The sequence below is a fragment of the Phragmites australis genome, chromosome 5 (genome assembly GCF_958298935.1).
Source record: "Phragmites australis chromosome 5, lpPhrAust1.1, whole genome shotgun sequence".
Lineage (NCBI taxonomy): Eukaryota > Viridiplantae > Streptophyta > Magnoliopsida > Poales > Poaceae > Phragmites > Phragmites australis.
Window position 1 is genome coordinate 20,607,238 of NC_084925.1, and position 72,089 is coordinate 20,679,326.

Genomic DNA, 72,089 nt, shown 5'->3' on the forward strand with positions numbered 1-72,089 from the left:
GCAGACGTCCCCGGTTACTGCAACTTCTGGCTGCGGGACGTCTTGGTAGAGCTGTACATCCCTAAATGCTGCGGAGCAAATGGGACGATTGGCGACGCGACTGGGCCTACGTTGATGTCAGCCCCCATAACCACCTCGCGTTGCCGGAGGCGGTGGCAGAGCCCTATAGGTCGATCTGGGAGGCGGCTCTGGCGGAGGATGAGCAGATGCGGCCAGTCCTTAACCGCATCGACAATCTACGCCAGGCGGGGCTGACGTCGGTGATGGTGGTGGCAGATTTTCTGTGCCGCTGCCTGGCGCCCCTGCGGGAGTGGGCCCGCCCCTACTGGATGTACACTGGCCCCAACAACATCACCAGGACCCAGATCGGTGAGGACGGGGACTTGGATGAGGGAGCACTGGCGAGCCTACTGCGAGTGGTGACCGACATGGAAGACCTCACCCGTGCGGTCCTTCCCAGGGAGCAGTTGGCACTCTGTGCGAACATGGGCCGAGTGGCGCTACAAGCGACGCTACCCGAGTTCGACGCCCAGGGTTTGGTCGATCAGCCGGGGCGCTGGAACCCTGGGACCATCCAGATTCCCTGGGTAGATGAGGAGACGAACGACGCACGAAGGACTGGCGGTGGGGACGCCGTGGGTGGTAGGCCGCAGGCGGGTAGCAGGGAGGCCACGGGCGACCGAACGCAGGACGACAGCAGGGGCGCCGTGGGCGGCAGGCTGCAAGCCGGCCGTGGGGCTACCACAAGCAGCAGCCATCTGGCCGGTGGAAGAGGCACCGCTGGCAGCGGGGCGGCGGCCCCAGGGGACAAAGGAAAGCACCACCGGATGTTCGTGACTCAGCCCTCGTCCTCGTCGTCGCCGTCGCCTCCACAGCAGCGGCCGTCGGTGGGCGGCGCGAAGGAGGGGGGCCCGGGTGGCTAGTCATTCCGGTGGGCTAGGTCTGCCCGGGTGATGCGCGCAGTGGCCAAGGAGCAGGAGGCCCTGGAGGAGGTGCGCGAGGAGGCTGTCGCCACGCAGGAGGAGGCCAACCGCTTGGGGGAGACGTCGCGGTGGCATGCCGCGGAGGTCCTTGAGCGGGAGCGGCTGGTCCGTGCTCAGGAGGAAGCCGTCCTGCAATGCGAGAAGACTGTGGAGACCACCCGGGCAGACCTAGCCTACCGGAACAACGAACTCGAGCGGAGCCGCGCCAAAGTCCACCGTCGGGAGGAGGAGGTTTCAGTCCGCGAGACTGACGTCGAGATTACGGCGACAGCTCAGGACGCCCGGGAGGAGCAGCTTACCCTGCGCGAAGCGGAGGCCACCACGGCGTCGGTGGCCTTAACTGCTCGGGAGGAGTAGGCCACCAAATGGGAAGCCGAGCTGGCCGCCCGGGAGCAGGCCCTTACTGCCCTCGCCGAGCAGGTGAAGTGGGGACAAGCTGAAGCCCCAGCAACAAGCGGCGTCCCGAACAACGCGGCAGAGGGGATAAGCCTCGAGGAGCGGCTGCAGATTGCAAAGGGCGAGCTTGAGACTATCGTCACCGAGTGGGCCAATGTCAAGCTGATGATGCGAGACATTCTTCAGCTAGGACGGAGGTCCGTGAGGGTGGCCCGGCTTGGGCGAGTCAACATGGGCGAGAAGAGGACGGATCAAGAGACCATCGGCCACATCGCCCTCGGCTTCGAGGAGATCAGCCGGCGACTGAAGGCTCTTCCCCGGGCTATGCAGGAGTTGGCCTCCCGGGAGGGGTGCGATCTGGCCCATGCGGTGGCCGAGCACGTCCTGGCCTGCTACCAAAGCCGAGACCCCAACTTCTCGTTGGAGCCAGACCGGCAGGGGGTGGTCGAGGCTGAGGAAGGGGCCGCCCGGGAGGCTGTCCGGGGTGTCGACGCTGAGGTGGCGGCTTGCTTCACGCGGGAGCCGCCGCCGGTACCGAGCAGTGGCAGCAGCAGCGAAGACTCCTCACCGCCTTCAGAGCCCGCCGACCTAGATTAGGCTTTTGTTTTTTGTTTTTTGACTTGTTGTAAATATGGGAGTGATCCCTCCGAATGGTTCTTTTTTGAATATAATGGAAGCCTTTCTTTGGGATCAATGTTTGTCTTGATGCTTGATGAAGTATTTTCCCTTTTCACTTGATGTCCCAAGGAGTACTTAGCCGGACCGAGCCCAACCTTCCCCCCCCCCCGAGAACGAAGTTGCCCTGACCACTCATCGTCTGAGTAGTGAGACCAATCTGCACATTCAGTCCCCGAGCCCTCGCGAGTCCGCAGCGGCTAAGTCAAGAGACAAAGGCACGAACTTTTTTGCTCGGGAGATAGGTCGATCCAGCATGGAGCACGCCACGACCAGTGAACACTTTTCCACTTTCCAACCACTCAAACAAGTAGACCGGACACACGTGCGGGCGGAATAGCGACTAAGAGTCCCCACGGTTTGGTGGTGTCCGGGCTAGGACGGACGGGACCAAGCACCGACAGCCCGCCCCCAGGGTCTAGGCTCCCGACCACTCTTTACTCAAGCGGTAGGATTACCCGAGAACCCCAGAGGCTCGGTAGTGCCTGGGGTACTGCCAAGCTGGCCAAACACCACGACCACCATGAAGGACTTCGGTCAGACATCACCGTTCGTATGGTACACCCGACTACTGTCCGTTCTGTCGTTCCGAAAAAAGCGAGCATGTGGGCAGGGTTTTCTGCGCGAGGAGACCATCTCGCCGAACATATTAGGATGTGAGGGTCCTGAGGATAGCTCGTGAACAATAGATTGCTAAATAAGTAAGAATGTAAATTCGTATGACTTTTAGCCACTCACCGGACAGCTGTCAGCCTTTCGGCCGACCGATCTAGGAGGGGTATGCGCTCAGAGCTCGGGGTGCCCGGGAACTTGGTTCCCTTGGACGGAGTGCCCGAGCACTGGAAAGCATGAGAGGGAGCCAGGGGCCAGGCGGTCCCGACCACTCGTGCCCGAGCGGTAGGACTACCTGAGGACCCCATAAGATTGAGGAGCGCCCTGGGCATGAAGGCCCTTGCGGTCGAGCTGTTTTTATTCTCGGTTGTTGATCTGTAAGATTTATAAAATAGGAAAAGATTCTTTGTTTGGTGCGCTCTGTTAGTGCGGTACTCATTATAGACTCCTCTCATTTTTGACTCGAGACCTCTCGAATACCTGAACCGGTGAAGTATACAGACAGAGGCATAACCCAGAGGTCCTATGGTTCGGTGGCGCCCGGGAAGGATTGACCAGACCGAGCACCGATAGCCTGCCCCTGGGGTCTAGGCTCCCGACCACTCTTTGCTCAAGCGGTAGGATTACCCGAGAACCCCAGAGGCTCGGTGATGCTCGGGGTACTGCCATGGCACTGGACGCCATAGCCTACCACAATAGACTTAGGTCAGCGGTAACTGCCTGCGCGCATACCGATCGGGATTCTTTTATCAATGGGAAAAATGAGAGAGCATATTTTTCTCGCACAATCGAGCATCTCACCAGACAGATTAAACATATGGATTCCAGAGAGCAAATTTGAAAATAAAAATTTAATAAAAAGCGTATATTGACAATTTTGTATAAGATTGGGTGACTTACATGGTTGGTGGTAGCCCCCGGCCAACTTGGGTGGGGGAGGACCCCCAGCCTGGTTGGCCCGAGCGCAAACATGTCCACCTAAGGATAGAACTTGCGTAGATGCTCGATGTTCCACGCGTTTGGGAGTGGCTGCCCATCCTCCGCAGCCAGTCGGAAACAGCCTTCTCACGGGACACTGATCACGGTAAAGGGGCCTTCCCACATAGGGGACAATTTATTCCTTCCTTCGCGCGATTGGACGCGTCAAAGAACTAGATCCCCAACCTCGAGTGATCGGGCCCGGATGTGACGCTGATGATAGCGCTGCAGGCCTTGCTGGTATCTGGCTGCTCAGATGGCGGCACGTCACCGGCGCTCTTCCAAGTAGTCGACGTCGTCGCGCCTTCGCTGTTCCTGTTCGCCTTCGGAGTAGGCATGCACCCGAGGGGAGCCAAGAGTGAGCTCAGAGGGAAGGACCGCCTCAGCACCGTACATGAGGAAGAATGGCGTCTCTCCTGTGGCGCGGCTTGGCGTGGTCCGATTGGCCCATAGCACAGCAGGTAGCTCGTCGATCCACCCTTTCCCGTGCTTTGCGAGCACGTCGTAGGTCCGGGTTTTGAGCCCCTTCAGTATCTCAGCATTGGCATGCTCGACCTGCCCATTACTGTGAGGATGAGCGACAGAGGCAAAGCAGAGCTTGATGCCGAGGTCCTCGCAGTATTCCCCGAACAGGGCACTTGTGAATTGAGTGCCGTTGTCGGTGATGATCTTGTTCGGGACGCCGAAGCGACTTGTGATACCGCGGATGAACTAGAGCGCCGTGTTCTTGGTAACCTTGATGACTGGAACCGCCTCCGGCCACTTGGTGAATTTGTCGATGGCGACGTAGAGGTACTCATAGCCCCCGATTGCTCAGGGGAATGGACCCAGGATGTCCAGCCCCCAGACCGTGAAGGGCCATGACAGGGGGATGGTGTGAAGAGCCTGAGCAAGCTGGTGAATCTGCTTTGCATGGAACTAGCACGCCTTGTAGCGCTGAACCAACTCGGAAACGTCCTGAAGAGCTGTAGGCTAGTAGAAACCTTGCCGGAAGGCCTTCCCGACCAGCGTGCAGAATGATGCATGGCCACTGCACTTGCCCTCATGGATCTCAGTGAGAAGCTCACCGCCTTCTGCCCGGGTGATGCATTTCAGGAGGACACCGTCCGTGCCGCGCCGGTAGAGACCCCCGTCTACTATGGCATAGCGTTTGGACTACCGTGCAATCCTCTTGGCAGAGGCATCATCCCCGGGAAGGAAATTTTCTTTCAAGTACCCTCGGATCTCGTCGATCCACAAGGCATCGTGAGAATCGCCGGCAAGCGCAGCGCACTTGCCGGGTGGCGGCACCCTGACAGGGTTCCCCACTGAGGGCGCCGCCTAGGTTCCCTCAACTAGGCTCGAGGGTTCCCCTTTGTCCTGGTCGGCATGCAGGACGAAAGGCCGTGTGAGCCTTTCTTCAAAGGCTCCGGCAGGGACGCGCGCACGGGAAGAGGCCAGGCGAGAGAGGTCATCGACCAGAGCGTTGTCGCGGTGAGATATGTACTGCAGCTCCAGGCCGTCGAAGGGCCTCTCCAGCCTCCTGACTTCCGCCACGTACGCTGCCATTTCAGGATCCGTGCACTGGTACTCCTTGGACACTTGGTTGACCACCAGCTGGGAGTCTTCTTTGACCAGTAGGCGACGAATCCCAAGGCTCACCGCGGCTCGGAGGCCAGCCATGAGGCCCTCATACTCCGCCATGTTGTTGGTTGCTCGAAAATGCAGCTGCATAACATACCGGAGTTCTTCACCCGTTGGGGAGGTGAGAACCACTCCAGCCCCCGTGCCTCTCAGCGTGAGGGATCCGTCGAAGTGCATAACCCAGTACCCGGGAGCACCGTGCCCGGGATATGCGGAAATCTCTTCTCGGTCAATCTCGGGGACGGGCGTCCACTCCGCCACAAAGTCAGAGAGCGCTTGGCTTTTAATCGCCTGGCGGCTAACAAAGTGCAGATCGAACTCCGCCAGCTCCACCGCCCACTTGACGATGAGCCCAGTGCCTTTTCGGTTCCAGAGGATTGGCCCCAGCAGATACGTAGTAACCACCGAGACCTTGTGCGCCTGGAAGTAATGGCGCAGCTTCTGGGAAGCGACGAGCATGGCATAGAGCAGCTTCTAGGCTTGGGGGTACCTTGTCTTGGTGTCTCAAAGGACTTCACTAACGAAGTACACCGGTCGCTGTACACGGCAGGCCCGGACTGTGGCTTCACCCGAGGGCTTATCATAGCCCCCGATCTTAGCGGCGTGGTTGAGGCTGGTCGAGTGCTCAGGCCCGACTCCCTAGTTGGGAGGAGCCAAGTGCTCGGGCTCGACTCCCTGCTCGGGAGGAGCCAAGTGCTTGGGCTCGACTCCCTGCTCGGGAGGAGCCGCGAAGACTAGAGAGTGCCCGGGGGCGGCCGGGAGCTGGGACCCAGCACCTGGCACCGAACACTCATCACGCTCCACCACCAGTACCATGCTCATGACCTGAGGTGTGGCCGAGACGTAGAGCAGTAAAGGCTCGCCATCGGAGGGGGGCACCAGTACGGGCGGTGAGGTGAGATATTTCTTCAAGTCGTGGAAGGCCTGCACGGCCTCCGGCGTCCAGTCAAAGCGACCAGTCTTCTTCAGGAGTTTGAAGAGGGGGAGTCCTCGTTCCCTGAGCTTGGAGATAAAGCGCCTGAGGGCCGCCATGCAGCCGGCGACACGCTGGACTTCCTTGAGTCAAGTCGGGGGTCGCATCTGCTTGATGGCCCGGATCTTCTCTGGGTTGGCCTCGATCCCTCGGCTAGAGACCAAGAAACCGAGGAGCTTGCCCGCGGGCACCCCGAAGACACACTTCTCGGGGTTGACCTTCAAGCGGGTAATGCAGAGACTTTGGAAAGTCTCGGCCAGATCTTCCAGCAAGGTGGCGCGGTCTCGAGATCGTCGATGTAAGCCTTGACGTTGTGGCCAACCTACGAATCAAGGGTAATGCGCATGGCGCGCTGGAAAGATGACCCAGCGTTGCGCAAACCAAATGGCATTGACACATAACAATAAGTCCCCACCGGAGTGGTAAAAGAAGTTTTTTCTTCATCCTCTACGGCCATGCGAATTTGGTGATAACCAGAGTTTGCATCTAAAAAACATAAAAGATCACACCCCGCGGTTGCATCTACAATCTGATCTATGCGGGGTAAAGGAAAAGGATCTTTTGGGCAAGCCTTGTTTAAGTCGGTGTAGTCGACGCACATGGAGAGCTTGCCGTTGGCCTTCGGGACGATGAATGGGTTTGCCAGCCACTCAGGGCGCACAGCAAGGTGGTGCTCGATCACCTCCCTAGGGATCTCGGGCATATCGGACGGCTGCCATGCAAACACGTCACGTTAGCCCGAAGGAAGGCGACGAGTGCGTTTTCCTATTTGCCGCCCAGGTCACCGTCGATTCGGACGACCTAGGAAGCATCTTCGCCCACCACGACCTCCTTCGTAGGAACGGAGGCGTCGGCAGCGAGTCGGGGTTTGGATGAAGAGGGTCCCGGGCCCCCTGGGTGTCCTTCAACCTCAGCCCTAGCAGAGACCATGGCCGAGTATAGCTGCTCGGCGAAGGAGATGGCGCTACAGGTCTCGGCGGGTACGGAGATAGGGCCTGCAAGGCCCGGCATCTTGACCGTGAGGTATGCATAGTGGGTGACCACCATAAACCGAGTGAGCGCCGGGCGCCCGAGGATGGCGTTGTAGGGGAGGGGGACTTCCGTGACATCGAAGATGACGTTCTCCGTCCGGAAGTTATCCCGGCTCCCGAATGTCACGAGCAGCTCGACCTACTTCGTGACATCGAAGATGACGTTCTCCGTCCGGAAGTTATCCCGGCTCCCGAATGTCACGAGCAGCTCGACCTACCCGAGGGGTAAGGTGTGCCCGGGTGTCACCCCGTAGAAGGGGAGGGACGGCTTTAGGCGCCTAGAAGGCACCTGCAGCTTCTCAAAGGCCTCCCGGGAGAGGAGGTTTAGGCCTGCAACCCCGTCGATCAAGACTCTGCTGACCTTTACATTGCAGATAGTGGGGGACACTACCAGGGGTAGTCGCCTAACGCCTGCAATACTTGCGGAGTGGTCGGCCAGGCTGAACGTGATCGTGGAGTCCGACCACTTTAGGGGCCTTGTGGCCTCCGTGCTTGGGGTCGCCGAGCACACCTCGCACCGCATAGTTTTTACACAGCGACGAGAGGAGGGCGTGTACGCACCTCCGTCGATGAAGGCGATGGTGTGCTCAGGCTCCTAGAAACTGAGCTCTTGATTCTAGGGGGCGGCTCTGTCGTCGCCGCCCCTACGGGGCTCTTCGCGGTCCCTCTAGCGCTGCTCGATGAGACCTATGACCGTGCGGCACTCCGTGAGGTCATGCCACTCGGTTTGGTGGATCTGGCACCACTTCCCTGGCTCGGGCCTCGCAGGAGCGGGGGCCCTTGCGGGAGCAGAGGAGCCCTCACGGGAGCCAGAGCCCTCGGAGGGGCCGGAGCCCTTGCGGGCTCGGGGCTTCTATCCGCGGCTGCCCTGCGCGCTGGCCAGCGGTCATGCTCCTCGGCCGACCTACGGGTAGGGCCCTGAGCCGTGAGCCGGTGCGACAGGGAGAGCCTCATGCCACCTTCTCTTTTTCTTTTCCCGCCTGTCGGAGCGAGAAGGACCTGGTTGATCGGCAGCGGGTTGCTTAGGGCGCGGAACGTGCCACACCTGAGCCTCCGCCGCCTTGGCGCACTTGTCAGCCAATGCGAAGAGTTCCGTGGTGGTCTCGACTTTGTGCGTGCCCAACTTTTTGAGCATCTGCTCGTCACGGACACCCTGCCGGAACGCGACGATAATGGCGTGGGGGGTTATCCGCAGGATGGTGTTGCGGACCTGGCTGAAGCGCTGTATGAAGTGCCGCAACGTCTCCCCCTCCTGTCGTTTGACGGCGTGGAGGTCGCACTCCAGGCCAGGGCGCATGAATGTGCCCTGAAAGTTTGCCACAAACTGGTGGCAGAGGTCATCCCAGGAGCCGATGGATCCTGGGGGTAAGTTCATAAGCCAAGAATGGGCAGAGCCCCTCAAGGCTACATGGAAATAATTGGCCATAACCTTTTCACTGCCGCCGACCGCTTGGACAGTGGTGGTGTAGATTTGGAGGAACTCCATGGGGTCGATGGACCCGTCATACTTCTCCAGCAGTTCTGGCCGAAACTTGGTGGGCCCGTTGACCCAGCGGAGCTCGCTGGTGAAGGCGCTGCAGCCTGTGCTGTACCCTACTGTGTGGGCAACGCCTTTGGGCGGTGAACGCCGGTGAGCTGAGGTGCCCCGGCGGTCATGGGCCGGCATGGAGGAAGCTTGGTCCTCTGCCTCGGCCTCGTGCCGAGACTCCCGTTGGCGCTCAGGGGTAACACACGCGTCGATGGCCCTCTGCTCGTTGAGATGTAAGCGGAGGTCCTGAGCTCCGGTAGTGGCCAGGGGGGCGGCACTCCGCTTGGAGGCCCCTCGGCTAGTTCGGCCGCCACCTAAGGATGGACCAGCCTTGGTTGCGCTACGGTGGGAGGTAGCCCAGGAGCTTTTGACCAACACCTGACGGTGAGCCGTGCCCACCAGAGCAGCCACCTCCTGGAGCCAGTGGCCTTCTGGGGTTTCCCCCGCCATTTGTACTAGCGGGTGCCTGAGGAGAGCTTGCGCCGCAAGCAGCGCGCTCCCAGGACTGGCATCGCCGAAGGTGAGCCTACGCCGTAACGACGCCCGGCGCTGTCTAGACGTAGACCTCGCGACAGGAGTTTCTGCCGGTTGCTGGGGGTTAGGCTCTTGCAACGGCCACGGTGGCCTTGCTGGGCCCAGCGCCATGGCCCCAATGAGAGGGGAGCGCCGTGCGTGCGGACCGTGGCTGCTACTGAGGAGCAGCAGCGACTGGGGCCTCCTGTGCGAGGGGGCACCTGCCATTTTTTCTCCAGGAAAACAAAAAAAATTCAGGGATGCAACCCCCCTACCTGGTGCGCCAGTTGTCGGAGGGTGAACTCCTCAAGCAGGGATCCGAAGGGACCCCCTTTGAGATTCGGCCGGGGGGATGATTCTGAATCTGTTTTGCGAGTGAAATAAATGGGCGTAAATGCGATGCAGGTGGGATGTAAGGATTGAATGCCAAATGCAGTAAATGCTTAGGAGGTTTTCAGACAGGTTCAGGCCACACTGAGCGTAACACCCTACTCCTGTGTGTATGCTATAAATGCTCTGAGAATGTCTCTCAGAGATGTTGATGGTTACAAGAATATTTGTCTAGCCTGGAGCTTCGGGCTCCTTGTGTGCTTTTACTGGACCTCTGTCTTTCTCCTCGGCTTCCTCCTTCTTCTTGTCTTCGAAAATCCACCTTCTCCGGGGAGCCCGCCCTGCCTTAAATATTCGCTGGGCGGTGGTGTGCCCAGAGAGGGAGGGCGCGAGTTCCAAGGGGCCATAAATGGAAATCAACCATCATGGGTTGTTGCACGAAGTGACGGGGAGGGTTGAAAATGCGCCCCCGTCCAGTCTATTCATCATTATGTCATTCTGCAACGGGCGCCACGGGGAGGGCCCACCGGGCAGCCACCGAGCAGCCCGGCGTGCCCGTTCGGTCAGAGCGGGTCTGACACAGAAGGGTGGCAGGCGGAGCACCTTGGGCCTCGCGATGTTACCCCGAGGCGCGCCGGATGACGCGGGATGGGACCCATGCAGTAAATGCCCCCCCCCCCCCCCCCGCCTCTCTGCTAGGCCATGGCAGGGACTGACAGCGAGCATGGTAAGAGCAGTTGGAAGTGATAGGCCACGCGCCCTCTTAAATGCAACATTGGGCCTTTCACTGGTTGACACCTCTCCGCTGGACCTCTGTGGGGGCCACTGGTGAAGGACTTCTAAGGCCGCCGGGAAACCGAGTGCTCGGGGGTCATTGTTCACAGCCCCAAGCACTCTCTCCCGGATATGCCCTTTCTTGGTCCTCGGGGAACCGAGTGCTTGGGGGCCACTGTTCACGGCCCCAAGTACTCTCTCTCGGATATACCCTTTCTTGGTCCTCGGGGAACCGAGTGCTCGGGGGCCACTGTTCACAGTCCCGAGTACTCTCTCCCGGATATACCCTTTCTTGGTCCTCAAGGAACCGAGTGCTCGAGGTCCACTGTTCACAGCCCCGAGTACTCTCTCCCGGAACTACTTCCTTGGGTCCTCAGGGTACTCGGGTGCTCGGGGGCCACTGTTCGCAGCCCCCACACCCTTCCCGGTACTCGGCTTTTCTGGTCGTCGGGGAACTTGAGTGCTTGGGGGTCACTGTTCACGGCCCCGAGCACTCTCTTCTTGGTGCTTAGTCTTCTTGGGACCACTATTTATGGCCCCGAGCACCCTCTCCCGGGACTTAGTCTTCTCGTACCTCGCGGAGATGATCCCCGCAGGAAGGCGCCACGTGGCAAACTGCTGATCTGGCATCGGGACTCGAGGACCCCTGGTTCCTGTGTCATCGACAGACACCTCTACCGCTGAGGGAGCAACGACCTCTTACTAAAATGCATCACTCAGGAAGAGGGGAGCACAGCGCTCTCTGATATCCATGGAGGCATATGTTGTAGCCACACTTCATACAACACTCTAGTCGGGAAGGCGTTCTGGTAAAGATTTTATTGGCACACTGCCCTCTAGAACGCCTATGAGTTGGTGAAACGGTGTGAGTCATGCTAGTACCACAGCCGAAATACCAACCTACCAGCCCAGGCACTGCAAACAATACCACTCTTTTGGCCTTCCGCTGTCTGGGGGCTCAATATCGTGGGACCATTCCCAAAAGCCCAAGGCGGTTTTGAGTTCCTATTTGTGGCAATCGACAAATTCACTAAGTGGATCGAGGCTGAGCCCATTAGGAAGATCACCGTCGTAGCAGCGATTAAGTTCATACGGGGGCTGGTAGTGTGGTTTGGTAGTCCAAACTACATAATCACGGACAACGGAACTCAATTCGCTAGTAGTGCTTTCCAATACTACTGCAAGGAAATCGGGACCAAGGTTTGCTACGCATCTGTGGCTCACCCCCAAAGCAACGAACAAGTCGAGAGGGCAAATGGTATGATACTACAAGGGATCAAAACCCGGGCTTTTGATCGGCTTAAAAGCTATTCAAAGCATTGGGTGGACGAACTCCCCACGGTACTTTGGTCGCTACGGACAACACCGAGTCGGGCCACGGCCGAAACTGCGTTCTTCTTGGTCTTTGGCATGGAAGCTATGCTCCCCTTTAAAATCACCCTCCAGTCACCCTGAGTCAACAACTACTCAGACAATGACCAAGTGACGTGACGAGAGGACCGCGATCATGCTCTTATTTGAGCCACCCAGTATTAGCAGAGCCTCAGACGCTACCACGACTGAAGGGTACAACAACAAACGCTGGTCATAGGCAACCTCGTCCTTAGGCAAATTCAGAATAAGACCGGTCAGAATAAACTCTCCCTCAAATGGGAAGGACCCTACAGGGTGGTCAATGTCACCCGACCTAGCGCGGTCAAGTTAGCCATGGAGGACGGCCGTGAGTTACATAAATCCTAGAACATTGTCCTGTTGTGCAAGTTCTATGTGTAGGGTCGCTCAGAAACGGGCCTGTTTTCCCTATTTTTGTAGGACCTTCCAGACGAGCATGGAATACGACCTATAAGTCCTCAAATTAAAAACCAGACTCCTTGTTTTGTGGGACCTCTTGACCAAAAATGGACTCCCCACAAATTGGATCTCCGACCACAGCGTCCGACCATGCTTGACGGCCACTACCTAACCTGGAGAACAGCGCGAGGCTAACGTGTAAAACCCCCTCCATCGATTCATCCAAAATCGTCATCCTCTCTAGTAGGAAGGGAACGTGCCATGACCTCTGGGTCCGTCTACTCTACAGAGCCGAGCGCGAGACGGGACAAAGAAACTGGACTCCAGGTGCAAGAGTGCTCAAAACAAGGAAAGAATGTAGAAGGACTCGGAGGACCCTCAAACAGCCATCCTTCAAAAAACGACTACAATAAACCTTCAAACTGCTCGAAACCCAAAGGGGCATGCAGAAAAAGCCAAGAATCCCTCATGTCATTTGAAACCTCCCCCCGTGATGCAGAGCTCAAAGGTTAAAACTTTGAGGGCGGATGGCGACAATAACCACTCCTAGGGATAACTGTGTTTGCCCTGGGACCCAGGCGGTAGGATCAGGCCAAACCGCGATCACGAGGGAGCTTGGGGGCTACTGTCGATGTACCAAGTAAAGGGGGACCCACGTAGGGCACAAACGGCTAGGGGAACATCTCCTAAAATATCTAGTCAGTCGATGAGCTACCCTGACCGGTGCAAAGCCTCCAGTGACTAATCTCGCCACATCTTCCCACAAACCCACAACCAGCCCCTGGTCACGGGACCTGATTGGACACTTGCCCGAGCAATTCTCTTCCCCAGGCACCGGCCCCGATGGATAAGGTCGTGGGCGGTGCAGGGGGCATGTCTTGTCCTGTAGCATTAAAGGCTATGGTGTGAGACTCTACAGGCCGGTGCAGCGCCGCATGACAGATAGGATGTTATCAGCCATTCAACAAAGGCAAGTGGGCGAGAACGGCGTGTAGAGGCAAGTGGACGAAGACGGTGTGTAGAGGCAAGTGGACGAAGACGGTGTGTAGAGGCAAGTGGACGAGGATGGTGCGCAGAGGCAGGCAGACGAGGACGGTGCAGAAGTGCACCGTTCCGTCCTGTCGCATTAAATGCAGTAGGATAAGGTTCTACAGGCTAGGCAAAGACGGCGCATGGCAGCACGATGTATAATGTTGTCAGGGTAAAGTTGCGTGCCTGGTACTCCGTAATGATGATCTAAGATAGATATTAGAATGAGCAAAGGCCATCTGTGTAGAACCAGCATGTTAGTTCTCCCTCTCCCTACTATTTAAAGGGATGAAGACCCCGTTGTTAGGGCACGGCAGATCAGATTTTGCAATCCTCTAGGACACCGCTGTAACCAAGTGAGATCTATTATAACACAAAAAAAAAACAGGACGTAGGGTTGTTATCCTCCGAGAGACCCGAACTTGTATGACCCCCGGTGTCCAAAAATCCTTCGTTTACACAAATAGACACATTCTCTCCCTGAAACGTCGTTCACGCACCCACTGACACACCCTAAAATCACTGTCAGGGATTTACCCTCGACAAGTGCCAAAGGTTTTCTTGCTCTTCCAGAATTCATCAAAACAAGATGAATTGAATGAACAAATATAGCAGCTCCTAGTCCAGGAATCAATCCTAACTAGCAATGTACATACTACCAGCAAAAAGCACAGGGACTGAACAATGGAATGCACCACTACTACCAGGGCAATCTATGCTGATCCAACAATAGAGAACAAACAGATTTAACACCTATTGCACTTAGACATCTAGCCCAACCTCAGTGTTCCATTTGATCATCACAGAGCATATCACTTCCAACACAAAGCATATCACCTCCAACACAGCACCATCACCAATCGATTACCTAAGCACCAAAGTTCTAAACACCACAACCGAGCTCACTTGGCTCAATTTCAATTGACTAAACCACCAAGTGGTGAAACCAGACCTCAATTACCAAATCAACTATTAACCACATAGTACCTATCACTTCACAGCAACCACAAACAGCGTCTGGGAGGTGGAGGGAGACAGCGGGCGGTGGAGTACTCACTACGATGATGTATTGGAGCTCAGGAGGATGAGAATGGCGCTGGGGAGGAGGATGACAATGTCGAGGAGGACTAGAATGGCACCAGGCAGGAGGACGGCGATGGTGGCGGGGAGGAGGACAACGACGTCAAGGAGGACACGGACAGCGGGCATGGGCTTGTGGACCTCCGGCGGCGTGGGCACCTTGGCATCGGGAGGCATTTTGGTGAATGGCACAGGGAAGGGGAAAAATTTTCTAAGTGTCAAAGGGTGCAGGGCGTCGAGCTATTTTATAGGTGAGAACTTTCACTGCCAGCTCAATATGACCATCGACAGTGAAATGGAACCTTTACTGCTAGCTCACTAGGACAACCAACAGTGAAACTACTTTCACTGCCACTCAATAAGTACACCGGTAGTGAAAGTAGTTTCATTGCTGGCCCAATATATCCAGCGGCAATGAAACCCCTTTCATTGCTGGTGCCACGAGGTGCAAAAAAAAAACTAGCTTCGCGCACGTGCAAAGACTCAAACCCAAGCCCTACACCAAGTAAGATTGGACAAACCACTGCGCTACTCAGGTGATTTCAATTGAGTTTGTAATATCTATAATTATTAACATTAAGTTGACCTAGCAGACCTAATACATATTTATTTAAATTTGAACTTGCAATATACTAAAATTAATTTTTGTATATACCTAAAATCAAAAATCAATATGGTCAATAATAAATATATCTTCCACCATACACTACAAATTGAAGCTTCCATAACAAAAGTGATGTATAATTGCATCTAAAACAAATTCATACATAGAAATTAATATAATTTAGCTACTTTATCTTAACGATTCGCCCTTTATTATGATCACGACGTACATAGGGAGGTTCATCGGTGTCTTCCATGGGACCCAGGTCGACGTCCGCTCTGAAAGGAGGTAGCACGTCGAATTGATTGTAGTTTTCCTCGTCAACAACATTCTCCATTCCGACAATCCTTCTTTTTCCTTGAAGAACCATGTGGTACTCCTCCTTGTTAGCCGGGTCCGGGTCCTTAACAAAGAAGATCTGCATAACATCATTTGCAAGTACAAATGGTTCTTATCTGTATCCAACGAGTTTTTGGTCCACTGTAGTCATACTGTACTTGTCAATCTTCACACCCCCTGGGAGTTTGACCCATTGGCACCGGAAAAGATGAACCTTTAACACTCCATAGTGAAGCTCCCAGATCACCTCTATGAATCCGTAATAGATCTCCCTATTTCCATTGTAGTCATAGGCATCTATACGGACACCGCTATTTTTATTGGAGCTCTTATTATCTTGAGCTCTCGTATAAAATGTATAGCCATTCATGTCATCTCCATCATTTTAAAATCTAGAGCAAATTAGCAAATAAATTCAAATAGAAATGGATTGGAGAGAAAGTTACACACCTTGAAACACCTAAGGCATGAGGATTCCTCAAAATTTTGAAGCCACCAAGATCCTGGTACGCAAAAATGGCCGCCACTGAGTAAGAACATAGCTCCTCTCTGTTGTGCTCGAGCTTGAGGAAGGAGAAAGGGGCTTTCAAAATCTAGAGCAATTTAGCTGGCTGGTTAATTGAGCCAGCAGTGATGTTATTCTATCACTGCCGGTCGGTGGAAATCGGTAGTGATGAGGGAGCAAGGCATCACTGCCGGCTCAATCCATCGACCGACAGTGATGACCCTTATCACTGTTAGTTCATAAGCTACAATAGTTTATTCTTCTTGCGCGGCTTATGCACCAGTAGTGATACCCCATCATTGTCGGCCCATTAAGAACTGGCAGTGATGGGCCGACATATAAGGCCAGTTCTGTAGTAGTGGAGTCTGCTCAAGCTTGGAAAAGAAGTGGAGAGGGAGAAACACCAGATATATGATGGTAAAAAGGATTGGTCAAGAAGGATTGATCCCTTGGTCTGATGGCCAAGGGTATATATTTATAGTGCCATACAAAGTCTAATTGTACAAACATACCCTTACAAAGATGGTGATACAAACCATCGCTATCTCCTAGTGACCTAGGACCGGCCGAATCACTCGGCATGGGTCCAGGTAGGATGTATTTTATCCCTAACCAGAAGATATTATCTACCTTAGCAATACAGTAGTGCAAGTAGCCCTAGCGACAAGGCGCCTAGCCGAACACCTATTACGACGCTGCACTATCGAAGGTGTCAGTCTGGCCCCCACTTACACTTGGGATGTTAGGACAGCATCCACATGCATCACATTGAATGCTGGTCACTTCCTTACCGGAGGAGGATAACTGGTGGGCCCCCTCTAGTTTATCTTTCTCCAAGATCAGATAGTCCCTCCCTTCGGGTTCCGGGGGGGGCTACCAAGGCTCTGGGGGCGTCAAGGGCTCTGGGAAATAGGACTCCGGGAGGCTATGTCTCCAAGGGTGTTGAGGGTCTCTAGAGACGAGCCCCACCCTCACCTTGAGGACGGCTTCTTCTCCCGTCTTGGGGATAGCTTCCAGAGGGACCCACAACCTCTGGAAGTCGAGCTTTCTTTTGTGGAGTTAAAACCCAGGGGTTCTAATGGAGCTCTTGGTGGCGAACTTTTTAGTGATATCTACGGGTTGGGGTATTTCCCTCTAACAACTATCAGTGTCGAGTAATCAGTGATGGTTCAAGACCCGCCACTCATGGTTTCGAGTAATCAGTGTTGAGTATGGTAATTTTGAACCGCTACTGATGAGGGTTTCTGCAGTGGTGTAGATAAGTTGTAATCTCTTTTGAGCGGTAGAGTAGACATACTAGATAAATCTAGAGTATATTTAGCTATAAATTGATATTGATTTATCTTGTGAAGTTTTTAAAGCTGATTAGTTTTAAATGTCCTAATTCAACTCCTTAAGATATCACCGATCCCTATAACTATGTGCTAGTATTGCATTCCTATTTGATTTGGAAAGGTACATGACAACCTTGCAATAGGAAGTATGAACTTTCTGAATGTATTTGAGAGTGGGCCTTCTAAAAATGGTGAGGTGCAGTGCACAAATTACTCTTGTTTCACAAGAATGATACAAGCCTATGTTACTATATAGTTTAAGATAGTTTCCACACTTGGAGAGGATTGTAATTGTAACCAATGCAACAGTGGGGATATATGTTAAATAAGTCACTCCGTCTTGTAGGCCATAGTATAAGTTAGTTAAACTATACAGCTTGATCCCAAAACAAAAGGCTCTGTTCCGCAGTATTCACTAGATGCCGTGCGCCAATGAAGGTTATTTGCTTATTAAGTGCAGGCCTATGTTACTGTATTAAAATTAGTACATGATTGATGTTTATATCATTGCTTATTAAGTGCAAGAGAAACAAAATAGGCCATTTCCTTTGTTTTGGCTTTTAAGTGCACATTAGTGACGGTCTAAATCCGACCTATTACTAATATATAGCTATAGTGATGGGTCTGAATCTAACCCGTCACTGATGTATAGCCATTAGTAACAGGTCTGGATTTAGCCCCGTCACTGATATATCTCATTAATAATGAACCCATCACTAATGTATCTATATTAGTGATGTGTTTGGAATAACGAGGATATTAACTAATGAGAGCTATCACCCGTTGCTAATAATTTTTTTTGATATAGTGGCTTTCTATTATCACTATCGGCTTAATATTATAATTATCACTGTCAGTTCAGATTCTAAAATGATATTGATATTATTAGTATCCCTGTCAGCTTATTATATAAACCGATAATGATATTTTTATATCATTGTTGATTTATAACTAGAACCAATAGTGATAAAATACTGAGTATTGTCATGAACTGATAATTATAGGGTATCTCTATCATTTATTTATTATTAGTTTTAAAATCAGCAGCGAGGTTAACCGGTAATGATAAGTTTTTATTTTTATATTCTGGGCGTTCGCCTGTGTGCGGTGGGATCTAGCCCGTGGCAACCACGTCTGAGCTGAGGGTCTTATTTGTTGCCCGACAACCACCGACAGGGTGACTGCACCAACAGTGGCGTGTCTAACAAGCACAGAAGGGTCGGACAGCGTGATAGGATTGGGCATAGCCAGCTAAACCAGGCTTACTTGTCATGCATGGGACTAGAAAGTGTCACGCAGATGCGCAGACCAGTTTCAGGACCGTCATCTCTACAAATCCTGTTGTTGGGTATGTAGCACCACACATGTTAGATAAGCTGGCATGCGCCCGTTTCGTTTTGTAGCCACACATGTTGCAAGATTCGTTTCCTATCAAACCGATCTCACGCATTATTGTCTCGAAAATGTAGCAAGACTCTACTTAGCTAACCAAAGTGCCGCAAAAAATGTAATGACCTAATTAACTTAGCCGAGATTGGGGAAAATGTGACACAATAATGCGGCTAAACTTCTCTAGTTTTGACCAATAATTTAAAGAACATTATTTTGGTTGGCTATATAAAAGTATTATCATTGGATTTGTCGTGAACAATATTTTTATAATATAGAAATTTTATAGTTTTTTATTATCATTTTCATATAAAAAGTAGCAAACAAAGTTTCATATTGAAGATTAAATATGGATCATATTTTGTAAAAGTAAAAAATGGAAACAAAATGACAATCAAAGTTAATGGGGAAAGAAAGTAAAATACAAATGTTGTTATTTGTAGTGAATATATCCTCTCTTTCTTGTTTCTTTTTAGTTCATCTTAAGTTAAGTTGAAATCTTGGATAATAATTAATAATATAATATAATAATTTGACGGCACCATTGCAATACAAGAGGTATTGCATTAGAAGTGACGTTTGCGTCTACGTATGTGTCTGTGCGTCTCCCATGTGCATCACCAGTAACAAATCTGACCACTGATCAGGCATTTACTTTTTACCAGTGAGATAACTGTAGGGCACCAGTAAGTAGCCATTTTAGTTTCAAAAACATATGGTAACAAGTGGGAGCAGGTCAGCAGGAGTTACCAATAAAGCTGCAAGGAATCTTTGAATAGGAGTTGTCCATATATCGGACTCATATAATAGGGCTACTGACCTACTGTGTATGTACCCGATGGATTCGAATTAGATGGATTGGATCGCTGCTATAGAAACATGCGATACAGCACAAAATACGTTTCGCAGTAAAACCGAACACAATTGATATAATATTTTACTTCTGTTTAGTGCATTGATTTACTTACGAGACACATTTTACTATACATACAAACAGTAGTCCTCTGCATTACTGCAGAGAATTGAGTCTCCATATATCACATACTCAATCTTCAAACGGCACGCATCGAATATTAAAACTAATAATTTGGAAAAGACTAGTAGTAAACATCAAATATTTGTCACCATAATTAGCTAGTAATGTTTGAAAAAAGACTTGTTATAATTTATGAATGCCACAGGTAAAAATCACATCATTTTTTTTGGTGCCTTCGCCTGGCTAGTTGGTCAGCGAGACTGTGATCAGTCTGTGACCACCTCGCAGTGTCCACGTCGTATTTACTGTCCAGCTGGATCCCCAATCCATGTCCATGTTTGTAATCACTATGTCAGATCTATCCCATTTTGAGAGTGAACTTTCCAAAAAGAAACGCCCAATTTATCCATCATTAAGCATCCTTCAACAGGGTTTGACAAGGGATAGGGTGAACACTAGATGAGGTTAGCATACAGATATCAGAGGTGAGATGGGTTCTCCGAGGAAGAACCAGGCGCCGCGAAAATCGCAAAACTTCGGTTCTTGGGGTGGCCAGTCGTCGCTTTAGCAACGGTTGCCAATTGCAAATTCTCAACGGTAGTTTACAAATGCGAAATTGAAAATGGAGAGTTACGCCCACTGTCCACACATATTTAAGTAGTACATATTTGCATGAAATATAGCTCATGAGGGCAATTTTTCTGGTGTGAAAATATCGGTTGGTTCTCAAGCAAGTATATTGGATGGCTTATTCCAAGTTTCCAACAGTATGTCAGACTCGGGAACCTAGGAATTATGTATGGCCCGCTGTCCTCAAGATTCAATTAACCCGGTAGGCAAAAGTTATATACCATCCCATCAGTGAAGAAGAACGGGGTCCATGCATGCCAAGTTGATGTGAATTTCATGTGGCACGAGACTGTGCTGTGACTCCAGAAAGTGATCCTGTACTTGTGTATTTGCGTGAGTAATGAATATATATGCTGAGTGATGCGGCCCTAAAAGGAAACTGAGGAAAACAGGTCAACACTACTACAGAATCTATTTAATAGGACACCTCTGTACTGACGGATCTATATAGTCATATGTACAAAAAGTATCATAGACGACTTCAAATTAGAACTGTCTAAGAAAATAGTAACGAGCAGTTGTAACAAAACGGGACGCTATAGTATAGACGGTTACAAACTACAACTATCTGTACTAATAGTACAGACGGTTCTAATTTAGAACCGTATGTATTGTTCCTTTTCTTACATACGATTCCAAATTAGAACCATCTGTACTATTAGCAGTAATAGTACTGTTCTAAATTAAAACCTATGTATTGTTTCTTTTTTACGGATGGTTTCAAATTAGAACTATCTATATTATTAACAGTAATAGTACAAACGATCCAAATTAGAACTGTCTATAAAAAAGAAACAGTACAGATAATTCTAAACTGTCTGTATTAATAGTGTTCCACTCGTTTTGGTTATATAGATTATATAGATTATTTTCATATAATGGTTAGCAATGAACAACAAGTGAGATGGTAATGAAGGTTCGCGCGAGGTTAGAGGTTGCGGGTTCGACTCCTAAAAAAATGCGCTTATGGTATTTCGTGTGAAAATGGTGTGACTTGCGACCACGCCTACATAATAATATAGGGGGCTGGTGTGGGTATGAAAAATATTTTTGAACTCCGAAAAACTTAGTACAGACGGTTTCGATAATGATTCGTCTGTACAAATTGTACAGACTCTTTTCCACAGACGGTTCAAAAAAGTGTCCCACACGAGATTTTTGAACCGTCTGTATAAATTATTTTTCTACTAGTGCATGTTATAATGGAAAAACAAGCATCATATTCAACTTCCCTGACTTCTCTGCCAGTATTAATATTAGAGGTAACACAAATAACCCATGGATGAAGTAGTCAAGAAACGGGAATTTTAATGTTTAGGACTCACGATTAGTTGTAATATCGAAATTTTGTCTACCAAATCCATTTACACTTAGGGTAACAATCATACCAAATGAAACAACAAAACTTTTTAATTTCTGCATGATATGCCATTTATGTTATTTAAATAAACTAATCTGTGCTTCTACTATTTTGTTCTATGATCACTCTCTTGTGCCATTGCAAGAGAGGTCCCAGTGAGTACATCAAATAAGTTCAGGTTTTGTTTAAAAATAGTAATACTTTTAGATTATCACTGCATCAAAATAGATTATTACAGATGGATTTTAAATCCTATCACAAATAATTGTAGATTCCGTCTCTACAAAAGTGTCTATGATATCAATCTTATTGTATACGGATATAGCTCTATCTGTAATAAAGTTACACACAGACAGACTTTTTAGAAAACCGTTTGTGCGTAGTAAGGATCATAGATAGTTTCTTTACACCTGTCTATGAATAGTAAAAGTCACAAACTTTGTTGAAACTCATATGTATTAATTGTCACAGACGGAGTTTTTTTTTTTATCAAAACCGTCTGTGTGACCCTTTCTCCCATAAGCAATTTTGCTTTCTGGCTTCCCTCATGATATGACACATACTTCATGATTCATAAATTAAACAACACATTAACATATTGTTTAAAATATCGCTCACACATTATTCATAACATCGATCACATATTGTTCAGAACTTCAACAAATGATTTTACATATCACAAAGGTAAAGAACATCATATTGTCTAGAACACATAAACCTAGCTAGCTATACATCATTGATGACGCTGTCTTCCAAAAGGATGAGATGATATACATCAGAGCGATGTTGTCTTCGAAAAGGAAAATGATCTACATCATTGGTCGAACAACGTTGTCTTTAAAAAGACAAAATAATTGACATCATCTCAGTCTCTCATCCGGATTAGGCTCCATCTTGCCTATCTCACGCATGAGGCATAACTAGACTGTGTTGCTGCCAAACAGTCAGTCATACTTAAGCAAGAAATACGCGTTCAAACTAGACTTGCAGTTAACAAAAATTTATCCATAGTGACGAACAACAATGGAGAAATTTTCATCTGTAATGGAGAATGCAATTCACAGCAACAAGATCCACGAAGGTGCCCTTCGCAACAACAAAGAACACGAAGTCCTCCCGACCGAAGTCAACACCAAGCATCCATATCGTGGAAACAGCCATAAGGACAACCCCATCCTACCACCGCCTGATTGCCATGAACTGAGCTATTGCAAATGTGCGATGAAAACAACGCATTGCCCTTAATTACACGGATCGAATCAAAATCTAACAAACCCTAACTAAAAAAAGTGAAGGGAACCCTATGATACTCATATCAGTGCAGTGAAAGGGATTTGCACCCCAAATCTCGCTTCTCCAATGCGGAAAAATCCATAGCTGTGTTGGTGAAAGATATGAATACTCGGATGACGACGAATAGAGAGAGGAAGATGAAGACTCCTCATCGCTTTATATTGAAGGGAGATGAGCGGGTTGTGTATGCGGAAAGCCAAAGAGCTAGAGGAGATGAGTAGTCAAATTTAATATATTTCATAGGTCTTTAAATACAGATAGATTTTATAAAATTTATCTATGTCTATCATACAGATACAGACATATCTTATAAGAAATCATCTATGATAATATTAGGACTTTCTAAATATTGTCTATGACAATATCATATATGTGTTTTTATGATAGAAATAGACGGATTTTTAAAAACCGTCTGTGAGTTAAGGTATACTCAGACGACGATCTTGTTATAGATATGTATATGTTAGCAAACTATTTGAGAGTATTTTATCAGTGACGGATCGTAAAAAACTATTTATAACACTCTGTTTGCTTTTACTGTTTCGGTGCTAGTCTATACAAAAGAATATATATCTTTTCAATCCCTGACAAAGAAACGAAAAGTACATCTGCCTCATTTATTTCCAGTTTGGTCCGGGCCCCAGTTGCAACGGCTTGTCTCTTCCCCTTGCTTCTCTGATGTTATCCACCCCTAGGCAGTTTCTAATTGAAACAAGGGTCATATGCTTGCCAACTTGCCACAAAGGCAGAACTTTGCAGATTATGATTTCTGGGTTTAGCTAGGGATAAACTTATAATGTTCTTCTGATCATGTCTCAGGAAAAAAAAAGCTAGATTATTGTAAGGAAAAGCTTGCTGAAGTAACGTAAAAACCAGAAATTAGTCTAATGGAAATGGTCTGATATCAATATATCCCATACGGATGGTCGATACATTAATGATGAGCCCACGACTCTTATATTATTTTTACTGTGCTCAGTGAAAAGGAGTACAATGCTTTAAATAAATTTCCTATATATCTACGTGTATTTTCTTTTGTTGTAGAGGCAGACAAGATGAGGGAAGGTGAAAGCTTAATTAGCTGTTGATGTTATCAATGGCGGAGTTAGGCTCAAAAATTAGCATAGGCCAATAAAATGGATTGGTCTACAACAAAAACCAAATAGCAAAAATATATGACACATGATCCTGAATAGCACTCCATATACCTATTAATTTACATACTTGTGTTGTGCTAGAAAGGCCGTGACCCACCTTAACCACAACCAAAGCTCCGTCACTGGATATTATGCCGAGCAAGAAAGACGTATTTAAAGGAATTGATCTATGGCGCAAGGAGCAGAAGAACCAAGGAAGGAAGCCGAGACAATTTATTAAGGTTGGTTCTATGAAGTTGGACATCACGGATCGCTCATAATCTGTAGAGGTCGAATAGATTAGCAAGTAGTACTATTTGCATTGGACGCCGGATTATTTTAGTATTTCCTTGTACGAGAGTAAGGTATGTTTAGTTTGAGTTAGGTCGGGTCAGTTGTGAGTCCGACCCAGCCATGTTGGCCGAGTCCAAGTTGGAGTCGACGGGTGGCATGCCTGCTTTATACCTAGGGGCGACACCCTTGCATTGGTCAGACTGGTTTTGCTTGTTTTCGTCGAGAACATTCCTCCTACGAGCAGAGAAGGATGGCGCTTCCATCGTCATTATCGAGTTGAGTTTCCGCCGATCCTTGTTGATTGAGGTAGTATGTGATCAGGCTCTTGAAGGGCCGGCCTAGATTCGCTGCGAGGTCCTCTCTTTCACTGCATAAAAAATAGATAAGAGACATAAAATTAGTAATGGATAATAGTATGATTTATCATTGATGATAATACTAAGTACGTTGTGATTGTGATCCATTACTAATGATGATTTATACTGATAGGTCATCTAAAATTAATTATTAGTGACGGATCATACAAGTTTTTGAAGGATCATCATATTCGTTCATTTTTTAGGAAATTATAAAGGGTTTGGATACTGCATATTCCAAAATGACAAAAATCTATAGCGCACTAATACAATGAAGTAAGTGCCGTCTAAGTTTATAGTGTACCGTTATAGATGGGCAATAAAGATATGGATTCCGACGTGAAAATGGTAGGATAAATATATGGATCGCAGCATGCAAATGGCTATAGGTACAAACAAGTTTAGCTGCATAGAGCCCATGGGGAATATCAACTGAATACCAGGCACAAAGTACCATATAGTAGAAAATATTCTTAGTTTTTTTTTATATTAAGAAAGAAACTTGCCATCTTATTCACGAGGCATGGGTAAGATGCTACATATTATGGTCGGAGATTACAAAAATAACACCTGCTTCACAACTTTTTTTCTTATTTTTCTCAGCTCAGTAGCACTAGAATATGAATCATAGTATATTTTTGCTCAAGTTTGATAAGGGATGACAGCAATAGACATAAACGCGCATTCCGAAAAAGATACAAAAACTTCAAAGGGTGAGAACTCAATCTTCCAAGTCGAATTTAGCCTTGAAAACTTTTCCAAACCCGATAAAATCATCAAAATTTGACAACTTTAGCGAGAAACGGATGTAACTTTTTCTGTAGATATCCGTAGAGCCAGAAAACATCAAAATTGAAGTTCGTATGAAAAATTTATGCCTATTTTACCAAAGGCACTCTGGGTCACCTATCAAATTGCAATCGTTGGTATGAGATATTTTGAAATTCATAAAATATTTGTACAACTTTGGATGAAGAATAATTTATATGTAAATCAGCAATTCACTGCATTCAGTATCAAACAATTTAGTAATAAATAATTCAGCAAAAATAGTCATTAGTGATGGATCACACTTATTATTTGTTATAAGTGACGGGTCATAGTTATGATCCATCACTGATAACCTTCAGTAAAAAAATTAAAATGATAAAATATCCCACTTCGTTCATAACGCATGCAAGGGTGAGGTGTTAAGGCGGTTACGTGTGCGAGGGTAGGTCACGAGTTCAATCCCTATAGGAAGCACACTATAAAAAACAATGTGTAAAATAACAAGTAACACGTGGTGAGTAGTAATAGCCCCTGCGTTTGGATGACTTGGGTGAATTTTTTTTTTGATTTTTTTCGTATTAAAAAACACGAAAATCATTCATCAATGACAAGTCATAAATGACGGGTTAAGATTATAACCTATCATTTATGATAAATTATAAGTGACAAATTACAGTTATGACTCCTCACTTATAACCTCATTAGTAACCCGTCAATTATGATTAGTCATTAGTGAAACATTTGGGATGACGGATACGTCACTCATAACAATTGTCACCGGTCATTTATGATCATTTCACGTAGTGCATCTGATTGTGTTTCTATTGGATGCACGGATGGAGGTAATATTTTTTAGGGTTTTAGTATGTTCTTCTCCGACAATTACAAACCGATCCAATCTGCTACTGCTACTGGTTTGTGTCAGTTTATTCCTGCGTCTTGTGAGTTTATACATCATCTATTACTCTCATTATTTGCTCTTTCGTTGGAAGCAACAGATCGGTTCATGATTTTTTTTTTTGTCGTGAGGTGTTCTTGCAATAAAATTTATGTTTGCCTGTGACCTTGAAAACAATTGGAGAACCTACTGCTCACGTGTTAGGAATTAGGGATTTACTTGTTCTTACTGGTTTCACATATGCATATATACACCTTGTTGTTTTATTTGTGCAACTTAGAAGAGAGATTAATTGCTGCTGGATTTTTATACAATGAAAGAGAGGGCAAAACTAGGGCATCGTCATCAGGCGCTCATCAATTAATGCTTTGAGCTTTGCTGGAATGGATGACAAGAAATATATATTATTCTCATGTCAAGTTTGGCGCTTTTCTTTTTGAATGGATATTTACCTTAACCTGCGTGTACTAACAGAGCTTTCATAGGCAGTAAGTAACATATTTTCAATAATACAAGTATATAATGAACATACATTGACTCAATATCTGAGATGCAGAGAATCTCCTGTTATAGTTTATTTGATATTTTGGCGGCAGGTTTATAGTTTCTTTAAATACAATGTAGACTCCATTTTCACATTGCAGCAGTGCTCAATAACGGTTCTCGTGTTTGTGCAGCCACTCTTACATATTTTGGTGTTTGAGTCGCTACTTATTCTAATTATACCATGTTTCAAAATAAGATATTGTTACTTGCAAGACAACAGGACAGTAGGGAGGAAAAATAAAAGTTTTCCATAAACTGTTTTGATGGCAGCATAAAATTTTTGCATGCAGCACAGCAACATAGCAGCTCGAACTAATTAACCGGCCCTCACAATAATTGAGATATATAAAAGGTTATATAACCTATATAATCCGGGGGTGCTCTGCAGAATGTGAAACTCACGCAATTTCAAAATAGGTAAAAATAGATTTCTGAGCGTAAATAATTAGAATAGATGGTGCTAAGTTTTGTTTGATGCATGCGTGAAATATGTTTGATCGATATACTTATATATATCATCCATGTTAATTTAAGCATACCATATATTTAATCGATACTTATATGTATTGATTTTTGTAAGCATATAATTCCTTGGTAAGCATTATCTGAAAGGAATCACCCTTACCTGAAACCTTCGTCAGTTCTCACAAAAAAAAATTGTTGCTTCACAGAAGGAGTGGTCATGACTTGATAAGAATAAAATAAGGATCATGTCAATCAAGATGATAATTTCATGAAATTCTTAAAACATATAGAACTCTGGCAAGCCGAACAAATAACACAAAAGCAATAGTTCGCTCACCGTATGTTGTATCTACAAGCAGCGCACTTGGGTCATGTGTCTAAAATAAAGAAGAGCCAGCACATCAGCGGTACCATCTAGATGTCTCCCATTTTCTTCTTTCAATATATATAAATTTTTCTTCCCCTATATATGATATATGCAAAGGGCTCAAAGCACATATATATACCGTGTTTGCATTACCTGTACTCCAAGACGTACGAGGTACATGCGCGCCAGATCGAGATCGAGATCGAGATCGAGATCGATCTATTTAGCCATTTATGCTGATCGGCCTGGCGAGGCGTCGCGCACCTCGAAGACATTGCGGGTCTTGACGACGATGTCGTACATGTGGACGAGCCTGAACCTGGCGAAGTCCCGGGGCACGGAGATTAGGTGCACGGTGGAGCGCTGGTGGAACAGCAACAGGCACGGGTCCTCCACGTACCGCTCCCACCCCAGCTCCCGCAGACGCCGCTCGAGCACCTCGTACGACGTCACGGCCTCGCCGCTGGGGACGTGCACCAGCACCTTGCGGCGCCGTCCCCCGCCGCCGCCGCAGTACGACGACTCCTCGTCCCGGCCGGGGTTCTCCACGCGGCGGACGAGTCCGTCCTTGAACACCCACACGCCAGACATGTCTCTAGCTTGTGATTCTAGCTAGAATCTGTGGCGAGATGGACAAGGAATATGAACTAGTGTGGCAGCCAGTACAAGGACCGGGGGGGGGGGGGGGTGGGGGAGAAGATAGATCAGCAGTGTGCTCGTGGTAATGAAAAGGAAATAGTGTTTGTTGCTTTCCCGATCAGCTGAGATTGGTGGGGCCCGCGGGTTATTCTGTGGTGCGTGTCCCGTGGGGTGTTCTCACTGTGGTCCCTGCCCCAATCAACAGGAGAACGTGAACCTTGTGCAATGGAGACTGGAAAATAATTGTGTGCGCGAATTATATTCGTCGTATTGAAGGTTACTGGATGACTGGCTATGTGTCAACTTCTTCTGTTTTTTTGCAAAAGGATTGTGTCAATTTCATCTGAGGAAATTTTTGCTGGGGGACACTTTTTTGCCGTGAAATTTGCTATGAGGCACTCTTAAAATTTTTCTTTGCTTCAGGATATTCGTTTATTTCTGTAGGACACAGCAACGAAACTTTTTAACAGTATCCTTAGAGAAGGGTATATTATATTAGTGTTATGTAGCAAAATATCCCTTTACTTACCGTCTACAAATAAGGGGCATAGTTCACGAAAGGGTCATACCCTCCCAGCAAAATGAGCAACCATTTCACGGGGCCTTGTTGTCTTTTAACAGCCTGATTTTCAAAATTTTAGAATTCTAAAGTGCAAAGAAATTAAATAAGGGTAAACGTTTGTTTCTGACCGTGCGGACACTGTTCGGACGGCACACACGCTCCATCTGCCGTCTACTTTGTATCCGTCATCCGCAATTTGTTTGCATCACACGTATCTGGACCCACTTGTGATGGTCAGTTTTCCACAGATGAAAATGAGACGGGTGGTGAGTGATTTCGGCAAGGGACTATTCAAACACTGGGAGGTGCACCTGTTCATTTCGCCGCTCTCCACTCTCTTCAGGTTTCTCTCTCTCTATCTCTCTCACTCGTGGGTGATTTCCGCTTCCCCCTCCTCAAATCGATTGATTAGGGTTCATTTTTGGTGTTTGATCTAGTGGGAGAAGTCAAAATCGGAAGAGGAGAATGGCACGAAGGAAGGTGCGATCGGTTTCTAGTTGATTTTGTGCCCCTCACTCGAAATCGGATTTGGGATTTTTTTGGGGGGATTTTGAGTGTTTGTGCCTTTGATTTCAGCAGATTGAAAGCGGGGGATCTTCAATTCGCGCACGAAGCCGACCCGGTTCATTTCGTCACCCCCTCTATCAGGTTTGTCTATCTACTTCTCTCTCTAGCTCTCTATCACTCCCAGGAGATTTCGCTTCCATCTCCCAAATCGATTTAATAGGGTCTATTTTTTGTGTTTGATATAGTGGGAGAAGTCGAAATCAAAAGTGGGGGAAGGGCACACAGGAAGGTGAAATCGCGCACTGTGATTCTAGTCAATTTCGTACTCCTCACTTGAAATTGGATGTGGGATTTTTTTGGGAGGATTTTGAGTGTATGTGCTTTTGATTTTCAGCAGAGTGGAAGCGGGTGCATCTTCGCGAACGAAGGCGAGTTGGTTCGTTTCACCACCCACCTCTATCAGGTTTCTGTATCTCTCTAGCCCTCTATTTTGGCTCGCGGACGATTTTATCTCCAAATCATATTTAGTTGGTGTTCCAGTTGGAAGCTGAAATTGGAGAAGCTGAAATTCGAGCAATGTACCTCGTGCCGATAGATGGGGGTTTCTGATTTAGCTTTGACGACAGACATACCTTGTGCCCATCGACCATATTGAGCAAGCTTCGTGTTCATCGAGTGATTGATTGAGGTATGTAACATGCCTATCGTGGCTACTTTTGTTGTTTGTTCTTGCCTTGTTTTGCCTAAAACAGACTTCGTATGATAGAGTTATGCTCATTTTACTGACGTGTTGTCCTGAGACTCGACCATAACTATAACCACGACTTCGACCACGATCACGATCAGAGCTTAGCCTCGAGTCCGAGTATACTTGGCCTTCAAGGGGTGATGTTCGGGTAAGGTTGTGGTGCTTCTCTCACATTCCTAAGCAATAAAACATCACAAAAATTTAGTAGTAATCTATCCAAGGAAGTATGAACAGCAAGAAACAAGTTCACCTGGTGGTCTAATTGTCGCGCACGTGCTCTTGTAATTGGACCTTGTTTGATTTGGGGATTATTGGCGATATCAATCGTATCTGAAGGAGCCATGGGCTCATCATCCTCCCCCTTTTGAATTGGAGTCGTCCTCGACTCAAACTTTTATTCTTCTTCTCCCAAGTAGGGCTTCGAATATGAAATGTTAAATATGTGAGTAACCCTAAATCTATAGGTAGGTCCAATTGTATGCATTGTCATTAATTTTCTCAATTACCTTTGCACTTGTCACCAAGTTTATTCTTCTTACCCTCATTCTTCAAGGACTTAGACTTGTCTTTATCAGACTAAGGATTCTTAGTGTGTACTTGGGCTTCTGCACGCTTCATGTACTTGTCGACCAACTCAGAAAGCTCCTTAACCATATGAATCTTTCAGGTAGCCAGCTTCACGACCAGATTCATGTCCTCAAAGCCTCGCTTGAAGGCACTGATGACTGACTGGTCGGAGATGTCTGGGATCGTATTACACTTGTCAGTGAACCTTCGAATGAAGTCTCGAAGGGATTCATCCCTACCCTGAGTCAGTTGATGAAGATCTCCTTTCGTCTCCTGGCACTCAAACATACCTTGGAAGTTTGTAATGAATCGAGCCTTTAGTCCGGCTCATGAATGAATCGAGTTGGGTGGCAGGTTAACCAACTAGGACCTCGCAGGTCCATCGAGGGTGGTTAGTAGATAATTGGCCATCACCCTGTTATAGTCGCATGCTGCTTGAACAACAGTAGTATAGATATGTAACCACTCGTTAGGGTTGTGCTTCCTATCGTACTTCTGGATCGGGCTTGCTTTGAATTTAAAAGGGAATTGTATCACCCAAAGCTCAAATGTGAAGGCTTCGTAACCTCCATAGAATTCTATAGGAGGTGGTGGGGGGAGGATTATCGTGCATGTTCCTTCGAACAAGGGAGTCACGTCGACCATCACATCCTAGAGATCTACGTTTATTATAGCGACAATCGTCCTCACAGTGTTCCTCATGGCGATTATCTATCGCTCTTCGTAGATCATGCTGATCATGAGGAATGTGATGCTTTAAGTCTTCTTGATTCTTACGCCCATGGAGGGGGCAAATGTAGTTCGACCAACAAGGCTGTACTCGAGGTTGACCTCTCGTGCTTTCTGCTTACAACCCCTCCACTCGAGAGCATCTGGGTCTATGGCTCCTTAAACCAACACCTTGCCAACTAGGGTTCCTAGAGTCCTTAGGATTGTTTACTCGAGTAGCTTGGATATAAGCCGCATCGAGTAAAGTCTTGACCAGATTAAACATAGGGTTTAAGGGATTTATTGGATCCAACTTAGGAAGGGATGTTAGAATCATATGAGCTCCCTGGACATTAGCCTTTGGAGTACTGAAAACATCACTACCAATGCTTGGCTACGATTGACCTGGTGAAGCCCCGTGATGGCTATCTTGAGGGAGTTCGTTCCTCAATTATGGGACCGCTGCTGGTGGCGGCGTGCCCACCGGGAGTTGTTGTTGAAGGCCAGGAGTCACCCAACCTCCTTTAATCCTTCAATGAAGGGTTGTGTCAGGTGCACACAAGGCCCAAGCCGCAGATGTCTCTCACGGTATATTTCCGACAACTCTGGTACCATGGATGGCGGTTGCTGCTGTTGGGTCCTCGGGAATTCTGGCACCATCATTTACCATGTGTTCAGATATTTTGTGGTCGAGTTAGGGGGTGTGCCAGTGACTCCTCTGACCATGAACACGAATCAATCTATTTGGCTGCTCTGGTTGTTGATGGAGTCGTTGTTGCCATTCTTGTGACTCATATCATCGCTATCGGTATCCATGAATTGCAGAACGTTGGGCTCCATGGGATCTCACTCAATGTGTCCCACCTCGCGGTATGCATCAAATGGGCTGGACTCAAGAATACCAGTCTGGATCAATCCACCTTGATTGTCCCAATGAAAAACCATAGTTCTGAATGTGATCTTCGATTCGGCAGGAGGTGATGTGAAGATGGTAAGCGTCGACTCAAAGTGGTCATAGAAAGCATCATCAGCAATCCAAATCGAGCGTATACTCGAGGCATGATCAATCCTAAAAAGCAGATGAAGGCCCCTACCTTGTGTGCGAACTGTCGAAGATTAGTTCCTGACAAAATCTCCGTAACTGACTGGGGTACCTTCGAGATCAGGGATCAAGTATGAAATGAGACACATGATGTAGATAGGTTTGGGCCTCCAGAAGAAATAATACCCTACGTCTTGTTTAGATGTTGCCATAGTATATTGATCAACTCCAAAACAAGCAATGTGGCTTGACCTATTATAAGGAGTAGATTGGTTCTAAGCTAATCGAGAGTTGAAGTCGCTGAGTATCTTCTATGCTAGGGTCTTGGTGCTTGCGTCGAGCTGAGTATGCATTGATATGGCTTGAATTCTTTTTTTCAGGGGTCTGGGTCCCCGCCTTATATAGGATTGATATACCACCACCTATTCAGCTATAATCAATAGAGAGTCCATCACCTTGTTTGCCAAGACAAAGCAGATAGATGCGTCGAGATACTAGTCGTACTCGTTTTGGGTAACCAATCGACACGTTCCTAGTATACACCTTCTAGATTTCTGGGTGTATTTGGTTCCACAGTTCCACAATATCTGGAGTTCTTAAGTATGCATGAGGTGTACCTTGTATATGTATATAACCCATAGTTAGATATCTAACAATGCAGTCGAGAATAAGAGCAAGATTCAAGGCCCCTAGCCCTTGACTATTCGCTCGAAGTGGAAGCTTTTGATCTAACAGTCAAAAGTTAGGAGGAGAAAAGATTCAAACCCTAAGCCACTGATTGTTTGATTGAGGAATAGTATTTAATTTGGCAGTCAGAGTCAGGAGAACTCATGAATAATTGCCTTATAGATTGAAACAATATGGAAAATTCTTATAAGATGCTTTTTCCTGACCTTATCTTGATACTCCCTCCATCCCAAAATATAGGCGTATTAGGATTTGGAAAAGTTTTTGATAGTATACTTTGGCCATTAATTTATTTTGCAATATATTATCAGTTACTACAAAATCAATATCATATTAAAAGATCTATGAAATACGGATCTATTGATACAACTTTTGTACATTAAAACATGCTTATAATTTGACTAATTGTTGGTCAAAATTTACAAAATTTTACTTTTCCAAATCCTAATACGTCCTATATTTTGGGATGGAGGGAGTACTAGATATGATGCAGGAGGTCGTTAAGTAGCTTGTACTATGTAGTTTGGCCTAGTCAAGGTCTACTAGCGTGAGAGTGACCTCATCGTTAAGTTTCACAAGATAAGAGCTGGGAAACATAAGGAATCAAATCAAGGTTTCTAAGAAACACATTGACTTTACTATTCTAGAGAACATTCCAAATATGTCTGATCAAGCTTACCCATTAATCTGGTTATACATAAAACTTGCAAAGTCAATCAATATTCTAATAATTGTTGAGTACATGGCCATCCTCCATTGCCAGCTTCACTAACCCTAGTCGGGTAGCCTCAACCACTGTGTAAGGGCCTTTCCATGCAGGGGAAATTTTGGTATGGCTTTGAGTTTACCTCAAGACTAGATCCACCATGACAAAGCTTCAACCGTGAACCTTGTGGTCGTGATAGTGGAGGAGTGCCTATTGACACTTGGCCATTTTTACTAATGCCTGATCACGCAAATCGTCTAGGAAATTGATGTTATCTTCTCGACATGGAACTTGGTCTTGTTCCAAAAAAGTCTCTCACTCGTGGGGAGCCTATCTCTGGTTCACTAGGTTGCATTGCCTCCAACCCATATACTAGGAAGAAAAGAGTTTCTCCTGTGGCCCAACTAGAAGTCGTGCGAATGTCCCAAAGCACCAAAGGGAGCTCTCAAACCCAAGTTCTCGAGTAGGTCATGAATCTATTGAAGACATTTTTTATCCCTTGAAGCATGATGCCATTGTCTTGTTCGACCTAGCCCTTACTCTATGGATGAGTTACAAAGGAATTATAGACTTTGATTCCTAGTCCTTCATAGTATTTCTATACACTTCACTGGTGAATTGGGTCCCATGGTCTATTACTATTTAATTCAGAACTTTGAAATGAGTCACTACACACCTCATAATGAAATATTTGGCAGCATTTGTAGTAATCTTTCTGATTGGTTTGGCTTTGATCCATTTGGTGAATGTATTAATAGTGATAAAGAGGTGTTCGAGTCCCTTGGGGGCCTTTGGGAATGGACCTGAGATTGCAAAAGGCCAAGATAGAGGAATAGTTAGTACTAGTTTTGCAGGTTGGTGAATTTGCCAGGTATGGAAATGGCAATGTTCACACCTCTTAACGAGGTTGCACACATCAAAGAGGGAAGTGGGCCAACAAAAACCTTCTCTGAAGGCCTTTCTGACTAGTGTTCAGAAAGAAGCATGGGCACCACAAATCCCTCCTTGCATTAAATCAAGTAATCTTTTACCCTGTGTTCGAGATATGCACTTCATCAAGACCCCATTAACCCCTCTATGATAGAGGACACCATCGACCAGGGTAAACATCATGGACTTTCTGGAGATTCTTGTTGCTTTAACCTCATCATCAAGTATGACTCGACCCTGAAGGTACTCGCACATGGGATTCATCCACATCTCTTTGTGTTTGAGAAGTGTAATGACTCTATGTGTTACACCATATTAGATGCGATTATCCCTGACTTTATGCAGCAACTTTGGTGAGACATCGATTCTATGCGGTTCCTGGAGTGCTATGTCCTTGTTAAGAACAACACTCCATCACATGTCTTGGCTCTTTGTGATATAGATGGCTTTGGGAATCTTTCTATAAAGACCCAAGGAGGTACTAGAGACTGGTATGAAGCTAATCTCATGAGTGTGTTAGCTAGGAAATTATCCCGTCTCTTGATGTATTGTACCTCTAGCCCGATGAAATGTTTCCCTAGCTTTCTAACCTTTGAAAGGTATGCGGCCATGGTTGGGTCGGGACATTGATATTCCTTCTTGACCTGATTTGTGACTAGTTGTGAATCATCCTTCACAAGAAGTCATCAAACTCCATGAAAAGTAGTTATTCGGAGACCATCCAACAATCCTTCATATTATGCCATGTTATTTGAAGAATGAAATCCAAATTGAAGGGCATACCTCAAGGTTTCCCTTGTAGGAAAAGTTATGATTACCCCAGCCCCTGAGCCTTGGAGCGTTAATGAACCATCAAAGTGCATTGCCCATGTCTCGTAAACTACCTTTTCCTAGTCAGTCACATGCTCTACGTTTGTCCACTCAACTACGAAGTCAACAAAGACTTTGGATTTTATGGCCATTTGGGTAAAAAATTTGGTATTGAACTCCCCATGTTCTACTACCCACTTAGCAATTCTCCCGACTGCTTCTTAATTCTTGAGGATATCCCCCAACATGAAGGTTGACACAACAATGACCCTATGTGATTGAAAATAATGCTGAAGCTTACGGGAAGTAATGAGTAACACATAAAGTAGTTTCTGTAATAATGGGTAACACACCTTAGGTCCTTGCATGACTTCGCTCACATAGTATATCAACTTCTGAATTTGGTCTCGCTTATCCGTGGCTACTCGTTTAGTGCTGCGCTAACTGCTAGTGGTGTGGCTGCAATGTATAGGAACAACTCTCTTTATCTACATTAGGCGAAGTTAGACAAGGAGCCTTAGAAAGGTACTTCTTAAGTTCTTGAAAAGCTATCTCCGCCTGATCAGGCCACTCAAAACCTTCATGATTCTTTAAGAGTTAAAAGAAGGGAAGATCTTTCTTGCTAAGTCGGGAAATAAACCAGCTGATAGCCATACATCCAGGAAGGACTTGGACTTCTTTCTTGTTTTGTGGAGATCACATTTCTTCAATAGCTCTGGTTTTCTTAGTATTTGCCTCTATGCCATGATTGGACACCAAGAACTCAAGTAGCTTTCCTAAGACGACTCCTAAAACACACTTCTCAGGATTCAACATCATATGATGCTTTTTGAGGTTATTCTAGGTTTCGTGTAAGTCAAGGAGAAGATCTCCCTTGAGCTTACTTTTCACCACAACATCATCAACATAAGCCTCAATGTTCCTTCTGATTTGGTCATGGATGGTAATTTGAATGCAAAATTGGAAAGTACCACTGACACTTTTTAATCCAAATTTTTTTACATAGTAATAAACTCCAAAGGGTGTGATGAAGGAGGTTTTCGCCTCCTCATCCTTACACAAGTTAATTGATGATATCCTGAGAAGGCACCTAAGAAGCTAAGTTACTTACATCCAGAAGTTGAGTCAAACAGCTAGTCGATCCTTGGGAGTGGAAAAGGTTCCTTCGGGCAGACTTTGTTGAGGTCTATAATGTCAACGCATATCCTCCACTTGTTGTTGGCCTTCCATACTATGATAAGGTTAACCAACTATTAGGGATACGTGACTTCTCATATGAAGCCTGGCTTCAAGAGCCAGCTTATTTCTTCTTGGATGGCTTCTCGATGATCATTAGGAAATTGGTGGAATTTCCACCAAATGGGTTTAACATCAAGCTAGACAACTAGTGTGTGCTCGACCACCTCTATGGGGATGTCTGACATGTCAGAAGGATACCATGTGAATACATCCTTGTTTTCCTGGAGGAAGATAATGAGCTTGAGTTTCTATTTAGGGTCCAAAATAGTTCTAATTCGAATGCACTTGGATGGCTTTGCTCGATCTAATGGAATGTTCTTGATGTCATCGGCTCGATGGGCTATGAGGATTTGGGGACTTGGCTCACAAAATGAAGTGAAGGTTCAAGCGAAGAAGCCAAATACATAAGATTGGGCGCTTTGATGAAGATCATGATCATCATATACCCAAATCCCCATCCAAAGGTAAAAGAGGTAAATGGTAGCTAGACTTTAGTTTATTTCTTTTTGCATCTAGCACATTTGCCTTGTCTAGGATTGCATGTGCATATTTTAATTTATTGCAATACCTAGCGTAGGTTTTCATATGATAGGTTGCTTGTATTTCTCTCTTTCTTATGAGCAACCTACATGGTTTATTAGTTGTAGGTTCTTTTTATGGAATTAGTTTTACAATTGGTATCTTTTACGTGCCATGAATCAATCTATAGGGTACCCTTCTCATCGTTATTAATAACAAGTGCATATGTCTCGCAAGTATTCAAAACTTATATGCACACTTTAGGGGAGTATATCCTATGGATTGTGATTTTGAGACTAACATGTATTGCTAGATGTATTTTTTGTAGTCTCATAGAAAAATCAACACATCCCTAGAGGTATGCAATGTTTAAATGCTTCCATTGGTATCATTATCAATTCATTTCTACATTTAAGGTACCTCTATGCATGATATGACTTAAACTTTCTACCTCTACTTATTGTCTAGATGTGCATATATTACTACATTCCTACATATGGTATTCACAAGTGGGTCTCATTATATGTATGAACACATAAAGGAGGAGTTTAGATTATATCACGTGAGTTCCATGAATTATGTTCCTTGTTCATTCTTTTTTAATTGATATCAATGCCCCCTATTCTCACAATTGGTATCATGAATTATATCCTTACAATCGGTATATCTTTTCAATTGGTATCATTTAATTGGATCATGATTTATGAAGCTTTCTCCTGTATGCTCTAATGCTCTTCCTTGAGTTCAACATATGTTTATAACCCTTTTGAGATTATTGACAAAGGGGGAGAAGTTTCATGACCAAAGCAAGAAGCAAGATAAAAGATGTCTAGGAATGCCGAAGTTAACAAAGTGGAGAAGAAGAAAATACAAGAAGCAATATGAGGCACCTAGGTTGACAAAGAGGGAGAAGCTCTTGTATGGGTCGATCAAGGGAGATAGTGGTAATTGAGAAAGGAGGAGCCACAATAAAGGGGGACTAAATGGTAAGAATATGCATCCAAGCAATGTGGTAAGGCTTTGTGATCTTTACAATTAGTATCATTTATTATTTGCCATTTTCTTTGGTTGTGTTGTGATCAATCACAAAAAGGGGGAGATTATAGCGAAAATGGCCCTATTAGACCATGATTTTGATTTTGGTGATTATTAACAATATAGTCATTGAGGCTAACATGTTTGTCAAGAATATATGTTAGTAGGTCTCATGGATGCAATACATCAAGAAGCTATCGTAGAAGGGATAAAGTTTAATTGAACTGGGAAGTCCTAGGAAGATTTGCCTCACCGGAAGGCCAGGTGCAGAGGAGTTTGCACTCACCGGACCTCTATGTGTTGAGCTCACTTGAGTATTTCTAACAAAGGGGGAGAAGGCTGAGGACCTCACTGTATAGTCCGGTGATCTGCACTAGGTAACACCATCACATTTCTTGCAGAGAAGAACGCGAGTGCAGAAGATTGAAGATCAACCTACCAGAAGGTCTGGGGCTTGGTTTATGAACACCAGAGTATGGCACCGGAGCATTTATTGCAGAGGCAACTGCAAGTGCTGAAGAATGAAGATCAACTCACTAGATAGTCCAGTGATCACATAGATAAATGCACCAATACATAGGGAAGAAGTGGCGCGGTCTAGCTCAAGATAACTCACCGGAAGGTCCGTGATGGATTTGAAGGCACATCGGAATTTTCGGTGTCCATAGAGGCTTTGAGTGGAGTTCTAGCAGCTACTTTCTGAGTTTGTACTCACCGGATGATCCGGTGTTAGTACTACTCTACTGTTCTCATCGGATCATCTGGTGTTAACAACTTTTATGAGTCGTTGAAAAAATAGCTATTTGGCGGGTTTGAGGCTATAAATAGCCCTCCACTCAGTCATTTGACGTGTGGTATGCTGCTGGAGTCTAGAGGAAGCTCATACACACTTGAGAAGACATCTATGCCATCAAAGTGCTTAAAGTGATCATCCAAGGTAATTAAGCATAAGATTAGAGAGTGTTTAGTGCTTATAGACCTAGAGTGAGTTGTAGCTAGGTGCTGCAACTTGAAGAATGGATCAAGGAGTGATCCTAGCTTGTACCGAGTGATACATTGGTGCCTTGGAGTCTTGGTGACTCACCTTGGTGGATCAAGCTTGTTGACCCTCTGACTTGGTGTGGAGCGGCGGAAAGACACATGTACGGGGATATAGAGACCCTTGCCTTGGTGGCTCAAGTTCCGAAGTGATCATGGTGGTAAGTGACCATAAGAGAGGCTAGTAGTTAGACCAGCATTGGTGGCTTGGTGGCTCATCATGCTTGAGACCTTGTATTGAGGAGTGTGGTAGCTCAAGAGTCGTGAGTGGAAGAGTTGTGCCAACTAGGGATATATCCTTTGTAGAGTTCCAACATGGACTAGGGGTGGCATTCATGTCGTCGATACCATGGGATAAAGATCCCTTATGCCAAGTTTGTCTATCTACCTTATTTACATTTTCACATTTACATACTTGCAATTTACCTTGCTAGAGTAGGTTGTAATCCTCTTGAGTGATAGAGTAGGCACACTAGATAAACCTATAGCACATTTAGATAGAAATTGATATAGGTTTATCTTGTGAAGTTTTTGGAGCCAATTTGGTTTAGGTTTCTTAGTATCCTAATTCACCCCCTTCTTAGGACGTCACCGTTCCTTACACCCAGGGATCTCCATAAGACTAGAGCACTACTAACCCACCTATGGGCCCACCGATCAAGAAACATTTGTTAGTACCTCTTCTGAACTAGAGGTATAACTAACCAATCACCACATAAAGATAAACAAATATCATCATACTAGTAGCAATAAAAATCCTAGCAAATGTGAATAAGCCTCAACTCTGGAAAAGTACCACGATGGGTCAACCATACAACAAAAAGTGTCTAAAGTTCACTAAAAAGGTATCACAAAAGGTAACCCAAAAGATGAAGGTGTTTGTGTAGACAAAGTGAATCTACCCATACTGCATGCTCGCCATCGACTCAAGTCGCACCTGCAAAGATAGCAAGAGTGAGATTCGGAAATCTCATCAATTGAATTGATTTAACAAGCTATTTAGCTATAGCTGATTAAACATTCATCTTTAGCAATGATAATGAGCTGAACATGTTAACCATTCCTAAAAAACATAATTAACCCTACCAAAATAGCAACGACCACATACTATCATCCACTAGCCATGATTCACCATATCAATATCATCCAAAACATTATAAATGAACGACATCAAAGTGATTAAATTAATGACATCCATATGAATGCATATGTATGCATATGCCATGCTCTTCCTCACCCTTACCCCTTCTCGGGTAACGTAAGGGTGTGAGCCATACCTCTCTATGGGTAACATACGGTGTTGTACTAATACGGTCAAGGCCATAAGATGGTGACATAACTTCTAATGCATGAGATGCATATGTATGGCATGCTTTATTCATAGTCAACAACAAAACTTCCAAGATATGCTTAATACCTCAAGAATTGCATAGTATGATAAAGAACAACTGCAAAGCGACATATCTTGCTTCGTTCCCTTCTTAATTCAAAATTCAAGTAATCTCCAAAAAAAGTAAATATTAAGAAACAAGCTCATGCATAAACAAAAGATCAACATAAGTATCTGCTTCATGTTCACATATGAGGAATATCAACAACTATGAGATAAGACATATCCCCTTCCTTTACCTCATAATTCGGGGAAAACATCTAATCTTCAGAATGCAGTAAGTAACTAGTAGATTCACATTTTAATTTAATAAATTATTAGTAAGTGCAGCAATTAAAAGATAGAGGTAACCGAATAACGAGTTAAAGCGTAGCCATCTGCTACATTTACTTGCCTTCACCAGTGATGAAGGTGGGCACTAGCTGCGACCTGAAGCGGCACCACAATGGCAGAGAAAAAGAAGGGGCACACTTCTATGCCCAAAAACCATGCAAACCCGGCAACCGAAGGCTACAGAAAGACATCTACCATTCAATTAGCCAGGCATCAAGTGAGAAACTCATCTAGCTAGGTAGAAGACAGAAGAACAAGACACATCACACGGTCTAACTATCACCGGTCACCAACATCGATTAGTCAAAAACTCCTAATCCACTTAAACAAAAAGAACAAAACCAATGCCGTCGAAAAGCTTTTGACAAGGCGTACAACTTTCATTATGCCCATACAATTAATGTTAACACTAGTTAGGCCTCAATTGTAACCCACTACATATTAACTGGACCAACAAACACCTATCCGACGACGTGGACATCAGATCTCAACTATCCACAAGTGTCTAAAGACTACGAAGAGGTCACTTTTGGAGTGAGGTCTCGAATCAATAATGAAGTCCAGATAACTCATGAAAGTTCCTCTTCTTCTTCTTCTTCTTCTTCTTCTTCTTCTTCTTCTTCTTCTTCTTCTTCTTCTTCCTCCTCCTCCTCCTCCTCCTCCTCCTTTTCCTTCCGTTCTTCTTTTCTTCCTTTTCCTTTCCAGGCCGGCCAGCCCTTCCTTCGTACCCCCACCTACTAGCCACAACTGGTCGATGGTGCATAGCAGTCGGTCGACCGACAACACACGGCAGCGGCAATGGTGATGATAGGCGATGGCGGGGCGTGGCGGTGGACCTTGGGCTCTAGGAGGTGGGAGTGGTAGAATAATGGGCGATCGGACAAAATGAGTCAAAACAAGATGAGAGCCGATCCCGCCTGAGCCTTATCCTTACTTTTTTAATTTTTTCTCTAATCCAATGGTCTAAACATATTGGGCTCGCTACAGCTTCACCGAGGGTCCAAATAGGATGTTAGATAGCAAAACGGAATTATCTTGATGAGATCTACACATCCATGGTCTCCAATTGTCCATTCGAGTAATGATGCAAAGGTCAAAATTTGTACTTCTTGTGGGTTCCGCAATCAACAAATGAATTTCACATTTTTGGGTATTACATTCTCCCTTCCTTAAAAAGATTCATCACCGAATCTACCCGCTCTGAAACTACAATAAGAAAGGACAACAAAGCATAGAAATAACAACAAAAAACAGCTAGCACTCACCAGCTTGAAGAGCTCGGGTAATTCTTTCACATTTGATACTCAAGTTCCCAGGTTGCCGCATGCTCAGATTGATTCGACCAAAGGAGCTAAAATGCTTGATTGACCTCCTCCTAACTTGCTCAAAAGGGTCTAATATGCGCACCGGATGGCACTCCATGATCAGATAATGCTCCACTATGACAGATTCTTGATCGATTTTATATTCAGGGTTAGGGAGATACTTCCATAGTATAGAGACATGAAGAAAACATTATGCACCCATCTCATTGAGTTTGGCAACTCTAGACGATAAGCTAAACTTCCAACATGGGCCACAACAGGAAACGGGCTAGTGTACCACGGGTTGAATTCCCAATGGTACCAAAACAAATGATGCTCTTAGTCGGTGACACCCTGAGAAGTGTGTGATCTCCCAACAACATTCTCCAGGTTATGATTCTTAACATATGCATAAAACTCTTCTGTCGGCTTCGAGCGACCAACAGATTCTAACGAGTCTATTCAGCTTCTGTATGATTTACTGAACAATGTCCAAGACAAGCAAAGGCCTTTCAACCATATCATCCCACCAAACAGAAACACACTTCCACCCATGAAAACTGTGGTTATAAGCAAACTCAGCCAAATCTAGTTGGTCCTCCCATCTGCCCTTCCAAGTCAGAATACATGCACAAAACATGTCTTCAAAGGTCTGAATATTCCATTGTGTCTGACCATCTGTCTGAGGATGGAAAGCCATGCTATGAGTGTGTTTCATGCCCAAAGCATTATGCAAACTCCCCAAAATTTGGGACACAAACTTGAAGTTTCAATCCGAAACAAATGACTTCAGCACACCAAGCCTCTTACCTTTTTCTAGCACCAAGGGAACCATAATCAATGTCAAACTAGTCATCCTAAACAAAAAGGAAAATAGAGACTTAGAAAGCCCATTTGCCGCAATCCAAAAGGCATGCCCACGTTGAGGCAAGCGAGATAAGCCAACCTTGTTGACTTCCACAAAAGAAAAAGTTATCTCCACTTTGGAACTGCCAATGGCTGCAACAGACTTACAGGACATTTAAGCTCAGCCTACAACTACTAACAAAAACCACAAACTGCCTTAAAGGTCGGAACAACCTCCCATCTTCTCTTAATCATGCGGCAATCTTGCAACAAAATACTATCCTTCACATCAATGTACCATTACACAAAGACTCCTTTTAAAACACAAAGCTTACTACCGTCAGGACTAAGCTCGAAAGAGCCATCTTTCCAAAACCCACCTTCTAACCTCTTGAAGAAGATGATCATGTCATCTCGCTTATTCACGCTCTAAAAATAGAAAAGGAAATCAAGACCTACAACATCTTCACTGATATTGTACTAGCAAGTCAAGAGACACTCTCTTTGACAAGTTCCAAAATCAAAGCATTAGCTGCATAGGAACACCCTCTTTGATGGAAGAAATTGCACCCAACACATTGCTCAGCCAAAACCACAAATTCGGGTCAAAACCTCGATAAGAACAAACAACTTTATTTGTCTCAACCTCAATGCCTTCAGAGGAAGCATAAGATTAAAACCTTTACAGTTTAGGATTGAGGGGACATCGACACTTCACTTCTTCCACCAACACTGCTAACTCCAAAACATGAGTACGGGGGTACACCTACTCAAGATTCGGTCACAACCTTAAGGCATTAGACTTCAGCCTGTCACTCTTACCCTGGCACATCACTGATTCTAGAAGGGACAACAATGAGACTTCAACCACTTACCCAAAACAAATGTTCCAAACACCCGATGGCACATTCTTCTGGGCATAAGCTTAGACTTACACTCTTCAATCCCAAACACCGAAGGAAACCTTCATCCAGAGAGAGGCAGACCAATTACTATGCTATGATGGTGCCACATCCAGAAACACGCCAGACTCATATACTAGAGAGTTGAACATCTCGTTAAAGTCTAATATACTAACATCACATCCAGAACACAACTTCTGCAAAAGTGGAGAGACGTCAGTTAATCCAACCGATAAGATGACCACTGCGAAAAGCCTATGCACAGGGATGAAGACATGCCTTCTAGAAGCTCAACTGTCTTTATAACTGACGCATATATTCTCTACAAGGCCAATATAGAAAACACGCTATACTACTTGGTTCACAGTCAACTAGTCTGAGCGCCAGCATACCACACTCCTCTTCAGGCCCCTAAAGAGCATACTGTCTCCTGGACAACACCAAACCATAGAGGCCTACCTGAACATAGGTCATCCTCTTCCACAACACTCCCCTAAAATGGAGAGCACTCACTAGCTTCTGAACATACCTCTAAACTAACCACTCAAACCCTAAGGTGAACTCCACATTTCCAACACTCTAGATAGGAATAACCTTCTAGCATGCAACCTATCCAGATACAAAAGGCCTTCATTCTAGAAAAATAACTAGAGAAGCTAATGAAGATACATTCTATTGCTAGAAAACCTCAAGCCTGAAACTAGCCAATTACTTCTTCAGCTCCACTGGCTCCATGAAAGCAAATGAGGAAGAAACCCTTAGTTCAAACCACGCATGAAGAACCACTTAAGGGTATGCCACAACAATCTCTAGCAACACCTCTAGCTACTTGGCCAGGAAAAGGTTCAGGCAACCCTCAGCTTCAGGATCCACTTGATGAGAGAATTACTCTTGGCTCAGCCACCAATGCTCAACGACGACAAGACAACGTAGCATCCCACCATTCTGCTATAGTCCACAACCTTCGCAGCAAAACCTAAACAACAACAACACACCTATGGGCAAGTATAAACTTTGCTTCCTGCTTCCAAACAAATGAATCTACATGTCAAACATGATGGTGTTTGCGAAGCGAACATGAGAAAACACTTCACGAACTGACCAACAACTATGTCTTTGCCTTGCAGGCACCAACCTTTAGCATGTCAACTATATACAACATAGAGCAAGTGTAACACCACTAACACAAAAGGTAGACTCCTACTCCCAGAGCCAGTGAACCACTCCACCTAGGTTATCCAGAGGACAACCAGTCAAACAACATTGTAACCTTTTACAACTACAAAAATCAACCACACAAGAAACTGAGTTGCCATTTCAACTACAAAGAAACACTTCAAATAAAAGAAAGAGACATGGCAGAACAAATCCTCTAGCTTAAACACTAGGTCCTAATTGTGTCAATGACTAGTGTATCACCCTTGGCAAAATGGCTCAAAGAACCTTTCGATGCCCCACTAGGGTCCAACCCGCATCGTGTCGCCACAGTCGGCAAAAGACTGACTTGACTCCACAGGAAAAATACCTACACCATTCTAAGGTCTAGGCTGAAAACGTCATCACTTCTAGGGTAAGGCAAAAATCATTCCACCACTCCGACATCCTGAGAACGAATAGTTAGGGGACACGACATGGGGGCCAATCCATCCCCTACCCAAAATACTCGATCTATATGTGGATGGTTGAATCAAAAACCTAAAACTTGGTCAACCTCACCCGGCAGTGCAGAAAAGGCATCATGGGGCCCTCCATTCAACCCTATTGCAATGCCACACACCAGACATACTAGTCCTCTGAAGCTTATGATGTCCTAGAGGCCATACCAACGACTTCAACCTCTCAACATCCTCCTCACTCCAATAGAGACAACTACAACACCTTAATAGTTTATCAATGACTAAACAACAAGGTGTGAATATAAAGAATTAATTGAGTAATTTCAACACACATTTAAAGCAATAAACAAAGACGAGTAGAGATAAACAAGATGCATGCAATAAGATACATCCCATACCCATCTTACATGTGCATGTGTCAGGTATAGCCTTTAATTATCTAGAACCTACAACCTAGCTCTGATACCAACTGTAACACCCCAGGGATCTCCACAAGCCCGGAGCACTACTAACCAACCTACGGGCCCACCGAACAAGAAAAATTTGACAGCACCTCTCCTAAAACTTGAGGTATAACTGACCAAGGACCACATAGAGGTAAAAAATATCATCATACTAGCAGCAATAAACATCCTAGCAAATGATGAACAAGCCTCATCCATGGAAAAGTACCATGATGGGTCAACCATACAACAAAAGGCGTCTAAAGTTCACCAAAAAGATACCACGACAAATAAACCAAAAGATGAAGGTGTTTGTGCAAATGACGTATAGCTACCCATCACACATGCTCGCCATCAACTCAAGGCGCACCTGTAAAGATAGCAAGAGTGAGATTCAAAAATCTTAGCAAGTGAATTTCTTTAACAAGATATTTAGCTATAATTGATTAAACATTCATTTTAATTATAATGAGCTGAACATGTTAACCATACCTGAAAAACATAATTAAGCCTGCCAAAATAGCAACAACCACATACTATCATCCACTAGACATGATTAACCATATCATTATAATCCAAAATGGTATAAAAGACTTCCTTACAATATAAGAATGACATCGAAGCGATTAAAGTAAATACATCCATATGAATGCATATGTATGCATATGACATGCTCTTTCTCACCCTTACCCCTTCGCGGGTAACGTAAGGGTGTACGTCGTACCCCTCCACGTGTATCGTATGACACTGTACTGGTATAGTCACAGCCATAAGGCAGCAACATAACTTCCAATACATGAGATGCATATGTATGGCATGCTTAATTCTTCAAGAACTACATACTATGATAAATAACAACTGCAATGCAACATATCTCACTTCCTTCACTTCTTAATTCAAGATTCAAGTTAAATTCGGAAAAGTAAATATTAAGCAACAAGCTCATGCATAACTGAAAGACACAACTTCCAATGTAAGTATATACTTCATGCTTCGCATATGATGACTTTGAACAACTAAGAGAAATAACACATATCGCCTTCCTTTACCTTATAACCCAAGGAAAACATCCATTCTTCAGAATGCACTATGTAGCTATGTAGCTAACATTTTAACATTTCAATTGATAAATCATTAGTAAGTGTTGCAATTGAAAGATGGACGTAACCAAATAACAAGTCAAAGCATAGTCATCCGCTACATTCACTTGCCTTCACCGATGATGAAGGAGGGCACTAGTTGCGACCTGAAGGGGCACCATGTAAATAAACACACAATTAGCATGATGGCACCACAATGGCAAAAGAAAAGAAGGCACACGCTTCTATGCCGAAAACCCACAAACTCGATAACCGAAGGGTACTGTTGGTGGCTAAGACACGAAACCAGGGGAAGTCTTTGACCGAGAGAGAGAGAGAGAGAGAGAGCTGAAGGCAACGAGATGCGACACATGTTTATGGGGAGATGTGTAGTCTCATTTATGTGTCACATCAGTTACAGTGTTGGCCTATTTATAGCCCTTACTCAACCACTCCACGCCATAATTTACAGCATTACCCCCTTAACTACCACATTCTCGGCATATTTGGGGGCATTTTGGTACCATTAAGTACATTTTCACATTTATAATTATACCCTAGATCGCTCCATGGGCTTCGATGGACGTCGTGCCTTCGCCCGAGCCCCCATAAGACCAATCGCAGATGGGCCTTCAAGGCACCATCGACAAGCCTTGATGCTTTGTCCCGAGTCAACCTTCGGTCTCCATCCAAAGACCCACCAGAGACTTTGCCTGTGCTGTTACTCAACGTCGTGGGTTGACCTTCGATCTTTATCCAAAGGCCCGCCAGAGGCTTCGCCTACGTTGATACTTGGCACCACGGGTCGACCTTCGGTCTCCGTCCGAAGGCCCACCAGAGGCTTCGCCTATGCTTCCTGAAACACAAATGCATTATTAATCAGTGTACGACCACCTGTGGACTTCAACTCACCATCCGAAGGGGCATGTGAGGCCATTCCCCAACAGGTACAAAAAGACATATACCACCTAGCTCGCCAGACGCTACACGAGAACCTCCTCTAGCTAGGTCGAAGATTGAAGAACAAGCCACATCGTACGGTCTAACTCTCAGTGATCACCAATATCAATTAGTCTAAAACTCCTAATCTGCTTAACTAAAAAAGAACAAACCAACTCCATCATAAAGCTTTCGACAAGGCCTACAACTTTCATTATACATATAAAATTGATTTTGACACTGGTTATGGCTCAATTGAATTAACTTGCTACTCACTAACCGAACCAACAAACACCTATCCGATGACATGGACGACCAATCTTGACTATATACAAGCGTCTAAGGACTATGAAGATGTTACCTTTGGAGTGAGATCTCGAATCAACTACGAAGTCCGGTGAACTCACGGAAATTCCTCTTCTTCTCCCTTGTTCTCCTTTCTTCTTCTTTTTTCCCTCTCCTCTTTCTTCTTCTTATTCTTCTTCTTCTTCTTCCTTTTCCATTCCTGGCTGGCCATCCCTTCCTCTGCACCCCCACTGACCTCAGCTGGTAGCTGCAGCGACCAGGGTGGTGAGAGGTGGCGGTGAGACTATGGCCAATGGGGTGCGGTGTCGCACCCGGTTTTATAAAGGAACAAAATCAGATGTAAACCACATGTATGATAGGATAAAGTTTCATACATGCCATTAATACAACATTTAACTTTAACAAGAATAGAAAGACCTCAAAGACTTTAACTAAGCACACTAGCAAAACACAGCAAAGCTCCCATCTTTCACAGGCAATTGACCGAGGGTCCACCAGCCTAGCAATCTTCATCTTCACGGATGTAGTAGTCCGGTTCTCCTTCAGTGTATGAGTAGGGTTTGGTGTACATTTTGATGAAAAATAGCAAGTGTGAGTACATGTCATATTCCGTAAGTGTGGGAAATAATGACATGCAAGCTTAAATAAAGGAATAGGCTATAACAGGTTAAATTTACAAAAATACCAACTATGATAATGTAGAGTTATAAAAGAATCCTATTTAACTATGTGATTCATCACTAGAGTTCCATCTCCTGGAAAACATCTCCATATGTCTCCCAACTACCTGAAAACCACATCAGGTTCCCAAACCATCTGACTTGAAACCCATCATAGGTAACAACTCACCAAACAAACGAGAATCCATCCAACTAATAATGTGGAATCCAAGTCTCTCGTAACTGTGAGCATGACTGATATATAAGATTTTACACTCTGCAGAGGTTGTTCAGCTTTTCCCACAAATCATGATTTCTATGTTGCCATGTTCATGAAACACTTAACACACGCGTATGGTGTGTTGCCCGAAAAATCACTACAAGGTCGTTACAAAGCATCCTCCCAACAAGAATAAGCCAGCTAAGGATTCACCATCATCAAAGTGGCTTCATACCACATAGAAGCCCCCTCTTGCACCTTGTAGGTCCAGAAAGTTTCATTCTTCCCTTCCACTACACCGCCATTGGCTCATTCTATGTTGAGGATTCGCTAATTAATAGGCTAGGCATGTCCCATACCAATCCTCATGGTTGGTACGATACTTCTTGGGTTATCGCTCCACGAACCGGTCCTTACTTAGTTCACTTGAGTAAATTCCAAACCAACAACATAACTGTAACCACCATCACCAACACCTCTTTGCTCAAGACCAAAGGTTCCATGTTGCTATACCATTACCAGAATTTCTCAACTCATAGTTGCATAATTCATTAGTCATGTTTAACCAACGACCCATCCATACCCTTGTGCAAAGCTAATTATAAGCTACCTATTATAACCACTACTGACAACTAGGCGATAAGGAATATATGGAACATGGTACTATAAGTAAATAGGATTCAGGATTAACAGCATGCATGTTTGAAATAAATAATGCATTTGAAAACTAGGATCAGAATGTTCAAGGTCACTTGCCTCTTCCAACTTGCTGCCGAGACTCTTCAAAGACATGGTCCTAGAGATCTTGAACTACTCCTCATCTCCTCTCGAATCACACAAAAGACACACACAACAAAACTTACTAAGAACAGTACATCAAACAATGGCTAACATCTATGAAAAAGGTACTGAAAGATAGTACACGCTGCTACGAACACACAAACATGAAAATCGTCTAAATCAAAGCTAGAACTAGAGTTCCATCTCCTGGAAAACATCTCCATATGTTTCCCAACTACCTGAAAACCACATCAGGTTCCCAAACAAACCCACTTGATACCTATCACAGGTAACAACCCATCAACCAACCAAACCAAGCCAAACTCATCCAACTAATCATGTGAGGATCCAAGTCTCTCATGATCGTGAGCACAACTGATATATCAGATTTTACACTCTACAGAGGTTGTCCAGCTTTCCCCATGAGTCGTGATTTCCATTTTGCCATGTTTTCAAGACACACGCCTTTGGTGTGTCACCTGAAAAATCACTACAAGGCCATTACATTGTATCCTCAGAATAAGCCTGCTAAGGTTTCACCACCGCCAAAGTGTTGTCACACCACCCATAAGCCCCGTCTTGCGCCTTGTAGCTCCACAAAATTTCATTCTTCCCTTACACTACACCACTATTGGCTCATTGTATGCTGAGGATCCCCTAATTAATAGGCTAGGCCTATCCCATACCACGCCTCGTGGTTGTGACGATACTTCTTGGGTTGTTGTTCTATGAACTGGTCCTTAGGATACCGAGCAGACACTACAACCCACCATAGCGCTTCACACACCTGAGCCTCACACGCCATCATCGACCAACCTTCTGCTTGACATCCTCATACTCTATGTTGCTACAATAATTACCTTAATTTCCCAACTCATAGCTGCATAGTTCATTAGTCGTGTTTAACCGACAACCTATCCATACCCTTGTGCAAAGCTAAGCATAAGATACCCATCATAACCACTACTAACAATTAGGCGACAAGGAAGATATGGAACATGGTGCTATAAGTAAGTGGGATTCAAAATTAATAGCATGCATGTTTGAAATAAAGAGCACATTTGAAAAACTGAGATTAGAATGTTCAAGGACACTTGCCTCTACCAACTTGCTGCTTAGACTCTTCCAAGACTTGGTCCTAGAGATTCTTGAAATGCTCCTCATCTACTCTCGATACACACCGGAAAACATACAACAAAACTATCTATGAATAGTATATCAAACAATATCTAACATCTATGAAAAAAGGTACTAAATGATAGTACATGCTGCTACGAACACGAGAGTGCAAAAATCGTCTAAGTCAGAGCTAGAAAGAGAAAGTTGTGCTCGTTATAGGTTGCTGATGTGGCATGACACATAGGTGGTTTTGCTAATGTGGCCAACTAATATGGCGAAGAGGCACTAACTAGGATTAATGAATGACACTTGGCAACACATGATTGGATCAGAGAAGAGGTATTTTGTATCTAATCTCGATCATCAGCGTTAGATCGGGTGGCTGAGTTGTGGGGGAGGGCAGCTAGAGAGGGGAGACCAGTGGCAGAGAGCTTGACAGGGCAGCGGATGGGGATTGGCAGAGGCGGACTTGCCTGATTTGAGCTCCTTCGGCCTGCGGTCAACGGCGAGCGGCAAAATAGGAAGGAGGGGGCATGACGAACCCATTTGATGGCATACCTGAGGCAGCGCGGCTCGACAAGGAGGTTGGCGGATATGGAGGAGGTGGCAGCACATAGGAACGCATCGAGGAAGGAGCTCCTATGGTCAGGAAGCAAAACCGAGGACATTGGCACACTTAGTGGGTAACAACGAAGCTTGCACATGGGTTGAATAGGGCAAAAAGGCAGCAAATTTCAGCTGACAGTGAGCTCGGCTGGAAGCAATGGAGATGGGCAGTGGCAGGCTAGGGTCTGGAGAAATAGATGAAACAGAGGGGAAGTGCGGGCTTGTATAGATGGGGAGAATGCATAGGGCATTCGGATAAAGCTAGGTTGATTGGGATACAGGCTTGGGGAGGCAATGGGTACGGCATGGCCGGCTCAGACTCGAGCAGGCAGTGCGAGGAAGGAGATGAGCACATGAGCGCCTCACGGGAGAGAAGGCGGCTTCGGCCAAGGGCGCCATCAGAGGAGGCGGGGAGTGGGAGTTGGGCATGGCCTTTTGCTCGCCCAGGCTTTGCGGCGGGGTGAAAGGAAGGGAAACATGAGCTTGGCCTGGGAGGATAAAAAGAATGGGCAGCCGAGGTGACAATGGAAAGAAAAATGAGGAGAGAAGGAAAACTGGCCCGAGAAGGAACATATGATTTTTCTTTTATACAAACATTTTCCAAACATATCAAAAACTCAAACAATGCGCCTTGATGTTTTCAAAATTCATTTTTCACACAATAAAACCATAATGCCTAGTTTTAGCATGAATGCAACACAAGACATGATCTATGGACAAAATAAATTTATTTCAAAAAATAGGTTTTTAACCTACTTTATTTATTTAAACCCTAATTAAATTCAAGGTAAATTTTATGAAATTACGAAATTAAAAACCAGGGTGTTACAAACCTACCCCATAGAATGAACCTCGCCCTCGAGATATGGAAGGATCAGGAAAGAGCTACGGAAATTCAACTTTCAGATCTGATTCTCTTTCCCATGTCACTTGTTCTTCAGAATGGTGTCTCCACTACACCTTTCAGCTCTCAACATATCTTCCAGAATTTGATTTACCCTCTCGGTCTTACCATCGGTCTGCAGATGATTGGCTGAACTAAAGTTTAACCAGGTGTCCAATGACTCATGTAGCTTTTGCCAAAACCTAGAGGTGAATTGACTTCCTCTATCAGACACTATCCTCTTGGGTACTCCATGCAAACATAGAATTCTAGCGATATAGAACTCAGCAAGTTTAGGTCATGTGTATGTGGTCTTATAATGAAATGAGCAATTTTCGTCAATCGATCCACGTAACACAAATAGAATCATAACCCGATTAAGTTCAGTGCAAGCCAACAATAAAATCCATACTAATTTCTTCCCATTTCCACTCTGGTATATTCAAGGGTCGAAGCAATCCATTTGGTCTCTAATGTTTAGCTTTGACTCTCTGACATATATCACATATTGCTACATACTCTGCAATCTCTCTCTTCATACCGTTCCACCAATATCGATCCTTAAGAACTTGATACATCTTGGTGCTTCCGAGATGAATAGAGAACTGTTGGGGGGAAAATAAGCCAGCCTGAGGATAATGGTAGATTACTATCCAGGCCCCCCCGGAGCCTTGATCTCTGGATCCTCAGCTAAACGCTCGAACTCCGAAGTCATCAGGTCCCTTCATGGTACCTCTTTGTACCTGCGAAGCCTTCCCTTGGTTTAACCGGCTTGGCCTCCCGAAGGCTTCAACCTCTCGAAGCCTCGGTCCCCCGAAGCCTCAGCCTCCTGAAGCCTCAGTCCCCGGAAGCCTCAGCCTCCTGAAGCCTCAGTCCCCCGAAGCCTCAGCCTCCTGAAGCCTCGGTCTTCCAGAGTCCTGCTTCCCGAAGCGTTCACCTCCCGGATCCATGACTCCCGAGGCTCCCGCCTTGGGATGATCGGGCCACCTTCTCGAAGGCAGCAGGGTGAGCCAGTAGTCCCTAGGAAGATCTACTGAAAGGGGAGCTCCGATCGTGCTTTGCCTGCTAAGAAGTGACCGGCATTAAAGGCCTAGGCCAATGCGCACCACTCTAACACCTTGGCATAATGGAGGCTATCCTGACACCCCTAACAGTGTGGCACCGGGCCACAATTGGTGACCAGCTCACCGCAGTCTAGGGAGCAGGCACCATGATATTTACCACGGTGGATATTTATCTCCCCGATAGGGTAGAAAGTAGTTATCCGGGATAAGGCCCAGTAATTCGGTCGGGTCCTAGATATTCATACATTACAATAAATTGTATGCCAAGCTACGCATGACCCTATAAATAGGGGGCCATGGTTATCTGGGAAAGAGAAAGAAAAAAGAAAGAAGAGGGATAGGCAAACCAAAACGGTGGCAACGGACACAGAACACGCATCACAGCAAACCTGTGATTCTCCCCCAGATTGATCCATTTTTCCTACCATCAATATACTCGTGGTGTTCCTTCCTCTCAAACTTCATCTCCAAGCTTGAGTCTCCTCCTTAGAAGAAACTCTCGCCGTATTTGCTGGAGCAAGATGAACTCTTGCTCCAACAGCGCGCCGTCCATGGGGATTCGAACACAGAAGTGCTAAGAGAGGTAGGAATCCACCAGGAAAACCACTAGAGAATTGGCTAAAGCAGTCGTACCCACCGTTGCAAGCATGCAACAGTCTCAGCCATACGCATTGTATGCATGCTCCAGCCCCGCTACCATGTGGGACGATGTTCCGCCGACCTTGGCCAACCCAGAACCCTGGGTTGGTAAAGGAACTCCAGATGGCGCAGAGGCTTTCCAGCCCCTGCACAACGAAGACCTCACCGCCTTAGGAGTGGACGCAGCCAAAGCCACATCCAAGCAGGCCGCCTTCCAATGGTTCTGGGTGGTCCAACCCAGGAATGCTCCCAACTGGGCTTGGTCCCCGGGTATCCCCTTCGATCACACTTGGAATACCCCGAGCGAGCCAACATCTTCGGAAAAGTCTGTCCACCAAGTGCCCTTCGATGCTGCCCTCGCAACGCCAACCGCATGCAGGGAACTCCAAGCCCACGTCGTCTGGGGAGGCATAGTCAGAACCACTTCGTCTCCAAAAACCGGTTCACCGGGCGGCCTCGATGGTCTCCCAAGGGGGAACGAAACCTTGGGGAAACCACAGGCTCTAGGGCACACCGCCTCCGGCAGCGACCCCAACGACAACTCCAAGCTCCGGTGCCCCTAGAGGCATACGGGTGCGTCCTACATGGACCAGGCCGCGGCCACAACACCAATGACTATCGCACCTTCATTACGTTTTGGGAGGAATACCTCGGAAGGCAAGCCAAATACCTAGCTGCAGAAGGAGTCGGTGAACGACAACGTAGAGTTCGGGGGCCTGGGGAAACTCCCGGGCGAATCCCCGGCATCTCAATCTTGCACCATCAACACCAACCCTACTATCAATGGTACCATACCCAGCAGTGAGAACTGAGTCGGGGACACGCTGTTGCCAGGCTCCAGATAAAGTACCTCCAGAGTCGGGCAGTGGCTGGGGGCCGAGGTGGTCGAGGACCGCCTCTCCCGACCAGCCTTCGACCACGCCTCCCACGTGCCACCGCCAGGCTCTGGATGGGTTAACTCCGGAGCCGAGTAATGGCTAAAGGTGGAGGGGGTCAAGCTTCACCTCTCCCAGCCTAGCCTCATAATAGAGGCCTTATTTCTACAAAGGTACACCCACTATTAACTACCCAGTAGTTTACCTAGTGATCTTTCTTTCATGCGGCAAGGTTAGAGTTTGTTGGGGGCCTCTGATGAGTAATGTTGGCCTGATCTTCCGATAGGTAGTGATAAGTCGGTGGGTGGAGAACTCGATGTTGATGATCCAAAGGCTTCGACCCGAACAGATCGTCTCCCTTGCAATCACAACACCACAGCTCTGATGGTTATCAACCGTGTCGCGCGGTTGACCTCGCCGAGAAGGCTCAATCCCTGCAAGCGTACCGAGAACACAAGCAAAAACGTAGAAGATGCAATCTGAAATATTGCAAATTGAATTCAAGCACTCGAAGTCGGGGTTCCACAAACACTTGCGGCGGCCTAGTCGGTCCGGAACAAGAGCGAAAATCTCACAACTGTGTGTAGATCAATGTCTAAGCAAAACCCAACTCTAATTAGGGTGGCAGCTATTGTATATAAAGGATTAGGGTCGGCCAAGGACCCCTGGACGCGTCCCTAATGGACTCCAACACGATACACGGGCAAACGGCCCAAAAGATGGTGGCGCAGCACCCTGATAGATTCTGGACATCCACTTGTTTCGATGATTCCTGTTGACTCAGAAAGAATTTGGACATGGGACCAGTCCCGTTGGAAAGCTTATCTCCTTAGCTTTCCAACCATGTGCAGAACGTCGGAAACGGAGTCCGTATGCGTCCTGGGCGACGATTTTAGTACGGATTGGACCTGGACTCCGAAACGGACTCGAACTGGATTGGACCTCCACCTTGGCTTGGGCGCCCTTGCTGTTCTTCTCCCGTGTTCCTAAGTAGCAATATATCACAATTATTCAGTAGCATCCCATCCTCATCAAAATATAAAGGAACACTAAGGAACGAGCTCACCTCATGATTTAGTTGACGTGCACGAGCTCGTGTCAATGGACCTATTGTTGGGGGAATACTCAGTGTGTGTGTATCCGAAAGAGTGATGTCCTCATCATCCTCCCCCTCTTGAATTGGAGTCGTCCTCGACGCAATGTCATCTTCTTCTCCCAAGTAAGGCTTTAAATCTGAAATGTTAAATGTGGGACTAACCCCATAATCTGCAGGCAACTCAAGCTTATATGCATTATCATTGATCTTTTCCACAATTTTAAAAGGACCATCAGCTCGAGGCAGCAATTTAGACTTTCTCAAACTAGGAAACCTATCTTTGCGCAAATGTAACCACACAAGATCACCAATTTCAAAAGTAATATGTTTCCGACCTCGGCTACCATAAGTTCTATACTTCTCATTCATCTTTTCAATATTTTGCTTAGTCAACTCATGCATTTTCAGAATCAAATCAGCACGTGTCTTAGCATCAAAATTCAATTTCTCGGATGTTGGTAAAGGAAGTAAATCAATAGGGGCACGGGGGTTAAAACCATACACTACCTGAAACGGACTTACCTTGGTGGTGGAGTGAACTGATCTGTTGTAAGTGAACTCGATATGGGGTAGACACTCTTCCCACATCCTCAAATTTTTCTTCAAAACAGCACGGACACAAACTCAACAACGCGCAACTGAAAACAAAAATTGCAAAGGCACAAAGGGTTCTAGGGCAGCGGAAATTGACGGAATTTTTTTTGGCTTTTTCTGGACTCTAGGTAATGAAAAACAGACTAATCTAAAGGGGAAAACGAAATTACCTAACGGACAACCTGAAAATCTGATACCAGTTGATGAGTAATGTTGGCCTGATCTTCCGATAGGTAGTGATAAGTCGGTGGGTGGAGAACTCGACGTTGATGATCCAAAGGCTTCGACCCGAATAGATCGTCTCCCTTGCAATCACTACACCACAGCTCCGATGGTTATCAACCATGTCGCGCGGTTGACCTCGCCAAGAAGGCTCAATCCCTGCAAGCGTACCGAGAACACAAGCAAGAACGTAGAAGATGCAATCTGAAATATTGCGAATTGAATTCAAGCACTCGAAGTCGGGGTTCCACAAACACTTGCGGCGGCCTAGTCGGTCCGGAACAAGAGCGAAAATCTCACAACTGTGTGTAGATCAATGTCTAAGCAAAACCCAACTCTAATTAGGGCGGCGGCTACTGTATATAAAGGATTAGGGTCGGCCAAGGACCCCTGGACGCGTCCCTAATGGACTCCAACACGATACACGGGCCAACGGCCCAAAAGATGGTGGCGCAGCACCCTGATAGATTCTGGACGTCCACTTGTTTCGACGATTCCTGTTGACTCAGAAAGAATTTGGACATGGGACCAGTCCCGTTGGAAAGCTTATCTCCTTAGCTTTCCAACCATGTGCAGAACGTCGGAAATGGAGTCCGTATGCGTCCTGGGCGATGATTTTAGTGTGGACTGGTCCTGGACTCCGAAACGGACTCGAACTGGATTGGACCTCCACCTTGGCTTGGGCGCCCTTGCTGTTCTTCTCCCGTGTTCCTAAGTAGCAATATATCACAATTATTATTCAGTAGCATCCCATCCTCATCAAAATATAAAGGAACACTAAGGAACGAGCTCACCTCATGATTTAGTTGACGTGCACGAGCTCGTGTCAATGGACCTATTGTTGGGGGAATACTCAGTGTGTGTGTATCCGAAAGAGTGATGTCCTCATCAGCCTCCATCTATATTGTTAGAAGTCTTTTTGCAATAGATAGCTACTAAGTAGATGTAGTAGAACTTAAGTTACATTCTCATTTAGCATGAGCAGTTGTTTAACCTAGCTATGTTTCATGCTACAAATAGCTTGTTGTTGCCAACAGTAGATTGTAAAACTTAGCTAGTATAACCATGCAAAATCCCTGCACTCCCGCAGACATATTGTGCCTAGGTCTCCTGGGGGGTGGTTCTACCTAGGTTTCCTGGAAGGCATTGTGTGGCCTCGAAAGTGTAGTTGCCACATATCAAGAGATTTCCTTGATAGACCGTGTTGCGGCGCCACCCGTAGGACATCTTCAGGTGGCGTGACAAGCTCACGTATCGCGGATGCAGCATGCTTAGGTCAATTGGAAGGCAAGATTGCCTAGATTTCTTGGAAGGCATTGCGTAGTCTTGATAGATAGTGAGGCCCACACCCGCGGGCGCCTCCCATGCCTAGGTCACCTGCAAGAAAGATTATGCCCAGGGTGCCCTGGAAGGCATTTGCATAGCCTCGGGTGTTGAAGCCACACCCTGGAGGATGTCCTCGGTGGCGGAGCTGCGGTGCTCTGAGGAATGCTGTCGCAAGGAATCCTCATTGCACGACATGCCTACACACTGCAGGCGTAGCATGCCTACGTCAGCTGGAAGGCAAGACTGCCTAGGTTTCCTGGAAGGTATTGTGTAGACTCGATAGTGTGTAGATGCCGCTTATCAAGGGACTTCCTTGGTAATGTAGTTGCGGCGCCCTCGGGGGATTTCTCCGGATGCGTGACAAGCCCACGCACCAGTAAGCATCACTTGCCTAAACCCAAGGTCACCTGAAAATGTTTCCCGGAGGTTAGGCTTTGCCCTGGTCGGATGTGGAGCCCACACACCATGGGTGTAGCATGCCTAGGTTACCTGGGGGGCAAGACTGCCCAGGTTTCCTGGAAGGTAGTGTGTGGACGCCGCATATCAGGGGATTGCCCTGATGTGAGGATGCGGTGCTCCGAGAAATGCTGTTACAAGGAATCCTCTCTGCACGGCATGCTTATATACCGCAGGCGCCGCTTATGCCTAGGTCACCTGCAAGGCAGATTATGCCCAGGGTGCCCTAGATGGCATTGCACAGCTTTCGGTCATATAAATGCCACGCGCCAGGGCACATCCTTGGTGGACAGTGTTGCGGTGCACCCCGGGCGTTTCCTTGGGAGCACGCCAAGCCTACACACCACGAGCATTGCATGCCTAGGTCACCTGGAAGGCAAGACTGCCTAGGTTTCCTGGAAGGTATTGCATAGCTCTGATAGTGTGTAGGGCCTTCGGCATTAATACATGCCAAGGAACCTTAGCAAAACCTCCGGTAAAAATGGAAATCTCCACCAAAAACCTCTGGTAAAAACGGAGAGCTTCACCAAAAACCTCCTGTAAAAACGAAGAGCTTTACCAAACCTCCGGTATAAACAGAGAACCTTACCCAAACCTCCGATTAAAACGGAGAGCTTTACCAAAACCTTCGATAAAAATGGAGAGCTTCACCAAAAACCTTCAGTAAAAACGAAGAACCTTACCAAAACCTCCGGTAAAAATGAAGAGCTTTACCAAAACCTCTGGTAAAAACGGAGAGCTTTACAAAACCTCCGGTAAAAATGAAGAACCTTACCAAAACCTTCGGTAAAAACAAAGAGCTTCACCAAAACCTCCCGTAAAAATGGAGAGCTTTACAAAACCTCTGGTGAGAATGGAGAACCTTTCACATACCTCCGGCAAAAACAGAGAGCCTTTTCCAAACCTTCGCACAACGGAGAGCTTTCACAAAAACCTCTGCACCATGGAGAGACTTCCGAAAAACCGCCGCGATGGAGATGTTTCTTTCAAAACTCCGTCGGGCCAAAAGATTCTGAAAAGACCTAGCGGGAAAGGTACCCCGACATCTTGAAGGCTAATGCCTCTGTGCCAAAGGGATACAAAACCCACTAGCCTCTAAAAAGGCACAGTAGGCCAATCAAAGTGGTATAAAAATCCCCTTCCCTACAGGAAAAGGTATGACCCACATGACTCCAAAACACGCATGGTAATAGGTAAAATAATTACCCTACCATCTCCTTTTAAGACACATTTCATACGTCATTTTTGTTATACTCACATTCAATAAAAGCCCACGCTGTGTGGCACGGGAAACATAGTGGAACCCCCGACTATCCATTACAGGGGCAGCAAGGCCTAGCAGCGGCTAAGGGCTGAGGGGGCCACGGACCCTCTCTTCTGCTCAGCCTCGGCTTCACCTCCTATGCGCCATCGCCAGGCTCCAGACGGAATACCTCTGGAGCCGGGCAACAGCTAAGGGACGAGGGAGTCGTGGACCCTCTCTTCCGCCCGGCCTTCGGCTTTGCCTCCGACGTGCCATCGCCTGGCTCCGGATGGAAAACCTCAGGAGCCGTGCAGCGGCTAAGAGCCATGGGGGCCGCGGACCCTCTCTGCCGCCCGGCCTTCAGCTTCGCCTCCCATGCACTATCGCCAGGCTCCGCACAGAATACCTCTGGAGCTAGGCAGCGGTTGAGGACTGAGGGGGTCGCGGACCCTCTCTTCTGTCTGGCCTTCAGCTTCGCCTCCGACGTGCCGTCGCCAGGCTCCAGACGGAATACCTCTGGAGCGGGGCAGCGACTAAGGGCCGAGGGGGTTGCGCACCCTCTCTTCCACCCGGCCTTCGGCTTCACCTCCGACGCGCAGCGCCATGCTCTGGACGTAATACCTTCGGAGCCGGGCAATGGCTAAGGGCTGAGGGGGTCACAAAGACTCTCTTCCGCCGGCCTTCAGCTTTGCCTCTGACGCGTCGTCACCAGGCTCCGGATGAAATACCTCCGGAGTTGGGCAGTGGCTAAGGGCCGTGGGGGTCGTAGACACTCTCTTCCGCCTGGCCTTCGGCTTCGCATCTGACGCGCCGTCGCCAGGCTTCAGGTAGAATACCTCCAGAGCCGAGCAGTGGCTAAGGGTCGAGGGGGTCGCGGACCACCTCTCTTGCCTAAGCCTTCAGCTACGTCTCTAACACATCATCGCCTTCAACCTGGGCAGTTGCTAAGGAACACGAAGGGTCCAGGACCACCTCCGGGGCTCATCTCTAAAGGTTCCAGAGGGACTTCGCTGAGTCGAAAATCCGAAAAAAATTAGGAAGGAGTACGCAGTAACCAGAGATGACGAGATTGCCACTACTCTACCCAGTTCTCTTCAGTTAGCCTAAGTATCCACCGGTTGTCAAAAAAACTAGCCATCGCCTTCAAAAGGGACGAAGAAGTATGGTTTGGAGGCACAAAAGCACGCACGCATGTGGCCACCCCTTCGAAAGGTCCTCTCGCATTGCAATACGGAGGAAGACACGACTGTTCCTGAAAACCCACGTTATATTATTGAACAACTAGTACATCCAGGGGATACAAACTAAAATAACCATATAGAAATTTCCATGAAGAAGATAGATCCCTACGGAGCAAAAAAAGGGAGAAAGAGTACAAGGTGACTAAGCTCAGCCATGACATGGGTATATCACGGTGCCACAAAGTACGCCATCCCGGTGACTGCCTTCACCTCCTACAGGTCCCGGCAGGGGCCACGCATGAGACAGCGTATGCGCCTCATCTGCGGCCTGCCGTTGCGGAAGTCGATACAGTAGCCGGCTCCTGAGCTGCCAGAGGATGCTCAGGAGTCTGAGGAAGTCACTGGCGAGGCCCTCTCCCTCTCCTTCTCGGCATCTTCCTGCTTCACCGCTGACCCCATTGACGCCGGCTCACTCTCCCTTAATAGGAGATCCCAGTCGATCTCCTCGTCGTCATTGGAGATATTGATGGTCTTGACAAGCATGCCCTTCCCGGCCAAAGGTTGGGCCGGAGCAGCTGACAACCGCCTCCCCTGCAGGGGAGGAAGCTTTTTCACCTCCGACGCCTCTACCGACAACTGAAACAGCCCGGCTCCCGAAGGAGCCGTTGAGATCATCGATGTCTCCGAGGAGGAAGATGATGCCATACTCAAGTCAAGGATAACTGCTTGCTCATGGGCTGTGGAGGCTCCAATCGGGTAACCCCGGCTTTATACCCAAGCCACGCAGCCACGTAGGTCTAGAAGATGAAGCTGGACAAACTTCACCATGTCCTCCCATTAAGACACCTAGAGGAGTGGGTCGTGGCCCTATCCGGTTTCCCTCCAACACGTGGCAGCACTCCATGATGAAATGCCTCATTTTCTCGTGTGGATGTCCCATTACATTAATGACCCAAACCTCTTTCGGTGTGTGACAGGATCGCGGGCACAAGACCCTAGCGACCCCCTCGCATTATCTAGTCAGAACACAACAGTGGCACGTCTTGTCCCGCCAGGCGAACGTATGGGATCTCTAAACCTACACAAAACCTCTACTCTGGTGACTTCAAAGGACAGAGAATCACCATCAGGCATCCTTGATACAACACCAGGCTAGGGTTGATTTTTCCTCTGCATCCTCTCCCCCTTTGGAAACGTCGAGGCCCGAGAATGAGGGGGTACTGTTGGGGGGAAAATAAGCCAGCCTGAGGATAATGGTTGAAGATTACTATCCAGGTCCCCCTGGAGCCTTGATCTCTGGATCCTCATCTAAAGGCTCGACCTTCGAAGTCATCAGGTCCCTTTACGGTACCTCTTCGTTCCTGCGAAGCCTTCCCTTAGCTTAACCGACTCAGCCTCCTGAAGCCTCGCTCCCCCGAAGCCTCAGCCTCCCGAAGCCCTGGTCTTTCGGAGTCCTACTTCCCGAAGCGTTCACCTCCCAGATCCATGCCTCTCGAGCTTTCAAAAATAGTTTTCTTAACCAAAATAATCCTTCAGGCTCAACTATTCTAATTAGGCTTGCGTCCTACAGATACCACCTCTATGAGACCTGATTTTATGAAGGAAAAAAACTAGATGTAAACCACATGTATGCCAGGATCAAGTTTCATACATCATGCGACTTCATTAGTGTATCACACACAATGTCATTATTACAATGCTTAAATTTAACAAGAATAGAAAGACCTCAAATTCTTTACTAATGCACATAGCAAAAGAACAACGAAGCTCCCATCTTCCACAGGCAAGTGACCGAGGGTCCACTAGCCTAGCAATCTTTATCTTCATTGATGTAGTAGTCTGGTTCTCCTTTAGTGTCTGAGCAGTATTTGATGTACATTTGGATGGAGAATAGCAAGTGTGAGTACATGTCGTACTCCACAAGCGTAGGAAATAAATGACAAGCAAGCTTAAATAAAGGAACATGCTATAACAAGTTAAATTTGTATAAATGCAAACTATGCTAACATAGAGTTATAAAAGCATCCTATTTAACTATATGATTCATCACTAGACTTTCATCTCCTAGAAACATCTTCGTATGTTTCCCAATTACCTAAAAACCACATCAGGTTCCCAAACTAACCGACTTGATACCTATCACAAGTAACAACCCACCAACCAACTAAATCGAACCAAACCCATCTAACTAATCATGTGAGGATCCAAGTCTCTCACGACCATGAGCATGATTGATATATTAGATTTTACACTCTAAAGAGGTGGTCTAGCATTTCCCATGAGTCGTGATTTACATGTTGCCTTGTTTGCAAGACACTTAACACATGCCTATAGTGTGTCAACCGAAAAATCACTACAAGGCCATTACAAAGCATCCTCACAATAAGAATAAGCCCACTAAGATTTCACCACTGTAAAGTGGTGTCACACCACCCAGAAGCCCTCTCTTGCGCCTTATATCCCCATATAGTTTCAGTGTTCCCTTCCACTACACCACCATTGGCTCATTCTATACTGAGGATCCGTTAATTAATAGGCCAGACCTGTCCTTAGGATCCGCTAATTGTACGGTTGGTATGATACTTCTTGGGTTTTCACTCCAAGAACTGGTCCTTAGGGCAAACACTACCACCGACCATAGTGCTTCACACACCTGAGCCTCACACACCATCATCGACCAAACTTCTACTCGACATCCCCATACTCCATGTTGCTACAACAATTACTAGAATTTTCCAACTCATAGTTGCATAGTTCATTAGTCATGTTTAACTAAGATCTCATCCATACCCTTGTGCAAAGCTAACCACAAGCTACCCATCATAACCATTATTAACAACTAGGCAATAAGGAAGATATGGAATAGGGTGCTATAAGTAAATGGGATTCAAAATTAACAACATGCATGTTTGAAATAAGAACACATTTGAAAAATTGGGATCAAAATGTTCAAGGACACTTGCCTCGACCAAATTGATGCTCAGACTCTTCAAAGGCTTGGCCTTGGAGATTCTCGAACTGCTGCTCATTTGCTCTCGATACACAGCAAAAAACACAAAAAAAACTATCTAAGAACAGTACACAAAACAATAGCTAACATCTATGAAATACTAAAAGATAGTACACGTTGTTACGAACGCGAGAGCGTGAACGTGAAAGTTACGCTAAAAACAAGTTTCAGAAAGAAGATGACCTATTTTTTATAAAAACAGAAAGGACATGGACCTTTTTGTAAAACTAGAGGGACCTATTTTAAATATGAGAAAGTTTAGGGTTTAAGATGTAAAAAGATAGGGGCTTTTAGGTAAATATAGAAAAGTCAATGGGTTAAAATGCAAAATTACCATTTTTCCTGAATTAAAATAAATTAGAATAATGAATAGATAAATAGGCTGCTAATGTGGCAAGAGACATATGTGGGTTTGCTGATGTGACCGGCTAGCATGGAGAAGAGGCGCTGACTAGGATTAATGAATGACACGTGGCAACATGTGATTAGATCGGCAAAGAGGTATCTTGGATCTAATCTCGGCCATTAGTGTTAGACCAGATAGCTGACACATGGGGGAGGGCGGCCAGAGAGGGGTGACCAGTAGCTGAGAGCTTGGCACGATGGTGAATGGGGATTAGCGGTGACGAACTCGCCAGATTTGAGCTCTAATAGCCTAGAGTTGATGGCGAGCGATGAAAAAGGAAGGAGGGGGCATACCTCAAGCGGCGCGGCTCGGGAAGGAGGTCGGTAGCAATGGAGGAGGTGGCAGCGCACAGGAACATGTCGAGGAAGGAGCTCCAGTTGCTGGGAAGAAAAATTGAGGACACTAGGGCACTCGGTGAGTGACGGCGAAGCTTGCAAGTGGGTTGGATGGGGCAAAAAGGTGGCGGATTTCGGCCAGCAGTGAGCTCGACCGGAAGCAATGGAGATGGGTAATAGTGGGCTAGGGTTTGGCAAAATAGATGAAATAGAAGTTGGGTACGAGCTTATATAGACGGGGAGAACGCGTAGGTCATTCGGATAAAGCTGGGTTGGTTGGGATACGAACTTAGGGAGGCGACGAGGACAGCGTGGCACACTTGGACTCGAGCAAGTGGCGCAATAAAGGAGATGAGCATGTCGGTGCCTTGCGAGGGAGAAGGCGGCTTCAGCCAGGGGCACCAATAGAGGAGGCGGGGAGAGGGAGTTGGGCCTATCCTTCGGCCGGCCCAGGCGGGTAGCCGGGGTGAAAGGAGGGGAAAAACGAGCTTGGCCTAGGAGGAGAAAAAGGATGGGCCACCAGAGTGAAAAAGGAAAGAACAAGGAGAAGAGAAGGAAAACCGACCCAAGAAGGAAAAGATGATTTTTCCTTTATAGAAACATTTTTTGTACTTTCCAAAACTCAAACGGCACGCCTCAATGTTTATAAAATTCATTTTTCACACAATAAAACCCTAATGCCTAGTTTCAGCATGAATTCAACACAAGACATAACCTATGGCCAAAATAAATTTTTTTAGAAGATAGGTTTTATCTATTCTATTTATTTAAACCCTAATTAATTCTAGGTAAATTTTAGGTAGTTACAAAATTAAAAACTAGGGTGTTACACGCAGCAGTGGATATAGTGTTCTGGGTGGTAGTGGAAGGCTGAGGGCTGAGCAAAATGGGTGGGATCGGGTTGGGAGTTGATACCGTGTGAGCCTTATTTTTTCTCTTATCCAACGGTCTAAATTTAATGGGCTCACTCCAGCTTCTCCGAGTGTCCAAACGGTTACAAAGCAAAACGGAATCATCTCGATGATATCTATGTTAGATAGTAAAACGGAATCCCTCTACCTTGATCGTTGCAGGAAGAAGCTGGCTCAGGGATGAGGCAGCGGTGGCAGTAGACGATGGGGTGGAGGAGGCGGTGGTGTGGCTCCATTTCATGATGCCACCTTTGGTGGACGCCGTTTCTTCCACCATAGTTGAAAGTGAGAAGAAAAGAAGAAGAGAGTGAAGTGAATGATCAAGAGAGTAACAAGTCGCCTCCCTAATGATCAAGAGACTAACAAGTCGCCTCACAAATAAACATCTGAACAAGGATGAGTTATTCATTACCATAATACAAAGGCATCATGCAGATGATCAATTATGCAGTCAATTGATCTTGAATGTGTATCTCAACATAGATGATCAATTGGACAGTCAATTGATCTGTAAATTTGTAATGCAATATGATACATATATATATATATATATATATATATATATATATATATATCTCAAATGTATAACTCAAATGAAGAACTTTTCATATCAAAGAAATATCTCAAATGTATAACTCAATTTAGATTACAATTGGGCAGTAAATTGATCAACTAATTTGTCACGCAATATCATACAATAAACCATGCATATTTTCTCACCAAATGCATATAATGCATGCACTTTTATATTAAATGGTATAAAAAAATATTCACACAATTCAAAATAACAAATCTTTTGAATCTAAAAATCGGACGGTAGCTAAAGACAACCGTCGGTGTTCTAGTTTCCCAATGATTTCAGTTTGAATCCATCCAAAAACATTGATAATGTAGACAATTCTAGAATGCATTGCAGATGGTGTTGTACAACTATTTTATTTTGATTATTTGGTAAGTTTCATTGACAAGTTCATCACAGATCCATTCAAAAAATAATTTCTCCACAGATTGAGATATATAACATAGAAATATATCACCTACACACTAACAAATTCATGAACATCCTTGAATCCAGCTGGGTAGGTCTTGTCAGCTCTGACCTTGCTAGCAACCAATACATGTCGCATCAGGATAGAAATTACCTCATGATATGTTAGAGCATACTTGAGCCTATTCCTGATTACGAGGATCAAAGGAAGTCACTCCATGCATACTAACACCAATTCTACAATAGCCTATGCCTTGTCATCCTGCCAAGGGTGACAAAGTGGATGATCGTGGTGGCTATCGCCACCATGGTCATTGTCATCACCAGAGTCAAAGTCGGCACTAGCCCCCTCGTAATGATCTTTGTCATCGTCCTCATCCTAGTCTTCCTTCTTAGTCACCTCTTCCACATCCTTGCACTCCTCCTTGCTCGGGAAGGCATGTGAGTTGGCCTCATCGTTGGCCACAACGACCTCGTCTTCGACGGCCATGACATCCTCATGCAGTGTATGTGCGATAGTATTGTCGTCGGTGGCTGTCACAGCCCCAAATTCCATCTCATGTCATTTAGAACTCATAAGAATCATGGTCATCATGTTTAAATTTTGTGAGCAATTGATGAATACAATTTAATTTAAACATACATTTTTCAATTAAATGAGAAATGATACCTTGTGAAGAAACTCACAAAATCACTATGCAACTTAGGGCTACAAACACTTTTAGAAATTAGTCCATGAATTGTGATAAATATTAGTGAATGTTCCCAAATTTTAGGAAATTAAATTGAAGCCTTAAAAATTCATGCAAGTTATAAAAGCTAACAAATTTAATGAATTTTAATTCATAATTGGCTCAGGATTTTTTGTTCCAAATCAGTTTAAATGGAATTCAGATGAACTATGGAATACCCAATTAGTGCATCGGAAGGCCTCTATTTGAACTGGGAATGAGGGAAAGGATAATTGAGCTTCTGTGCATTGTTCACCTATGGCCCCACCTGTCATCTTCTACCTATTTATCTCTCTCTATTTGCCCATTCTGTCTCGATAGAAGCTCTATGCCACATGGCCGAAGTGGCCTACCACCACCGTGGCCGGTCCAGCAGTCACACGAAGTGCTTATCCTGCCCTCACCATTGCCTTATCTCTTCCCTAGCGAGGCCCCATTAGCTCTCTCCCTCTCCCTCACAGTTCTTTCTCTCAACCGAGAACAGACAGAATAGAGCAGACACTGTCTCAGAATGCATTATCATAGACGATTGTTAAATCTTGTCACAGACAAGTTTGGTTTCTGTATGGCAAAAGTGTCTGTGTTATCAAGCTTGTCACAGACGGGTAACACTTTGTCTGTAATATAGCTTCACGCAGATGGGTCTAGTTAACAAGCGTGTCTGTAATATGGCTGCACAAATGTCAGTTTGGCAAGTCTCATAGATGTATTTTCTTTAATAACCATTTGTGTGTAGGTAGTGTCACAGACGGTTTTTGTTCATAACCATCTGTGACTCTTAGATGGTTTAAGACGGAGATTTTAGAAGACGTCTATGACTATCTAGTGGTTTTAGATGGAGTTTGCAAGAAACCGTGTATGTCCTATGACACAGACTACCTTTTAGGTCAAATTTCACAGACATGTTACTTTAAGAATCATACGTGTCTATTTATTTTAGATGTATTTCTATAAAAAACCGTTTGTGTGCCCCTAACCCCCCCTAGCACCAATTTTGCTCCTGAGTTACCGTATGAACATACTACAATCTCAGAACATTATAAAACATAGGCAATTAATATCACACATAAATATGACAATCATAGAGCACAAAAACAAACTCATTATTATCGAAGTTACAAAATCTAACAGCACAAGACCTCGTGTACAACATCTCTACATCACGTAGCATACACATCACATACAATTTCTATCCATACATCACATAGTTCAAACTCAGCCATCATCAACTTGAATGAAACTCACCTTTCTTGTCTATACTTGAGTAACTAAGAAAAGGGCGAGTTGTCCTTGGATTTCACTAAGTTTTGAAATTGGTAGTTGAGTTGTTTGCAGTCTTAAAATCTATCAGTAGGGGAAAATCTAAGTAATGAGCATATGTAACCAAGGTTGAAATAACAATGATGATTTAACAACCTTTGGATCTTCATGCCTACTCATTTCAGTGATAATTTGCATGTAGTGGGCAATGTAAAAGCCACATGTGTTGCCTGATGGTTGCTGGTAAAAATGGAAAGCATAGAAATATATATGTGTAAAGTGGGTTAGAGACAAAGTAACAGTAAGAACATATTTAAAAGATTTTACTATACCAAAAATTTGTAGGGATGGTGCAGTTTAGTTGATCCTTTCATCTATGCATATCCTTTGAGGCAGATGTAAAAATGACAAGGAAGGTCAAGGTCTGGCGATATCCAGTGCATCAAGGTTAAAGAGGTCAAACTAATCATTGAGATCAATAGGGAAGTAGCCTTCATCATTGTGGAAATGCTTCGGACCAGATTTAACGATGATGTCTATGCTTTTAGCCTTGCATTCTTCCATGTAATAATAATGGACACTAGTACATGTAGGACCCGCCTCTTAGATTTCAGAAGGGGATCAGTATCAGTTAGCCATACTTGAATTTGAGGTTCACACTATGTTCCGTGGGTGGCACATGATGCTCTTCCTGGGTGACTTCTTTCTACTGGACATCCTATTGCTGGACATTATGTAGCTAGACGTCCTATTCCTTGGTCCCCTTGTCAATGCTCTTGGATTATGTGGGTGCACTTGGCAGTAGGGAAAAATGCTGAGTGTCAGAGGGTTCAATTGTATGTCACTCTTCTTCCACTGGATCGTCTACAAGAGAGCTTCCCCTAGAGTTGTGGCCTCATCATTAGGGGTGATCTCCAACTTGTGTGACATGAAGTTGGGATGGACCATGTCCACCTGAACCACTGCATAGCCTTGCCGCACCTCAACACTATGCATCATCTTTTATAGGGGCTGCACCTGACCCATTGTGACCTCAATGGTGATATTGTCGGGCTTAAATACAAGGGTCCATGGTGTGGGCCCATTGAGGCATCTATGGGATCGTGGTAGCTCTACTCCATCTCAATGGATGGCCAGCTACTCTTTCCCAGAATAACAGGGTTTCCACTGACTTGTACAATCTGAAGTCTATATGCCTAAAGCATGCTGCTCACGTGGGCCAAGACATCCTCACTGACTTCGGCTCAAATCCTCTAAGAAAGATGCTCAATTTCCATGGGAACGTTCCACTTCCTCTTCTTATACATGCCACAATGTTTAGGCCATGCTTGCCTCATACCCTCATAACTGGAAAGTTCTCAAACCCAACCTGGATGCTTAGGGTTTCCCAGGGTAGCAAAGAGGACGTCCTTGTCCCTAACACTGGTAAACGACCCTTGGCTAGCATCTAGCTTCTTCTCTCTATTTTTTTTTTCAAAGACCTCTTGAGTCTCGTTGCTCTTGAAACTGATTGCGCCACTAGGTGACACGGTTGCCCTGCCTCACAACCAATTCCTAGCACGCCCCTTAGGAATCTCAAAAAATGGCACTGGGCGACCTTCCTTCTCAGCTTTCTCATCCTCCTTCTACCATTGAAGGATTTGGGCCTCGTAGCCATCCGTGTTCAACTTGTGGTTGTGCTTGTTGCAAGCTCGAATGTAATTGTGCTTGATGCTTTCTACTTTGAACTCCTCTGAACTCTTCAAATCCACAAAGGCTGCCCAATCCTCCTATGTCATGAACTTGTAGTCCTTAAATGGCTCCTGATTGCGAGCAATGTAATCCATAACAAGTTGGCTCTTGAATGTCTTCAAAGCCTTGTTGATCAATCCCAAAGCTTTACTCATCACAAGTTGCCTCATATTATGTGGTATCTCCAAATTATTCTCAAGGCATGCAAACAATGCCTCCGCTTCTAACTAACCGAGTGCCTTCCACTTCTTAAGGACCAATGTCATCGTCTCCCTACCAATAAGGCTACAAACCCGTCAAAATTGGTTCTTCTTCTTAATGGGGGCCATAGGTATCCCGATCAAGTTGATAAGGGTGATGAAAATTTTGTCTATTTGCCACTTAGTGTTTGTTCTAGCACGCTGAGCTCGACCCCTTGAGGTGGTTACATCTCCTTGAGGTTCTTCATCTGAGCAAGGATGTTTGTTAGAGAATGATGATTAAGATTGAGCACTTGTTGCCATATAGTTGAACTGTATAAGAAAAAGACCTTTACATTAATTCATTATTGCAAAAAAATAAATGGACAAAAGGTTACAATGCATGAAAAATAATTTTGCTATAATTTCATTAATTTAATTAGCTCAAACACACACACACACACACACACACACACACATTGTTTCTATTTTAACTGATCAAAACCATGGATTTTTATAAGTACAATTTTTTTGTTCAGTTGGCATCTCACAATTAATTACTGTTACAATAGTGTTATTCTAGCATTACTAGTGTTTCCTTCCTCGCCAAAGAAAAGGTGCCTTGTGCACAGCCAGAAAAGAAGGGCCTGCAGCATCCAACACGAAATTCAAGCGGCTCACAAACAAATAACGATTTTGGGATGGTACACAAGTAAAGCAGGAACCTTCCAGTGGAATACACACAAATTTCCCATAATTATATGGCTGTTCACTTTGGTTCTTTAATTTGAAAACTATGTGTAGTGCAGTTTGTGATTCATAATTTTTCTGCTATTGAGGCCGGAAAGGTTATCCAGGTTATATTTGATCAGTTCACTCTTTTGTAAATTTTATTACCTCTTGCTTTAAATAAATAAGCATGGTTTCTTAAGTCTACAAAAGATGGTCTACAATGTGGCTTAATTGAATATATATATATATATATATATATGGTATTCCAATATGGAATCTTTATTCTACAAAATTGTAATATGAGGGAAACCAAGGATGCTAATAAAACCATATTTATAATCCTTCACATAACCATATGGTAAGATCGAT

At 45.5% G+C, this 72,089-nt stretch overlaps 1 protein-coding gene across 4 annotated transcripts; it reads right to left on the minus strand.

Annotated features, from left to right (window-relative positions):
- Positions 1 to 24,090: 24,090 nt before the first annotated feature.
- LOC133918896 (flowering-promoting factor 1-like protein 3) lies at positions 24,091 to 28,252 on the minus strand. 4 transcript variants are annotated; one of them, XM_062363013.1, is made up of 4 exons: positions 27,733 to 28,252; positions 27,550 to 27,589; positions 27,373 to 27,433; positions 24,091 to 24,543 (listed from the first exon to the last, which is right to left on the minus strand). In XM_062363013.1, exon 1 carries the CDS (start codon positions 28,168 to 28,170, stop codon positions 27,811 to 27,813), a length of 360 nt encoding a protein of 119 aa, XP_062218997.1. In that variant the 5' UTR covers positions 28,171 to 28,252; the 3' UTR covers positions 24,091 to 24,543; positions 27,373 to 27,433; positions 27,550 to 27,589; positions 27,733 to 27,810. The 4 variants fall into 4 exon arrangements, with proteins under 4 accessions (XP_062218997.1, XP_062219000.1, XP_062218996.1 ...); XM_062363016.1 differs by lacking the exon at positions 27,550 to 27,589; XM_062363012.1 differs by having other exon boundaries at positions 27,550 to 28,252.
- Between the last annotated feature and the right edge of the window lie 43,837 nt (positions 28,253 to 72,089).

What these genes read in the sequence shown, in the direction of transcription:
- LOC133918896 (XM_062363015.1), bottom strand. Translation starts at nt 28,170, where the DNA reads ATGTCTGGCGTGTGGGTGTTCAAGGACGGACTCGTCCGCCGCGTGGAG.